Below are 60,948 nucleotides of genomic sequence, written 5' to 3' on the forward strand. Positions count from 1 at the left end.
TATTTTAAAAGATAACAAAATTTCTCAGAGTACTTAGAAGCTCCCTCATGCTGAGCTGTTCTTGACTTCTTGCTTAGAAGATGGGTCAAACGGTGTGATGGGGCAGAATTACATCTGACAGACTGATCTTCACATCTCCAGGACCAGTGTTAATAAATCAGCGGAACAGATTCTCATTAGATGTTTTGTTAGTTTCTACTTTTATTAATGGGGCAATATTTTTCTATAAATTTGCAGAAACACAGCCACGCTCAAAACTCTGATTTCAGAGGTTTGCTAATATTTAAGCAGTTTGTAAAGTGTAATTGTAAAATAGTCTTTTTTTTTCCTCTGGAGATACCAGTATTTTGTAGTAGAATTTTGCATGTCTGTGCAAGATCTTGTACATGTATGTACAGAAGCACATACTGTTGCATGATTTGTCTTTGGACGGAAATTTCCCATGAATATAAATTAAACTATACCACAAAAGTGCATACAGTACAAACACAATTACATCAATGTGTTTCTTACATATTTTGGCGAATTAGTAGGACCTGGTTACCAAATTTACGATGTTCTGCTCCCGTAATAAATAATCTGTGAGCCCATTAAAACTGTTTCTCATATGTCATTAACTACAATAGGCCCAGCACATGTGCAAGCATAATCTCCTTCCTAAAGCCAGATACTGTATATCAAACTTCAGGGTTTTCTATGTGGCCTGTTTAAAATATTCTTGGAACCAAGGGAATTAAAATGTTTGCGGTGTATTTGAGACCTATAAAAGACTGAGTTCGTTTCTCCAAACGTCAAATAATTTTTCCACTCAACAGATGCATCTGAGCTATTATTCAGTACCTCCCACCATCATATCCAAACCTTAATCTGCTAATCACCAGCAAAAAGCACCTCTTCCATTTTAAAAATGCTCAAAATTACAGGTAGAGAAAATATTTTCTGCTAATTAACATCTTCCAGCTTCAGCCTTAACTCAGAAATGTCAGACCACTTCTGTTCTCCTCTGCCCTTGTATCTATCCATTTTACAGCCATTAGCAGGTAGTTTTATTTTCTTAGCATCCTGCAGTGATTCATCTCCAAACAATTTTATAGCCTTCGCTTCCCTCATAAAAAATTAAACCCACCTTGATAGTGAAAAAAAACAGGGGATGGAAAAGTTAAACGATTTGCTCATGGTTGCACTGGAGCTCTGTGGATAAGGCATCTTGCAGGAGTGCCAGCGCAGCACTGAAAGCCACCCTTCCTTTGAGCAACAGATCGCAAAGCTTTTGCAAAACCCCCTGAATTCAAGCTGAGAACAGTGTTGCTCTTGCCACCAGCAGCACCACTGCTCACTGCAGAGGAAGCAAACTGCAGTTTGAGTAAAAGCTGGTAATGGTCAGCACTCTGTGTGACTGCGCAACAGCAAAAGTTGCACTCAAGCTTCCAAATACTTGTCTCTCTCTCTCGTCCATAGTCATTTGTGAATTTTCATTTGTGAGAACGTTTTCACCCTGTTCTGTTTCTGACAAAGCTCAAAGAAGAAGCACCAGTGATATTACAGACATCTAGCATACTGTTTACTAAATAATTCTTCATTACATCCCACCAACTGTTTTATTTGGAGGGAAACAAACATTCTTACGAATACAGCAGATGACATATGAAATTATAAAAGTGCCTATTGGGTAAATGAAAGATGTCCTTTATTCTCAAAAAACATCCAGCTTGACAAGGCTGATGTGGAGCACTGTACTATGCCAGATACACTTGGAAACCATTCCAACTATCACTTTGAAACTCTGCCTATTTAAAAGTTTTGGCAACTTTAAGCACATGCACAAAATCTTCAGCAAAATTGCTGTTTTAATGAGACCAGCTCTGCCAGGAAGCGACAAAGCAACCTAATGCCATCTGTTTGCATCTACCCACATTTAATCTTTTCATGTGAGCCAAACTTACAGTCATCAGTATTGTTTTACTGGTATCATTATCTGGCCTAAAAATAAGCTATGGGTCTTATTCGTTGCTGCAGTAACTGAAATCAGCATGCTTACACCAGATATAAGCTTTACCCAATGCTTTTTTGGCCAGAAAAGAAAACAGGAATAGTTCAGCTCCATATGCTGCGAATGCAAGTGAACCTTGGCTAAGCAGACACGCTTTTTTTTGCATATGCATTACAAACTGCGAGCTAACTACGCTTGTGGGTCACAGTGGCTGCGTTCTGAATCTCTGTGGAGTTAAAATACACAGAATAAAAAAAGTTAAAAAGATGTCACCATGATCCTGCGCTGCTGCCATGTAGGTCCAACCATTCAATGGTCCAACATGCAGTAAATAAATTCTGGCTTCTTTTCTATGCAAGCCCTAGGTCCCTCGAGAGTTTTTTCTCCATATATTTTCTACAGTTATAAAATTTTTGGACAACTGCAATGATAAAACATGAATATGGGCATCGGTGGCTTCTTTGTACTTCAGTGCAAAACTTAAACCCATGAATTGATGTGACGCTCCAAAGAAATACACCGCTGAGAAATGTCAGCTTACATTTCATGATGTCTCTGTCTACACATTAAGAATGAAGTAACCAGTGTTGAGTGTGAACTGCAGGAACCTGGAGCAGTTCTTGGGCTCTTATTCTGAGTATGAGCTCCAGTTACATCCCAGCTCCCATGCAGGGAGTACCACAGGCATAAATCTCTACTCCCTGCCTCCTTATTCCACCCTCCCTCAGTTTGCCCTCATTTTCTAGCCTCTGGGACCCTGGCACATGGGTTGAAAGGAAGCTAAAGCAAGATCCACCAAGATCTGTGCTCTGGGCAGCACCAGGATTGTGGAGGCACCTGAAAGCACGCTTGTCCTGCAGTTTGAGGCAGTTTAAATGTTTCAAAACTTGTTGAAGAACATGCAAGGCAAAGGTGAAGGTTTTCAGACTGGCATGATGTGAGTTGGCAACAGCCACCTTTCCTGCTGGAATATTTAGGACTAGAAAGATGAATCTTTTATTTCATTTTCTGTGGTATGGGACTGTACACACACAAAAAGGGATGGGCAGACAACGTCTACATGTTGTTAATAAATGCTAGCACAAAATTGAGATGATCAAAGCAAAGGAAGACAAACTGCAAACTTTTTAACACCTGTAGGATCTGGAATAGGGCAATGCTTACATTGGTGGGCTTGGCATTCCTGGGTTAACAGTTGGGCTTGATGACCTTAAAGGTCTTTTCCAACCTAAATGATTCTATGTTTCTATGATTTTATGATGTCTAGTGGATGGAGAAGGAAATTTTCCTGGTTTCCTACTTGCTTTCCTCACCTGAGAATAAATATGTGTGGAATTACTGTTCTCCAGCACATTTAAACATAGTTTACTACAAGAAAGATGTTAGTTTTATTGGCTAACTATAGACATTCTCCTGCAACAGGGATAATTCCCAGTTCTTTGGGCCTTTCAGGACTTTATTTCTTACTTGTTCAAAAAACTACTTATGATCACCTATATCCGCTGAGTTAATGGCACAATTATTTTTTGTTGTTTTGAGAAGCTTATGTTACGATCTCTGAGACTATATGGGATTTAGGGATTTCAGTTTGGTCTTTAGTGGCTCATATATATCACAAATCTAATACATACTACAGGACACAGACTAAAACGAAATGTGTAACTGAGGATGGCATTTCTTTGAAAGCCCAGAGTGCCGTAGTACACTGGCAGGCTAATCTGTCATGACTAAGAATTATTATATTCATAAGTCTATACCACACAAACCGAATCCTCTGATCTAAATAACATTACCCTGGTTTATGGCAGTGTTACTTAGATTGCATTACAGCCCCTTATCCGTGGCCTTGTTCTGGCTTTAAGTGAAGACAGATTCTGGTGCTTTATATAATGGCTATATTGCCCATTTATTTTCAATGCTAGAACAATAGACGTGAACAAGTCTGTTTTGTAAAGATTCAGTACAGCTTGATTCATCTATCTACCTTAGCATCCTCTTTGGCAAGTACTATATTCTGCTTTTTGACCAACTTTTTGAATATATCAGTCTTCTCTTTTTTCAGCACTGTTCCTTTTATCTTGTGTGCCTGATTCTTAATCATTAGGACTTCACTAAACTGTGACATAAGCAAACTTTTCCAGAATTTTCTGCCCCTTTAATGTTAAAGTTCACAGTGTTTATTTATAGATTTTAATTACTATGTTTACTTCATTATTTAAGTAAATAATTAAATAAACATTACTTTTATTTAAGATATTAGTATATCATGTTCTGACATAGAATAATGTTATAGGGTTTAATGTTGATTTCCCTTAAATGCAATACATCACAGTTCTCAAACCCAGGTTACCCTAAGCATCGCTACTCTGAATGACCCCAAAGGCATAAGCACTGCAGTACTGGAGAGAAGCATGGTGGCTGATGTGTCTGGTCCTGCTTCAACTCGTGGCTTTTACACCAGCTGCTGCAGATGAAAGAGTGTAAAGAGCAGATCTAGGGTAACCTCCAAGGAAAATTTCTTCCTAACCCACCAGGCCTAGGCATTAGATTAAGCTCTGAAAAAGACACATAGCAAATAATTTTGGAGAATGAGAAATAGTTGTTTTGGGGTTTTTTTTTCTGGTTTAGTCCCATATTATTTTTTTAGTGCAAAAAGAGGTTTATGCTGGCTTTGGGCAGCATGATAGTGGGGAGGAAGCAGCAGGGACAAGGGAACATCATGCCATAGTTGCATTTAGAAGGGAAAGTGCCGATTGCTAACAAGAAACACATCCCTGCACTTCAGATGCTATGCTGCTGTACAGGAATAGACAAACAATTCCCTTAGATACATTGACATAGCCTTTGCTGTCTAACATCCATAAACACAGACCTTAGCCTCTGAATACAAAAAGGGAGATAAACTACGATCCGCTTGATTTTAAAATAGCAATTCAACAACTGTTATAATAGCCTCTAATATTTATTTTCTGAAGCTAAATCCAGACCACCAGCCATATTTAGCAAGCACTGGAGCATGAGCTGCCTCTGCAGTGCTGGTTCCTGCGTGCAGAGCTGGAACAACGCAGCCATGAATCAGTTACACGCTGCAGACCACACTCCAGCTGTCTTACAATAAACTAAACTGCAGCAGCTCCAGAAGTTCACAGTAGCGGCACTAATTTTTACCAGCTGAGGACTTGAGCCTTTATCTCTTGTTTAGACTTCAGAGCAGACCTCAGATTTCTGCAGCCCGAGTCTCTAAACAAAGGGTTGATGTTTGGGTTTTCCCTTTTGCCCGGCTGCTCCAAGCGCCAGCAAGCGCGGAGTACCGCTTCCCAACTGGTGATGGGGAGTCTACACGGCTGGCTCGGCCCCACAGAGGATGTCCTCCCTCACGCCACAATAGCATGCAGCTCTGGTGACAAAATGACATCTAATAGCTGGAACAATGCTGCTGTGGATGCGGGAAATGGAGCACCTACCACATGGGTGCTACTGAAAGGGAACTGGCGCCGTGTGCCAACTTTGCAAAAAAGAACACTTTGTTCCCGCCTGGCCTTGGCAAGCTTTTAGCCCTGGCTAATTTAGCATTAAAGCTACACTAGCTGTCTCGGATCCATATTGTTAAAGCCAGATGGATATGCCAAAAACTACAAAGAGAGCAAGCTTTTTGCCTAAACAAATAATACTGACTGTCACTTTGTATCAGGACTTAATCCTGTTAATGAGCTACAGGTGGGGCAATTTCCCCGATTGAACGCATTTTTCAGAGGCCGTTTCCATTCACCGTATTGCTGGTTGATAGCCATAAGGTATGTACTGTAATCCGGGCTGCACTCTTACTCAGCAGTTCATTATTTAGAGTGCCTTTTGCTTTCACGTCGACTCAGCCCTGTTATCTCTGCCACAGCCACAAGGAAATGTTGTTCCCATTTTTTGCAGGGTTTGCAAGCTGTATTCAGGTTTGCACCAGGCTGCAGCTTCATATTTTGTGTTGTGTAAAGGGTTCGGAGGGAGGTTTCAGCTGGTTTCACCCCAGTCCCGTTCTGCTGTACTGAATATTGGAAGTCTCATGGGATTAAATTAACAGCAATGAAAATGAGGTAAATTCCTTGCTTATTCCACTTCAGATCCTAAGTTCTCATTTTTGCTGCATGGAAACAAGCCCACTGATTGGATAATTTGAGATCTGATTAGATAAGAAAGTTAGCCCAGAAATGCTATTTATGTTAATAAAAAAATACATTTTTATTTTTTATGTATGTTGCTTTAATTTGATCCACCACGTTTTCACAGGTGTAGTTCAACAAGAGTAAGATTTTTATTTTTTCTCTGAACCCCCCCCCCCCACAAAACAACAACTTAGATTTATTTCCCTATTTATTTTATATGAACATCCTTGGAATGAAAATCCAGTGCTGCTGAATGAACAGATGCCACCTTAGTCCCCTGGAAACTGCATGAGTAGCTGTTCTTATATTGATCCAGCTTAGGTGCAGCAGGCTGAGTGAGTAGTTCTTTGAGCACGGTTTGCTGTGTGACATCCTGGCTTTCCTAGCTCTGTTTGCACTCCGAAGAAGAAAAAAAAAATGGGAGAGGAGGCAGCCAGGGTACCTGTTTACCTGTCCTCTGAATAAGAATGTACTATTTCAGGTAAAACATGTTGGGCTTGCGGTCATCCTTTATTGGTTGACAAGTGGAAAAATATGAAAGACACATATTTTGTAATGAACATGAATTTTTAAAACAATCACCTGTCTTTGAAAACTCACTACTTTTTTCTGAAAACCAGTTCTGCTGCTGAATACCACATAAAGACCAGTGCTAGTTCCAGGCATAAGGGCTGCTCACTTCGCTTCCCTAGGCTGCTTTGCAGGTCACTACCACAAATTATTTGCTGCTTGTTGTTAAGTACTAGACAAAAAGGGCTATTTTAGGTTAAATGAACAAACACCTCTTTGAGTACAGGAACTAATAAGAGGCTGGACTCCAGCAGACGGCTTTCTCATACTTTCGTTTGTTTTTACCTGAATTAGATCAGTGCTGCAGTGCGATTTCACCCTTATTAGACACTAGGAAGGCTACACAATGTAACACTAAGCCCAAGGAAGAGTTCAGACAGAGTTCATAGCTAATCAGACATCCCAGGCTCCTCACAGCAAAGCTGCCTTCATGGTGGAGTGGATTCTTGCATGTCTGATATGACTGAGCCACAGAGGCATGGATTTTTACTGTCACCAGCCCATGGGGCTTCTCTGGTGCCTGAACACTACAGCACCCAGCTGGTGTTTTACCCTCCATGGTGAACTGAAAAGCGCTGTCTCTCCCCTCCCAGTTTGCACATAATATTTACTGGAAAAGCACTGAGAACTCTGTTAAAAATAATGCAGTTACATGTTGCATAAATATTTATGGCAGAACAGCATAACGAGGCATAACTGAGACCCCAAGAAAGGATATACATAGCTACTACCATTTAGTGTAATTTTTGTCTGACTTTTCTAAATAAATTGTACAGTTAAAGTGAGTGGTGTTTTTTTGTTCTTTCTTTTTTACATTAGTCTTAGGCTAAATAATCAGAAGTCAAAGATATATTTCATATTGCCAAAGCAATAATATCAGGTTTACAGAAAAAAATTCAAACATAATCCCTACTAATTGTCAAGCAAACGTTTGTATATGGTACCCTCCCAGTTATAACGATCTGTTTGCCAGAAGTTTGGCTATTTATGAAATTATGTGGCCAAACACATGCACATATCTCTTTTTAAACGACCAAAACCTAAGATGTGTAGGAACTATGAGCATGGCTATCAGGGCTTCACTCCTGCTTGACTTTGATAGAGATTGTTTTCCTCCCTTCTGTATGAAAGAGACTTGATTCTCTATTTTAAAAGTCATTGTTGGCAGAAAGTAGTTATATTCCAGGCACCTCTGGCCAAAAATTTTCAAAAATAATAAAATTCCCTCTTGCTCAGATGGCCGGGTTCACTTCACTGCTGGGTGCTGGCCTCCTCGACAACAAAATCTGGCCGGTGCCCACTGACTTGGCTTTCACTGTCCTGTGTTAATATATGCTCTCAGTATCTGCTTGTTAGTGCTTAAAAGGAAAATGTAAGAGGTTGTATTCCCTGAATGGTCAAAACTTTCACTGTCTTAGGGTATAAAGAATGTGGATTAAACATTGCAGAAAGTTGGGGAAAATATATAGTGAGTACAGCAGTATGTCATTAAATGTGATCTATGAAGTAATATGGCATTACATGTGGTGTATTCAAATAGTTCAATACTATTGAATGGTAATTCAGGTAAAATAAAATGCCAATTAGCATATCACAAGACAGCAATAATGCACTCTACATAAACTTCCATGCTTTTTTTCTTTTTTTTTTTACTCACAGGCTAATTCATTTTTGGGAAACAGGCTATATTTATGAATTTTGGAAACTAAATGAAGCGCAGCAGAGATTGCAGTTTATTGCCTAACAAAAACTATTACTATTTTAACATTTCTGACAGGCACAGCTGAGTCTTACAAGAGCTATTCCCTTCTCTCCAACCCTTTTTTTGTCCCTTGAAACACTCTGTCGCCATATTAACAACCAATGTAGAAAATCTGCGGTTACCTCAACAGCATATTGTAGGGAGCTGATTTTCTGATTTATATCTTTCTCAACCGATTCTCAAAGAACAGTGTATGAATAACCCATTGCAAACAACGGGAAGGCTTTCATTGTGTGTGTACTTTATATACAGTATACTTATATTTGTGACATTTGTTTTATAGCTTATATCTTTAGTAGTAATACTTGTAGCTCCATCTTCAACAACCAAGGTAAGAGTTTTAAGGGAATAATAACTTGAAAGAAAGATTGCCCCAAGGAAAGATGGCTTGAGATGCAGTGCATTATAATGTTTTCACATATGAAAAATACTTACAAAGTCACCCTTTGGTCTGAGTTACAGACAGGGTGTGTGGAGCTGATTTCACTGCCAGAGTGTAACAACAATTAATCATAGACCATAGGAAAGTCACACTGAGTGTTAGGGGAGAAGCACAGGGGCACCACCATGCAAGGACTCCAAAGAGGTTTCCATATGCTGGCATGGAGACAACTTTCTGCCCCATACACACATTCCTACAAAGACTGCCAAAAGCTGCCAATTTCAGCCCACCAGTGAGAATATGAACTCCTTATTCCTGAACCCCAAAAGGCTGCTGTCTCATCCAGTCTGCAAAAAAGGCTTCAGAAGTCTGACGCCTTAGCATTATTATTATTAGCTGACTGTGATTTATGGTGTGAAAGAGAGGGACTGTGGCTGGGGTGTGGCTTGCTAGTTTCCAATTGGAGTCAAACTGGAAATCTAGAGTAGCTTTCCCCTAAATCTGCAACCACAACATCAATATTTACATGAGCAAGTGAAGGTACAGATCCACCATGTCCACGTGCATCCATGGCAAGGTACCAGTCATTCAGCCTAAGCATAGACACACACACCCCTGCCTCATACACAGCCTGCAAAATGTGCATGGATGGGCTAACAAAGAAATTACTTTGTGGGCTTATGTAATTATTTTAGAAGGACAATATTGTACTACCCAGCATATTGTATATGTATTGTGGCATGTGTTGTGGCAGTCTTTATATATAGGTTGTAAGAACACCAGTTTGGTTAAAGGAACACTCCTTACTATATGTAAAAGCTGCTTTATATTTCATTTACCCATTTTCCACAAGAACTATTGAAAGCTCTGAAAAAGTGATATATGAGCAAATAAAATGTGAATTTACTGCATACAGACTCACACTCTCTGATACATTTTTTCTCAAAACTCAGTGCCAACTGTTTCCCTTGCCATTTTTCTCAAAACCCACTGTGCCAACCAAATGTCATTGATATGTGACTTTCCACACAGATAGACAGTATTGCAATTTTTCAAAATAGTAGACTAAGGCTATTAAGCATATTGCTTTAAACTTGCAACAAAATTGGAGGTTATGAAGGAAGCAGACAATTGGCAGAACTACTCTTTCCACCACATATGTCAGTAAGACCTATAGCTTGGGAAAACTATGCTTTCTGGAATACAGCACTAATGTATTTACCGTATGCTGTGCTAGAAGCTTTTTACATTCACATTAATAACCTGCAAACTTGGTAATTTCACACACACAAACTAGAGCTCTCTCTTTATATTTCAGCAAAGACTTAGTGTATGGTGCTGTAACATCACTAGGCTCTGTTAATTTTATCCACCCACTCTATAGACTCTATTGATAAGCTGTGAAATGCTGTCAGAAGTAACAGTAACTGCACTATGCTTGTGGAAAAGTGTAAGTCCTCTACATTATGGAGATTGTTTGTCTTGCTCCTTATCCCTTTATCTATTTATTCCTTGGTTAGAAAAGCTGCATAATTTGTAAGAGACCTGCTAGCCATTACTAGGAACTGCAGAGATTCTAATAAAAGGGGAAATAAATACATAGAAAGCTGGAAAAGCCCATTTCATAGCTTACAATGGAAGAAATAAATAAGTCAACCCAAGTCTACATATCTATTACAAGAAGAATGGTGTCAAATCAAAGCACAAAACAGCACAAGCCTTGACCGGAGGCATTCAACCAGCTCTCCTTTAGGTATTTCACAGTCTTTCCTTGCTTTACATGCTTTCCAGGATCAATCCATCCCTAACGTTGCATGGACAACAGCAGAAAGGAGAACATGCATGACCATCTGGATACACACAAAGAGAAAAGCTGAGCAAGACTGGAACAAAGCTGGTTATGTTGAAAACATTTTTTGATGCTCCTGGCTGCTTTTGTTCCCTGTATCCCTCCCTCTATCTCCTAGCTAGGCTTTTCTACCCTTCCCCCGCACTGCCCCCAATTTATAATGCTCCCGTGTTAGAGGCAACTGCTAGCGCAAGAGCTAACCCACAGAGAGCTGTCCCCCTCCCAGGCTGTGTCTTGTTTGCAGATACAGGTCGAAAACATAGTTGAGACTGGACCGGGTAATCAGGCATGGCCCATCTGTTCCTTACTCCCATCACACGAAGACTTGCTTCTCATCACCCACTGTGACTCTTGGGGCTGTCTGGCCTGTTTCGAATCAGCTGAGTTCAGAGGAGCTGGAGATGGCTGAAATGTTTTTTTTTCACCGTATTCTGCACAGCCAAATGCATAAAGACGCAGATGTACATAGACCATCTCCAAAGTCAGCTTCTGTTTGGCTCCACACTGAGCTGGGCAAGGATGTCAAATATGGCTAAAACGTGTGCTTGGTTAAGGCAGGGGCCAGAAAAAGCTTTCAGGAATGTCTAGCGGGACTGGCTTCCTCTTCTCTTTTGTGTTGTTTCCTCCAGATGCCTTAACACAGGAATAGACAGCCCTTGATCTTGGCATGGAGGCTGCCCTGATAGCGATGTGTTGAATGCATTTATTTGAGAGGACTTGCGTTGGTTAGGACAAAATACCGCCTGCATGGGGTGATTGTCTAGAGTGTCAGAATTAAAAGTGGATTCTCTCAGTGTTGTTGATCTTCTGCAGAGGTTTTGTTTGCATGTGGGCCTTGGCAGCACAGCTGGGGTATGTGTCTGGTTTCAGGGCATTGTAAGGCGGAGCAGCATGTAGAACAGCCTCTTTTCAAGCTTTACTGGCTTCTGAATAGCGCTATGGCAGCAGTATCAGGGGACTGCTGTTTGTTATGGGCAGGACGGTGAGGGACCATTCCTGTGTCCTTCACAGGAAAGGAAAGCAACTCTTTTCATCTGCAGAATATAAAGAATTTTCCTCTTTTGCTGGTGGCAAATTGTGAGTAACTTGATAACACAGCTTGTTCACTGTCTCCTAACACTGAAAAGCCTTTAACATGCACAGTCAAGTTCTTCCCCACCTTGTCACCACACAAATATGACTTTGTGCCAAGAATGTTCTTTCCCTCTTCCCCCCAAGACAGCTGGCACCCTAGTCCCTGGTAGTGAGCTACTCTCATGAGTACAGGACAAAGTTTAGTGTCTTTCCAAGGGACAAAGTATCAGGGCTTTAAACAAAGTGGAAGGAAAAGCTGAGTAGGGCTCACGGGACGCACCAGCCCAAGGATCCTTGGCATAGGATAACATTAACCTTCTCCACAAAGACATTCATAGAGCTGATCCTTTTGTTATGAAGGGCACCATGTATATTGGTGCAAATCTGGCAGTTTTCCCTGCCAGGTGTTGTAGCAGTCGGGGTCCTAGTGATGCAGATGACTTAGTGACTGCATAATGCTAAGATGGGATACCTAGAAATCCTGAAGGTGCGATATGACAAAACCCCATATGGTCACAGCATGGACATGAGCGGTGTCCTCCTATCTGCATGGATGTTTCTACCTGCACAGAAGAGATTTGTAGAGAGAGCATGACACGATGGCACGTCTGACCATCAGAAACACCATGTGCTGCATGTGCAAAGCTGATCTACAAACTGAAGTATGTTGGAAATTTTGACACAGAGACCACAGAAGGAGAGAATTATCAAATTGCAGTTCCTCAGGTCATGAGCAGGTTAAATTCTAGAGGAAAAACAGGACCATCGTAGATAAGCCAACAGTTCTGCATCTTGATGAGTTATGGCATTCTTTCCTGACTGCCAGAACATGAGAGTTCAAAAATAAGTGGTAGCAATTTCGCATTTTAATTGGCACAATTGTACAAAATGCTACTTGGCAAGTATCAGGTATTATGTCTAACAGGCTAAGCATTTGTCTGCAACAGACTTCCTTTGTATGACAAAGCAATAAATACACATGATGCTACCTTATATGGTGTAATTGTCACCTTTTGAAAAAGGTAAGTGATGACTGTGAAATGAAACTGAAGCTGGCAACGATAATGCAAACAAGAGGATACTTTCAGCATTAGTGGTGACCCCATTGCCGGAATAGCATGAACCTGTCTTGTAATAAAATCTTATGCTATTGTTTCTGTGTGCACAAAACACCCCTGTAGTGGAATATAAACTCTCCCAGAAAAATGTAAAAGATAAATTGGTGCCCTTTTATGACTTAAAACCAGAAACTTGCTGACAGAAACACTGAAAACAACTTGAGGCCAGTTCAGGCTGTGTATTTCTCCAAGATACACACCCCAGCTTTAGCACTGGCATCTGAACTCTGAAGTCTTCAATACCCACCGTGATGGGGCATTGACCCTGTCCTGAGACTAGCACGTTGCCAAAGTACTCTCTTAGAAAGTTTCCCAATATCAAGCCTAAATAATTTCTTCCTTCAAACCACTACAGCTTACCTCACTAGCATGACTAACGCCTGCTTCCATATTTACTTTTCACATATTTGTAGGCTACCCTATCTGAATTACTGTTTTATCTTCCAGTTTAGTTCATTCAGTCCCTCACATTTTTTGTTTATCTTTGGGCACTTTTCTGATGTTTTATCTTCAGACTCTACATTAATTTGTTGCCATTCTTATTATCTGTAGCTTTTCTATATAAATATCACACTGAAAAGGCCAGAATAGTACAGATTTTACTCCACTTACCCAAGAGTTATGGACTAAATAAATTTGTTCCGAGGTAAGTTAGCACCCTCTGGTGCACCACTGGTGCACTGCAAGTTTCCTTAAAGGACGTTAATGCCTCACGAAAGCAAGAAAAATCCAGCGAAGACGGGTGCCTAAGAGATTAATATAGAAACTTTTGTGTTTATTGCCAGACAGAGGAAACGTTGCCTTTTTTCCTTCTCCTCTTCTTAAAGAATAAAATACTTAATTATTTTCAGCTTTTTATGAACAAATGATGAAAGCATTGAACTGGGCAAATTGCATTCCTCAAATGGCTTTTTTTCTTTTTAATTATTTTTTCCTAGCAATTATTTTGCATGATATGAGCACCACTTAGATGCCAGTTTTGAAAAATTTCACATTATAGCTAGTTCATTAGCTCATGTTTTCAAAATTTTCTTTTGTCTGAACTGGGAAGCAAGAGGGTGTCATCCAAAGGTTTTCCTACTCCACACATGTAACTCCTGTGCCTTTTTTTTCCTTTTCGACTTAAATTACGCTTTGTTTTCTCTTCAAAATGCATTTAAAGCCTGTAACATCTCCAAAGATGGGCATTTTTTTTCCTTCAGGATTAGACTGTGGGCTCAAATAGATTGGGCAGTACCTGTTAAATAGAAAATATTACTACGTAGTTCAGAGCAGAAGTAAAAATACATAAATGCCCATTTTTATACTATACTTTTTTTCTTTATTGACGCAATGTTCCAAGTTCTCTTCCCAACCTACAGCCACAAAACATGTTCTTCCTGTGTCGAGCTTTTACCACAGAAAAGGTGAACTGGTAAAGATTGCCAAAGCCATGAAGTTCATTACTGAATTTGTGTGGAAACCACTGCTGTAAGCAGCAATACAGAAATCATTCAGCTCTCTTTTATTCACGTCTTTGAATGACAGGGTGCATTTTTTTATTGTTGTTAGTTCTGTAGAACTAGCATATACGACTCCTTCCTATATGATTCCTTCCAGAAAATCTTCGGACAAGTCCCATTTAAAGACACAACTTTGCAGCTTTATCATCCTCATATTCTGTCTTCATTTACAGCTATGCAATTAATAAGGGCTGGGGTGGGAAGGAGGGAGAAACAAAATTAATGAAAACCAGATATTTCACCTGATTGTAGAATACAACTTTCAGCAACTATAAAACCTTTGCAGGCTTGGATGATGACTCTGCAGTGTTGCAAAAGAGAAATTAAAAAGAATACTGTCTTGTGATCCAAACAAACAGAAAATCATTGGGGCACAATTAATGAGGAAGCCAACAATCATTTTTTACTAGTCTCATTTTTCAAGCTATTCTAACTCATCTGGAACTAAAGGAGAGTAGGAATTCTAAAAAGTTGCACCCCACTTCTTTAGTTGTTTATGTCTGTGGTACTGTAAAACTAAATCTTTCAAATGGAATTTTTCTTGAAAGGAAATTTACTTAGAAATGTTATCTAGAATTGGAAGTATAAGAAATTGGGAAGGAGAAAACACACAAACTTTCCCATGGTAAAAAAGTAAAAAGCAGTTTTACACTGAAATAAAGGAAATGTGAAGTTTAAAATTTGTTGTGGAAGCCCCTGCTCCAGAAATGTTCATAAAATTTGTTTCTCCATGTATTTTATTCTCATTCAAGGGGCACACTTGCCCGGTAAAACTCATCACAGTATCTAACTGGGGAGATGATAGAAGAACAATGAAATCAAATACAGAAAGAGTAAGAAAATACATTCACTCTGGTTTTCTGGGTGAATTAAACCACTTTGTCTCAGCATTACAAAAAAAAATATAATCCTTTATAATTTCTTTTCTGTTCTAACTTTTCTCTTAGGTCAAGCAAAACATTTCAACCCAAAAGAAATTTATCATGTGCTCAGGGGACTTTATCTCAAAAAGCCAGCTTTTAGTTATATTATTTTTAAAACAGTCCAGGTAAAGTTAGGGCCGAAACAAAACAAAGGTGCATAGTTGATCACTCAGTCGTACCAAAATCTTACACAGTAATGGTGGGAATTCCAGCTTAAGAGTTATTCTCAAAAGAAGAAGTTTTCATTCTGGCACCCTGCATTCAGAGTGTTCAGTTGCTATTCCTGTATGAGAGTAAAGGTAGTCTCCACTGTGGTTTATCTCTTCATCCCAGCTTCCCCATTTCATTCCATTTGGGGAAGAAACCATTCTACCTAAATCAGATGGTAAATATCTTGGAGTGTGGAATAGATAATGTATTATGAGCTCAGCAGGGCCTGCTAGAATGTAATATCTCTCAAACCTTACCCCTTTACAACAGTGCAAGCAAAATAATTTATTGAGTACGAACCAAGGTTTAGAATTGTGGAATCAAAAATCCATAAATTAATTGTTTTTTAGGACTAAGGGTCATTTCTAATCCTGTACAGATGCAAAAATTTAAAAACAGAGTTCTGCTGCAGCTCAATGCATTCACAGCAAAAAATGCTCATTGAATATAATCATGTTCCGTTCTAACATTTAGTTAATAAAGACTGTTTATTTATACGATATATTTTAAGCCAAAATTTCTAAGAGTGGCACAAGGATTTTGTACTCCTGTTCAAAACTACCATAGATGTTAACCAGGAAGATCAGTGATGTTTTAAATACATTATTAATGCTGAATGGTTAGCTGTTTTATTCCATTTTGACACTTCATAGAAATTACAAATAGTTTGATATCCGAAGTCTGTGTAGGGCTTCTCCAGATGCTTATTAACCAAAACAACTCACAGATGTTTGCTTATCTTTCTGTTGAATGTCCTCCAAAATTAGTCGATCCTACAATAAGAATACAAGTGCAAATGGGAAAAAAATTAGTCACACTAAAGGAAAACTTTATTCATGTAAACTTATTCAAGGAAGAGAGAAAGGAACCATTATCAACAATTAGAACTAAATCCATACATTTTGATGAGAACTTTTCTGGAGCTCTTTTTATGAATCTAAATAATAATAATTGTATTTATATAAAAGAACTGGTTTCTCTTTCCCTAAAAGCATTTTTGCTATATTCCAGTTTCAGCTACACAAGTGAATGCCAAAAGCATTGCTCTGCATATGAACTGCAATTAACCTGTAAACATACAGCTCAAAGTTGACTAATATGTAAGTTCAATACAGCTGCTTTATTTTAACTTTGATTTCTACTACAGTATTTACAGATTCTATCAGGTTTGTGCATTATTTCACATGCTGTATCACTGTCCACAAATTCCACAAAAAAAAAAGCCAGTTATGATGTAAGCTTCTACAAACTATAAGCGTTCATATCTTGAGTACGAGTGAATTTCTTATAATGTCTTGTTTTGGTTTCATTAAGTTTCATGATCTCAAAACTGCTTGGGATGTGTTACTCTTGGAATAGAAAGGTCACATTTATTAATATGGACTGAAAAATGCTTTATAGTGAATTATCCTTTTAATGTAAATAACAAAGATTTCACTTGTGATATAAACTCTACAATATGAAGAATTAGGTTTCCAAGATGTGATTGGTCAGGATGCTGGACAAACTCATCTAGGCTCCCTTTCTCACAGAAGGTTGGACCAGATGATCTTTCAAGGTCCCTTCCAACCTGGGCTGTTCCATGATTCCATGATTTTATGAATTAATCTGCCCAAGTGCATTTCCATATCCTTCTTGGGCTGGTCTCTATGCAGCTCAGCTACTTTTGCTAGCCTTATTCTGCACTCAGCAAATAATACCATGGACTACCTCTTTTTTTACTGTCACTTGTGGACATTTATGTGGGTGTCTTGACAGCTAGTTCTCTAAGAAATGTGAAGTTGAGACAGGAAACATGGCAAATGAGAGAACAGCACTAGGACTGAAAAAAGACATCATGGAATTGGGAAGATTACTCCTGAAATCTATGAATGGGATAATAGGTAGTTGTAAAAGAAATTACGTTAATATTGTACAGAATATGGTATAAATCACAAGCAAAAAATGATCATAATTATAATCTAAGCCTTTTCTCCCAGACTGTGAAGGTAAAGAGCACATGACAGGGAAGTAGAATGCTATAAATAACAATATTTATAAAACATAACAGTAAAAGACTAGAAAAAGCTTTTGTCTTCTATAATTTTTTCCCCAACATTTCCTTATTCTTTGCTTTTTTGTTTGGTCTGTTTGTTTTAACTATCCAGACCATCTCCTTTCTACTTTTCTTGCTTCATAGGAAAAAAATGGCCTTTACTGTCTTCTCATCTTTTTCCTTTGGTCCATCCTGCTTCCTCTTTCACACTAATATTCTGCATTCTTATCGCCATTCTAATAAATTCTTTAGTCTGCTTCCTCTATAGCCTTTTTTCTGTCCCATGCACTGTTCTGCGTTCCTTTTCTACTCCTAACCCTTTTAATATCCTCACCTTTTTTTCCTATTGCTTAATACATCTTCCTTCCTCCTCTCTGCCTCTTCATCTGCTCATTCCCTATCCATTGTTCATTTGCAGAATGAGTTCACTCATTTGCTCCTTTCCATTAATATTCTCTAGTTCCTAATAACCAGGTGACTAATACTTCACTTCTTTCTCTCAGAATATTGCAGTTTCCTTTTATGTTAATTTTTTTCTCTGCTGGACATAGTGAGATGTCAAGTGTCACCCACTTTCTAGAACACACAATTCAGTCACAGGGACCGTCTCCCATTCATTCTTTTCATTATAGACATTTTTCCTCCTTCTTTCCCATGTGTCAACTATTATGCTTTATTAAAGGACTCTTGTTTATTATCTCTGTCTTGCTATGACTCCCACTGAGTTCACTTTACTTCCTCCACTCATGTCTTTCTTCACTCCTTACTTGACATTTGTTGCAAGATTAGTTTTTGCGAATTATTATATGTGTTGATTTATTTAGAACTGATACTTTCTCTAGAAAACAATTATGGACATTATCAGATTTAAATCTCTTTTAAAATATCATTCTGAGGTGAAGCAAGAATATATTTTTACAGCAAATATTCTATCACACAGAAGACTAAGGCACAATACTGGTCATAAACATCAACATTTTGATATTTTGCTGATAGCCTATTTCCAAGTTTGAAATATCATTTTTGTGTTGCTTAATTTATTTCTTATTTGCTGTTTCCAGTGAATAAGTAATAAGCATGTGTTACGGTGAAAATTTTTCAGGAGGCATTAAATGTTGTTATTTCATAAAATGTACTTGCCTAAATGTTGTCTTTGCAGAAGTCCAGAGATGGTGATTGGTTGTCTTGTTACAGATGGCTGTGGGGAAGGTGATGTAAATGGATACAAAGGAGGGGTTCTGAAATCAGAAGTAGCCCATGACCCCCATCTGCTACTTTGTGATCCAGATGGTGACGTAAGTGAACATCCACTATGCGGTAGTCTTATAGGTGTGGTTCTGTTAATGACATTAATTCATGGATATGATTTGAGGCTACTTTCATAGTACAAGAGATTTCAAAACCACTTAAATTCATAGTGCTAATACTTTAATAGAAAATGCCATAAATTGTTGTGTTCTACACATTCCTTATCAGATTTGCACTTCTTTGGGATTTTTACATATTTTAAAAAGCAGAAGGAGAAAATATATGAGAATCAGAGATGGAAAGAAGTATTTTGTTATGTACTTTAAATTTGTGCTGGGAAGATATTTTTGGCTAAATGATCATAGAGAACAAAAGTACTTTTTCTGGAGCCATTCCAAGATTTTTCTTGATGTTATTAATTCTTACAGTTAGAGGCATTTTCAATGTTCAGATTGAAAACCTGAAACACCTGCTACACACTGCATTAAGATGCTCAGGTTATTCAAAGAATAGCTCTTGTGTAGATATTGTGTTGTCATCTCTGATTTTTAGAAGAATTATAAAGCAGACATGTTGTTGCACTTCCCTACTATAAAATTACTACCCTTTGTATAAAAGCACCATGACTGTATATGTTCACAGCTACAGGAACTCAGATTATCTCTGCACAATTTTGAAGAAAGTGATTTCAAAATAAAAGATTCCAACAATAACACATTTGTATAGGTAATAGCTAGCCTGCAAAATAATATTTCTTCAGATATAGAATATAACCTTTAAATGTACAGATTAATACAGGACATACAAGAGAAATTATGGAAAACAAAATAGGAGACAGTAACATGTTGGAAAGGTATTTAATTACCTTGTGGATCCTGCCCTACTGTTTTGACTTGACATTAATCCAGATGACTGAGAACTTCTGTAGGATACACTACCTGTAAGAATCAAATTTTTGAAACAGGACCAACATGAATTACCCGTTTTACTTAAGAGAGAGCTTTGGAAACAAAGTTTGGTACTTTAAGTGCATTATTTTGGACAAATTCATGATTGATTTATTCAAGAATGAAAAATAGTGCACAATTACAATAGACAATGAAAGATAAGGAATTGGCTGACAAAATAAAGTCACTTGAAAAGGATTAAAATACCCCTAAAAATTAATAACGTGTTTTTACAATTTAGCACAGACAAAACATTTGCTGAGGTATGAGTTGTCTTACAGTACCTCTTGTTGGAAGATCCAGCAAAAGTGAAAACTATCAATAGATCTCAGCAGCACTCCAGCAGAGGGTAAAGGTGAAAAGTTGTCTTTAGTCTTAACAGATTAATCCTACTTAGAGCTTAACTGTCATGAAAACATAATATTGCATCATTCCTGCAAATCTTTTTCAAATTAAACATATATGTTTGTTTCTTTCACCTTCTCTCATTTATTAGACTATTATTAGACTATTATTAGACTATCAAGATAGCTCTGCTGAGGTACTCCAGCTCTTCAGCTGTTCTTTTTTGCCCCGTCCATCTCGGAGAGAGAAACTTTCTTTAGTGCAACAGTAAATCACTGTTTCTACTTGCCCTTACTTTTGCAAGTATGCTGTCTTGCCCACTGCAAAACTTCATGGGCTGATTCTGAAATGTGCTGGACACATAACTGTTCTACATATGATTTTATCATCCTATTAAATATCTATTTATATTTAGACACAATAAAAAAACAGTCGACCTCAACTCTTGCTATCTTGTTATTCATAAATTTATAGGTAAGCATGCATTTAGGAAGGATCTGAATATATAAATCAGACTTAACATAGAAAAAGCAATTTTTTTCTCCTTCATTACAATTGCATTGCAATTGTATTTGTCTTCATTTTGGGACATTTGCACCATGTGAAAATACAAGAGTGCTAAAAGTTCCTTATGTGGCTGGAGATGGACTCTATTAACTGCTGAAGCCAAGTGAAATACTGCCTGAAATGGACTGTTACAGAAACATGCTGAATGTAAAATCAAGAATGAGATGGACATGTAAATGGTCAACTTGCAGAGCATTAGGAATTCTGGGGAACTCCTCACAAATAAACAGTACTCATGGAGACTGCATTAATTTCAGTAGGCTGTTATTCATGACTTATTTACATCAGTGTAACCCAAGCTCTGCAACAGGCCAGGAATGAAAGGAAGCACAAGCAGATAAAATGTCTTATACTCTATTAGTCCTATGGTGAAAAAGAAAAAAATAAATCACCTTTCTGAAGAAATTCTTGATCTCAAATTAATTACCTTGCTTTTTATGAAATACCTTTGTTACTTTCATTTTGTTTCCCCCCTTCTTTTCATGTGGTTTTTAACATGACATTATGGACAATGTTAATTTCTCGTAACTATAAACAAATTATGAAGGTTAATAGAGGGTCAACAACATATATTGCAAGTATGCCTGTTCTGTTCAACCATACACATCATTACAGTATTTTCTTTGCAAACATTAGCTATGATTGCTCAGCAAAAATCATTTTGTTTACAAGTAATTATTTACACAACAGGGTAGGTCAGTACTAGGAAGACTTACTTCATTCTTAATTTTTAACCATTTCCCATCTGCTGGAATGATGTCTACATGATAAGTTCCTTATACCTTAACACAATTCAAGTTTACTCAGTAAATTGCTAATGTATGCATTTTACTTCATTAATCCTCTTAATGTAATGCAAATGTTATCCAGTTATAAATTTTACTTTTACTCACCCATACGTCCATCTTGTGGTGGAGTTATTAATGATAATCTTGTTGGACCTGTTGGTGTCTCAGGCTAAATGAATGTCAAGGTATTAATTACAGTGTAATATGTATGTTAATAATGAAGATACTTTAAGTGATATTGTTACATTTTTAAGGTCTGTAAAGCCTGCAGATTTCTGGTGCTTTCAGCTGCCAGTTTTTTTCATAACCTAAAATGCAAAACCTTAGAATTAAGTTATTATTTTTTAGAGCTCTGTGGGGTGGTTGGTGGTGGGAGTACATGTCTTTTAGTTGTATTCCAAGAAGTCCTCTCTGTCACATTCAGATAAGAAAAATATCAGACACATTTTCTGTGCTGAGATCCCATTCTTAAGTTAGTATCTGTTCCTGGATGTTACCTCTCCTAATCAGAATACTGATACAGTGAAAAGCTCCTGCCTTCTTCTCATCTTAGAGATGTCATTCAAAGCTTGCGATTCCCTACTCAAATATCAGGTTCTAGCACTGCTTTCAGACCGTTGGCTTCTACACCTAGTTTTTTCTTAACATATGAAGGTACTATACATGTGTTGATGCTCCTGAGCATAGGTGGAAGCAAGATCACCTGCTCAAGCAGCAAACAAAATTGTTTATGAAAGGTGAATGATAACGACTGGCTTGATTTGTGGCTTAAAAAAAAAAACCAAAACACTTTTATCCATCATAAATGAAATTTCAGCAATGTTTTGAAAATCAGTGTGATCTGAAGAGTGCCATGTGATTCACTTCTTCTAACTTCAGATATCTGCATTGTTTGCACCCAGATTGATCCCCCAAAATTCCCTTTGTGGTCAAGGAAGAGAAACAGGAATGAGACCAACAAGTTTCCTTTAGAATGAGATGAATCACACATACTAATTCGTAGGTTATAATGGAAAACCTGAGATGCTAGCACAGATCTGCACTGCAGACATCAACATGAGGACTAGTAAAGGTAGAAACCTTACACAAATTTCCATTTCTTAATATATTAGAACTTAAGTTTAATTGCAACTCTCAGTTTCATGTATTAATAACATTCATTTTGGAAACAGTTACAACATTTTAATAATATAAACATACTGAGATTTCAAGAATTTGCCATTTAATTTAGCATCAGAAATGTAAAAGCCTGTATGTGGCATGTGGAGAATGTAACTCCAGAAATCAATGCTGTGATTTATTCCCTTTTGGGTCCTTTTTCAGGAGTGTCTGACTTCTACTAATAATCAAGCATAACTGAAATCAGCAAGTAAATAAGAATTGTTTTGAATGTGGGAGGGGAATCATATTTTTTTGCAATATTAACAGAGCACAAGAAATCAAAAGCATATATATATCTATGTAAACATACATACAAACGTCACTTACTTTCCTCATTGGTGAAGGTACAGGATCAATCTCCATTGACTCCATTCTTATAATAAAGGTGAAAATACGCATGACATTCTCATAAAATTAACACATTCTTTATGACTAAAATTATATTTTCATGTTAGATTTTACTAATAATGGAAAAGCATAATATATAATGCATAACACATAAGAGTATTTAGAACTTGTTCCAAATCCCAGTAGCATTAAGAAAAAACTATTAATTGATTCTGAGCTTTGGTTTAGACATTTACAGAGAAAGTTATTTTATGACCGGCATTGTTATTCTGATATTTAATTTGGAATATATATGCATATTTATATATTTGTCACTTTTCTCCAAAATGAAGGCATTCTGAAATTTTATATTTTATAAAAAATAAAGCCACAGTCACAGGTATAGAAATCTGTTAGCTTGAGCAAGCTGTATGGTCCATTTATATAAATTTAATCAGCCTTACTGGAGTTCATCCCATCTAACTTCAGATAACTACAATGTACATACAGGTGTCTGTACAAGTCATTAATTTTTTTCCTACAGTCAGTGGGAAGAGTTCCTCATTAATTAATCAATCTATCTATCCAGAAAGTCTTTAGGATAAGGTGCATCATGCCTTAGAATTTTTTCCAGTGAGTACAAAGGCAATGTATACAAGTAGCTATTATGTACACTTGGATAAATAAGACCCTCCACAATTCTTCTGTACTTACACAGTTTGCAGAAAGAAAACACAAAATCAGAAAAGTTATTTTAAATTCATTACAAAAAAAATAGTTTTGTGTATGAAATATCATATTGTCTATGTTAAGATTTTCATTGACAACAGATTTGTACCTACATTTCAGAAGCAGAAGGATGACTAGGATGAAGAGAACATGAGGAACAATCATTCTGTTTTCTTGAAGGAACTAAAGTCATTAATAAATTTAATATTAGAACATAGCTATATCCAGTGATAAGTTTTCCATAGTCAGTATCTTAAACCAACACTTCTTACTGGAAAGTGGATTTCTACTTGTACTGGAAAATGGTAGTTGTGTAGTTTGTTCAGGAGGCTTCATACTAATGGGAAAACAGAAGAAACAACAGATATAGATTGAAAGCTGGTTTGGTTAGTTCATTTGTCTAGCTGGTCCATAAAGCACAAAATCAAAGCATTTTATCCATCATTAGCTGTTTCTAACACGGCACTGTTTACCATGAAGCAAAATAACCATCTATTTGATAAGCTATTACCTTCTTCTTTATATCATAATGTCTCTATCAGTCACTACATGCCCAGGAATACCAATTTAGGATAACATTATGGCAAAGTATTTTATGGAACAACAGATGTTAAAATACAAGTCTTAACTGCAGTTGAGCCAAAAAGTTTCGTTTTGATCTATACATTTCCCAAACTTTAAAAAATCTAGTTTTCAAAGGAAATGTTGGCATATTTATGCTGTTCACCAACAGCTACGTAAAACTGATAGCTTTGCCAATAACCATAAATAGGAGGAATATGTCTACTGGGCATGCAAGGAGAAGCCCTAGCTCACGCTATCTTGGTAGAACTGTGAAAAATCTGAAGTTCAGTAAGAACTCTGTATTTGGTATAACCAAGATGCTATTTATTTGAGATGTAATCAAGAAAAAGGAGGCTGTGGATAAAAATATATAAACTATGACAATCCACCACTTACATAGTTTCCTTCACATTCTTTTGCTTTCAGTCATATTACACTAAGCATCATAAGAGACCATATTACAATATTAGGTGCACATCAGAGTCAAAAGAAAGTCTATACTGATGAAACACAGAAAAGGAATAAAGATCAACAAAATTTGCAATTAAATTGCTGGCTTCATGAACTGGCTTATTAAGGAGATTTCAGCATCCTTGATCACTGGTATTCATAAAGGGGCATTCATGAAGGGCTTCTCTTAAAAAGATAGATCCATAGTGAGAAGTACATTGTAACTATACACTATGTACTCTTAACACCCATATTCACTAAAAGGCAAAAGCAGACCAAGACTGTTAGGGTTTTTTGCCAGTAGTTTTTGAAATCTTAGAAAATGGGTAGGATAAAATAGGACATAGAAACAAATGTTATATAGAAAATGTAGTGATTTCACCATAGGTGGATCACAGTAGATGTCTGATATCTTGTTTATTTGTTTTATGTAAGCAGATATTTTAAAACAGTAGTAAGATAGTACATTTTGTGTGTTAATTCAATTTAAACATGAGTACCGTATAGGCCATGTGGACTTTAAAGCAGAGATAAGAGCAATTAATTTGGGTAGAGTATAGCACAAATAGTATTACAAGGGAAACAACAGAAAAGGGTGAAGAGAGTGCAGAAATGTTACTAGTGATGTCCCCTTCAGTTTAGTCTTGCAACTGATCCTGTTTAATACACTCCCTGATGACTCAGGGATAGCCCAGTTTGTGAAACCTGAAGACAGGAAGTTCTGAAGATAGAAAGTTACATCAGTATTGAGAACTACATAATGACTTTAAAAATTTGCTATTTTCAAACAAATAATTGAAATAAAATATAATTAAATTAAAAGTAATAACACAGAATGCACATAAGGATCATAAGAACTTTGGCTATAAATTGGAAATAAATGAGATTAAAAGATTAATTTGTATCAATTTATGTGCAGGGAGATAATGATGAGCTACCTCTTGGCTGTCTCTGATGCATTTGTGAAAAAAGACTAATTTAAAATAAGTCAAGTTGATATCTACTAGAAACAGAAAAGATAAGAATCATGTTACAAAAATCTGATAATTTTGTAAATGGGATAGATACTAGGAAATGTTATAGTACTTTCCAGGCTGATGCTGGAAAGCCTATTAAAAAAAAACCACAAACACGTTCATGTAAATGCAAATAAAAATTTTAAAACAGAATACACGTACGATATGAATTTCTAAAAGTTCATTTTTAAAGTAAATGCTTTGAATTATTTGTATTAAAAAATAAAAGGATTCCTTCCTGACAGGCTTGATAAATGTGAAGAAAATGGACCTGATGACAGAAATCACTGTACTGTAATTTACAATTTCTGTAAAAATATGCTTCTTCTATTTATACAACACAATATATGAGAAAGGCAAACAAAGCATGACTTTTTTTATTTTTACAAATTAAACATATTGTTGTTTGATTACAAAGACTATTTCTCATTTACTTTTGCTGCATTAAACATCTTACCGTTGTATCTGATGCATTTGTTGTGTTACTTTCTTGAGAGATTCTTCCAACTTTACTGTCTGTGAGATAATCATAGATTTAAACAAAATCAATTTGTGTGACACACAACTTCATCTTCATACAACAGTATTCTAAAGTGTTGAAAGGCTGTTTTCTTTTGGTTTTAATCTTAGATTGGGCAAGACTATAGCTGTTATATGGATCCATTGAACAGTCAGTCTGAAAATGTTTCTTTTTGGCAGTTACAGACTTAGTTTGACTACCTTTTGTTAGGTGTGCTAGTAATATTGGATAAATGAATACTAAGAAAAGGGCCTAAAAATAGTTTGCTTATATTTTTCTTCCTCTTTTCCATATCTGCTATAAAAGTAATGTGCCTTTTAATATGGAATTATTTGGAAAAATACCAGTAACTATACAAAATACCAGATAACATTTTCCTATATTTGTCATTTCAGATTCAAAATTTATTCAGTTTTTTAGAGTATCTATTTGTAATACGCTCATGTGAAGAGTATTTCCTTTCATGTTATAGACACAACCAAAAATATCTCCATTAAAGAATGTTACGAGCTTGCAAAATTAAAGAACATTAAGGTCAAGAACATTAGGTCAGCTCCCTAGTATGTGTATTTTTTACAGTCTTCCATTACATGATCATACATTATATTTTATGAAGGATGTAAAAATTCATTCAATAGTCTCAATACTGCATCTATATTTTATATTTAATTACCATTGTGTGACCTTAGTCCTTCATTACTTCACACTTTTCATATTTTGATTTGAAGACAAATTATAAATTTTCACGTTAACTTTTCATGCTTCTCCTCATAATATTATTTGAATTCTTTAATATCATTACCTGATACACCTTTATAAAATCATGTTGTTTATGGGCAATATTATTCTCTTTTTGCAGATGTAAAACTTTGCAAAGCAGATTAAAGACAAAATCAAATTTACATAAGATCTGATTTTTTGTATTTTTTTTTTTCCTCGACGTGAGAATTAGTTTTAATTAAGAAAGTAACCAGTACAGATGTCAGCAAGAGTGTACTTTACCCTGTCACTCTGCAAGACTGGGTCATTTTAAGGCCAAAACACCTTAAAGGTGAATAACTATTTGGTTTTCAACACCTTTGGGTCCTAGCACAACACAGGGTCTAGACTTGCCAGGAATAAGGACATAAGTGCCCACACCACACACCATGATCTGTACCCCAGTATCTGAACAACTCATAGAAATAACAATAAAGAAGTTTCTATCAAGGTCATAAGAGCTGTTGGTTGACAGTGACAAGGAGAAAGGAGACCACAAAGATGGGCAAGTGTGAGAGCCTGGGTGTGAATTTCCTCGTGCAGTACTTCACCTTTTCCAAAGGCCAAGATCTGCAGAGTGGAGAGTGGCAGGAAGAAACACTTGTGTCACAGGCAGATTTGTGCTTCCTCAACTCCCCAGGGATTGGCCATTTGCCAAATTGATTATACTGTAAATCATTCTTGCTCTGTCCTTTTCCCACTCACCTTTATCTCAAAGCCAGTGGCTGGAAGACTCAAATGGAGATTATAACCCTGAGTGTGAGCATCTATTCCCACTCTTTCATCCTGTGTGCCTCTGCCAGCTGTGACCTAGCCTTCCCCAGTTCCTTCAGACTCCCCCCTGTAGCCCTGAAAGAGGGAGCATTGCTAACTGAAACTCACAGGAAGGAGATGGGTATATCATTGCACAGGGAAACTCTACTCTTCCTTGCTCACCTCAGCCTCACTGTCAAACCATTTCTCTACCAAAATGGCTTCACCGGTGCTAGCCATAGCTGCATACAGCGTATTTCAGACAACCAGACTCTTCTGACCCCAATCCAATGCAAGTAGTTTTAAAATACTAACAAATTCATAGAATGGACAACACAACAGAAACACCCAAAACAGCATGCCATTGAAATAGCAACGAACTAAATCTTCACCTGTTTCTGTATTGTCACCTAAACACCTTCCTTAGGTCAAGCAGTGTCCTTGAGTATTTTACAACCACTCTTAAATGAATATCTCAGCAGTGAATAACTTAGAAACTTACCATCAAAAAGTATCCACACTCTGCACAGATTCTTTGGAGATAACATTTCTATTTATGCAAAATTCTGTTAAGAACTTGATTTTACTTTGCCTGCATGTTTCAGTTTTACTATCTCAAGTTAGTACAATACATTAGAAAGGGGAATAAAATCAGGGTATCTCCATTGCCTGGCTTTGAAAGCAGGGCAGAACCTTGAAAGAACTGTATCAGATGCTCTCCTCACACACAAAACAGACAACTGACCAACAATATGAGTTTCCATCTGTCATTTCATACATAGGGCGCCTACTGATGTGTCGATTCACCGGTATTTCCAAGCAGCTGTAAGTAATGTACCTGACCATGTCCTTAGAAATGAACGAAACAGCCAACTATTTTATCATTTAGAAGCATCTCAGAAATGAAAATTAAATTTTCTTTCCAACCTACAGAGGAAGAGGCATATTCACAAGTTCAGTACATATTCTCTGCAGAATAATTAATTTTGCTCCTTCTATTGAGCTACCCCTAATGCAGGGTACTAGGCCTTAGTCTTATTCTCTATTGCTCAAGCTTCTCATTTATTGTGTCAGCCCTAGTCTTCTTTTCCTCTAGGTTTATAATCTGAGTACCAGTCTCTCCCTGCCTCTTCCACTTTCTCCTCCACAGCTTGCCATACAGTGAATTCATTTATTCTCTCCCTGCCCTTTGACTGTCCATGTAATCTTGGCCACCCCACAACTACAATCTGTTTTTATTTAATAAACCCTTTTATTATTTAATAAAATAATACAAAACATAATTGATAAAGTCCTCAGATATTTTAAACAACTAAAAACTGGTATTTATAATGACAGAAACAAAGCAACACTGATAAATTATGGTAAGTATTCCACTAAAAGGTGAATATATTTTTGTTGCAGCACAATCAAACTAGTAGACTGCAATGAGGCTTTACCATTGGTCACAATTCTACTGTCTGTGCTGTATCTCCTTCCTCCAGAGGTCAGGCCACACTACACTTTCTCCATTTGACCCGACCCAACCCATCCTTCCCTCCCCATCCTCAGGGCTATTTAACTACTTATCAGGAATGAGCTACACCTGCACATCATCCATGTCAATCAACCCACTGCCTCTGAGGCAAGGCCACAGCTGCATGTTATCAATGCTAATCAACCCACTGCCTTCATTCCTCTACATATTTTCTAAAAATAAACCAAAGCAACAAGGCAAATATAAGCAATGAAAATAAGAAATCACAATTAGAGTTACCTTTTGCCTGTGGTATGCTAATAAATGTTTACGGTGTTTTTCTTGAAATTCTGAAATCTAAAAATAAATACAGTTCTATCAGCCTTCACCTAGTAATATTCACACAACCTCAGCAAAAAAGTGGAGAACAACTTCACAGTATTCAAATTCTTCTATATTTTAATAAGCATTTAACATATCTTCTTTAAATCCTCTGTGACAAAACATTCTAAGTTATAATCACTGATAAAGAAAGTATTATAACGTTCATTTGATCTAGTATGGCCTACCCTTGAACTGGTAGATTTATTTCACTGAATTTGTGTTTTAACACTGTGTTGTCTAACAAAGTAAAGGACATCAGAAAGCCAGTTTAGCTGCGGTGTTTCTTATTCGTTAGTTCTAAGCAAACACATAAAATTAATGGCAACATAAAAAGTAATGTGTCTTACTGGCAATTATAACTTGCCTTGTAAAAATATCCTGTTAATTAAAAAATAATTGTTAGACACACTGTCTGGTGGTGTGTAAGCACTTCTTGTGCCCAAATGAGGATCATAAACTATGACAGGTTAAAAGTAAAAACATACAAGGTAAGCAAGACAAGAGCTTGAGGAACAAATTAAAATAGGCAAGTTACTAATAAATCTTTCTTCTCACGTGTAAGAAAACTGCCAGAAAATGTGTAGGGATAGAGAGAACCAAGAAGAAACATTCGTGAGAACATAAACCCATAGCGGAGCATCTAATTGAAATGATTACTTTTATTCACTGTAGAAGAGCCTGGGAAGTTCCCACTGAATACTCATCAAAGGATCAGAAATGTCTTCAGAAGAACTGATGGAAGAAACAGCCACTCAGAAAATAATGGCTCTAAGCTGCCTCCCACCACTCAGAAATGAGGTCTTGAGTCTATAAAGGACATATCTGTTCAAATGTCAGTTCAGTGCTCAGTACCATTCAAAAAAGTAAATCAGGTCTTAGAAGTGGTTAAAAAAAGGAATAGGATAGGGGCCATCATTATTCCACTTTAAGAATGTATGGTACAATATCCTGAGTCTGCTTAACATCTCAGAAAGGATATAGTAGGTCTGGAAACAGTTCAGATTAATCAGAGGTATTTAAGAGCTTTAGTAAAAGAATGACCACATAGAATATGAGTCTTCATGGCTGAAAAAAAAAGACTATTGAAGAAGGGATGCATTAGCAGTCTAAAACTAATGATTAGCACAGATGGAGTGCATGGGAATGGTTACATTTTTTTCCTCTAGAGTGGGATTCGAGAGTATTGAATAAAACTAGCAGGTAGCAGGTTAAAACCCAAAAAAGGAAATCATCATCACACAGTGTATAACCTGTGGATCTCCCTTCCATAGTATGTGATAGATGCTAAATATTCAGAAAACAACTTGACGATTAAATGGGGGGAAAATGTCCACCAAAAGCTTTTGAAGGGGGCCTACAAGAAAGCTAAAGAGTGACTTTTTACAATGTCAGGTAGCAACAGGACAAGGGGTAAAGGCTTTAACCTGAAAGAGGATATATTTAGATTAGATATTAGGAAGAAATTCTTCACTGTCAGGGTGGCAAGACACTGGACCAGGTTGCTCAGAGAAGCCCCAGATGCCCCCTCCCTGGCAGTGTTCAAGGCCAGGCTGGATGGGTCTTTGAGCAACCTGGTCTAGTGGAAGGTGCCCCTGCCCATGGCAGGGGGTTGGAACTGGATGGTCTTTAAGGTCCCTTCCAACCCACATGATCCTTTGATTCTGTAACAAACTTTTGCCCTAACAGAGCACAAGATGCTTTTATGTCTTTTGATACTGTTAGAAGTTCTGAACATACCTTAATGCTCTAATTACACTTTAATATGTTTCCCATAGGCTATCTCAGACTATGGAAAACCCACCTTAGTCTTTTGACATCATGTCCTCTGTTTCCTTTCTTTGACATATTATGGAAGTTTGTATTCCTGTGTGGTGCACAGTATAGCTGTCTAAATCTGTTCAGTTTTCAGAATAACTGCTGATCATCATACCTGCTGTTAAAAAGTGTGTATGGAAGGACAGAGGAAGGCTTCTTGTTTACATTGTGTCACCTGTATACATCTTCAAAGGAGTGTGGAGAGGGACCATGCTCAGCCTGGGAGAAGTTTGTAAAGCATAGAGTAGAGCAAATGTGAATCCATAATCACCATGGAAGAAAGCAGGTGATCTTCCCTGGGTTACTTTTCTGCTGGATCAGGAAGCTCACCACAAGATCAAACAAGTACCAGTCCAGGGGAGGTGAAAATATACAATGAAGATTGCAGGTGGGCTCAGGGACAATGTACTACTACAGTTCAACCTAAAGCAGGTGAAAACACCACTGAAATGCTCAGTAAGAAGGACAAGGACAAGGATGGGTCCCAAAGCCAAGATTAAAAGATGCAGAAAATGAGAAGACAATGGGAGTTTATATGTATACTTTTAACACAGACAGCTACTAAAGCTCTGGGCTGGAAACTAAGCCTGAAGGAAGGGATCCTGCCTGGAGTTTACAGAAGGCAGGGAGGAAATTTACCTTGGATTTACCTTGGAATCATTCATTGCATTTATCTGAAAAAACATAGCTGTTTTGATTAAAAAAAAAAAAAAAAAAGAGGGGAAAGAAGGAAGGGAGAGACAAAGAATTCAGCTCAGGATTTTAGCCAGCTCAGGTTTTCACTGTGTAACTTTTTATTGCTGTGATTAGGGCACACTATCTGGGCATGTTTAAGGTTCTGGCAGATCTAATTTTTCATTGCATGACATTGAAAGTGATTTTACACTATTAAAATAACCAGAGTAGTGGTCCTCAGAGAGAGTTTGAAAACAGAAGCAGTGATTGTGATGAATAATTTATGCTTTCTTAAGAACTCTGAAACTGTGGAATTAAGGGAGTAAAGATGGTAATGGGCATACATTAATTTTCAAGCATTCACTCATATGTTTTTCTCATTTATACAAAAATCATTAGAAGTTGCTGATTAGTTCATAGAGTTAAAAACTTTTAGGGCAGATTCACCTGTGTTATTTCTTTTGCATATTTCTTGCATAACGTATCTATTCCCATGAACAGTGATTGAATATCAGGATTTGTCTACCAAGGAAAGAAAGTATATCAAGGTTAGCATTTTCATTTGCAAGTTATATTAAATAAAGCATGTTGTGAAGCATTCCTTAAACTGATCAATATACATAAATAGAAAATGGACAGATCAAGAGTAGGATGATACAGAAATTGACAACAAGCCCAGTTTCATTTAATGCCCTTATTAACCATCTGGAAGGCTTTCTGCTTTTGTTTAAATACATTACACACATATATGTTCATTGTAAATAAGAAATAATTTCCAGAGGACATTCAAGGAGGATATTGTGATCCCCTGGAATCTTTAGACCAACAGCCAAATTTCTGGCAGTCCTTTCCAGGCTTTTTGGTTCTCACCATCCCCAGCCACATGGATGCATCTTTTAATCAGTTTTGTTTGAAAGTCCTTTTTTTAGAATAGTTCCAATGCTGACTAGGATCCCTTTATCTCTCCTGCCTTTTAGACAGCAAACTGCTATCCTAGCAAAAGAATAAAAGCCCTAAAATGGCAGGTGAATTTTTCAGGTATTTTATGACTAAGACTTTTAATCAGAGATCATGATGTAGCCTCACAAATGGCCACTTGTATTTTTAGAAAATGCTGAGTAAGTGCCCTGTACCTAAGCTATCATTGCAATAAGGATATATTTATTATTTATGGTGAGAAAGAAATGTTACAAAATATAATGTGAATTTCAGAATTATAGTGACATTTGGACATCTACTCAAATCTACATAGCAAGGTAGATAACTTATTTGCTACTTTAATGCAGAATACATGTGTACATGTATTTCCAATGTATTCATTAGAAAACCAAACAAAATACAACAAGTAAATAGTTACAACTGTTATAGTATTAAGCTCAAATAGTTATATATTAAGAACTAACAGTGATCACATTTCAGTTACCTTCTACTGTAACAGTAAACAGCTTTTTAAAATGAGGAATCTAGCCCCACAAAAACCAAACTTCATCTACCTGTAAACTGTAAACTGGAATGTTCTCTTTGATATATTGTGATTGTATAATTGAAGATAGGTTTACAACTAGCCAAAAGTTAAATGAAAAAGCAAAAGCAATCCCAACATACCTAGATGATAAAAGAAGATTGTGCCAGAAAAAAAGGTATCATTTATGTAAGGAAGCACATTTCAAAATCCAGTCAAAAAGAACTGAAACTGTTGCAGGCAAAATCTAAATTAATCACAGAAGTACTAAAGAATCTCAAAAAGTTTAAAAAATTGAAAAAATTAAAAAGGGTGAATCATTGAAAGAAATAAGTACCTGTGAATGAAGCAACAGTTTTCTACACTACTAAGAAAATAGAAAGATAAGTGCTATCACTTAAATTAAAAATATTGCATTGAAATAAAAAATAATTAGGCTTTGGTCCATTTCGAAATGCACAAACATTGAGAGAGACAATATCTCTACCTACTCCAGAAATAGTATAACACTACTGGGAAGTCAAATATCCAAGACTAAATAACAGCTGTATTTGTCAATCCTACATTCAATGTGTGTTTATATTACATACTTTCAATAGTAAGAAGGAATTGAGTTTCATATGTATGAAAAATAATTATGAGAGGAGCTAAATTAATAACCTGGATTTGCAACAGATTTACATCTTTTGTTCCCCATAATCTGACATCAGCTACTTTGATGTTCTGTATAGCAATTCATCTGAGCAAAGATGGCATGCACTGTTTGGTTACTGTGGAATTGTGTATGTGGCTGCCAAATGCACTTTGGATTATTGATGAGCTGTACATGCATTTCTCTCACCAGGGGAACTAAACTGCTTTTCCTTGCTTTCCCCAGCTACTAATTTTTATAGAACTCACAGGAGGAAATTAATTATAATTGAGAGTTCCTCTGCTCTTTTGAATTTGGTTGACATTAACCAAAGCATTCAAAAATTTCCACAGGGTTAAGGTGAATTGGCAGGCAGAGAAAGAGGAAAGCAGATAGACAGACAGCACAGTCTGTCTATGGTATTTAAGTAAAGAAAATACAAACAAGACAAAAAAAGTCATCTAGAAAAACCAATGTACTTATAAAAATACATTTGGCATCTTTAAGATGTATTCATAGGAGGCAAGCTCTAAAAACCTATTTAGGGTCCTAACAAAGCAATGACCTTGCTGTAAATACTTATCAGATCTGAAAATAATAAAAACCAACCAGCTTCATTGATGATGTAAACTCTTTGAAATAAAGGTTTGTAGAACTCTGTTTATATTTTATCTGTTCCATGGAGGAGTAGCAGATGTTAAGATGATATTCTGAAATGATGAACAGTGAGATTCTGATTTCTCATAACACTTAAGCATCCTCTGGGAAAAAGCAAGTGGGGATCATAAGATATAAAGGTGACAAGCATGCATTACTGTAAGGATGAGAATATTTAAAGTGTAGATGTTGATTGCCCCTATATACAATTTAATGAGGAGTTCTAACACATTTATAGGACCTCCTACTCATTGGGAATTCTTCCATAGCATCAGGCTTATAAAGGTTACCAGGTATATTTCCACTCTGGTTCCTGAATTATAGAGCCATGACTTTTTTATATGCATCTTTAATTATCATTCCAATCATTTTATCTGTTCTTAATCAAGGCTAAGCAATCATCATTAATGTCTTTTTTAAAAGAATATGGTAATTTGTTTCCTTCCAGTCCTCCAGAACAGCGGCAGGTTCTAATGAAATTTTTGTTAGTATCCCAATCATTGCATTTTTAAATTCCTCCAAGGTTTGGTTTTTTTTTTTAAGAAAATTATCAAGTTCTGTTGAAATGCCAATCAGAAAAGACTGATCTAACTTCAAAATCAGCTTTGTTTTGAGCAAGGTTTTGGACAAGATGACCTCCAGAGTTTCCTGACAACCTAAATCATTCTGTGACTGAAATTAATAACAAAAATTCTACCCAGGGTAGGCTGATATTGAAAGCTTATTAAAATACCTCCTTTAGAAGTTTTATGAGAGGCTTTTTAGGTTTTTTTGGTTACTGTGTGCGTTATTCCTTTGTATTATGTGTGCTTTCTGTTATTTTGCTGTAATTTTTTATTTTTGGTAACATAATCTTCTTCACCCTGTTTCAGTCCTGCAAGAGTCTGTGCTTATAAATATGAAATCTAATGTTATGGTTTTTTACTTTTATATATACAGTATGCAGAGGTAAAGATTTTTGTATTTAGAGATACATCAGCTCAGTTTTAAACATATCTAGAGGAATCATGTCCTTCTTCAAGGTTACCTCTTCAGGGTTAGTCCCAAATTGTCCTCTATTTCACATACATGATTGCCTTGTAGCCTTGTAGGACTTCATGTATTAGCTGTTGTCACGGAAAACATATAAATGTTTTCACAACCCATTTATGAAATCAGCTAAGGAGAAGCTGGTTCCTGGGAGAAATGTGAAAATTAAATCTTTCTAATGATTTCTCATGAAAGGGAATCAAAAGCTATCCATTCTCTAGTGAATAACAAAAATTCCAAACAGTATTTCAGATCCTCACTTAATCACACAGCCATGAGGAAAACAGTTGAGCTTAAGAGAAAATGGGAAAAAAACCCCAATACACTTGAAAAACATTGATGTGCCACCATGCAAATTTTCAATTCAGTCCATTACATGAAACAACTTACTACAATCCACTTTATCTGATGTACAAATGACAAAGTCAATAGACATTTTTCCACATTTTGAAAGTAGCCACTGATGTTACACAGTAGCTAGTCGTGTTTCTTGAAAAGGTTGGAGTGATTTACAGTCCAGCAGAATCTGAAAACTTGGAAAGTCTCAATAGACTTTTATTTGAAGAAATCTGTAAAACTAAAAGCTGTATAGTGCATAAGTATCTAAGTCTACCAACCTATCATCAGTAAATATTCATGTCACAGTTGGCAAATAAAAGGGAAGTATTTTGCACATGCAAATAATTCAGCTGTTAAGCAAACTACAGATTAATGTAATACAATACTAAAGCTTCATTTACCTGTTTTGAAAGGACTAATGTACGACAAGGAGTTCTACAGATCAAACATTCATCTTTTTTGCCTGTAAGGTAAAGACACGTTTAAAATATACATCAAACTGAATAGATATTGAATGCATTTTTAATAGAATTTAATGCCTAAACCTCTGTTTGGAGCTTGTGGAGGGAATCTGCAAGTTATACAAGAAAATCAAATAAACATGAATAAAGAATTTGATCCTATAACCATTACACACAGTTGCACAGGGAAAATGCATGTGAATGTCATCAGGTCTTATTCCTACAAATAAGCATTCATGTAAATGATTTTATGAATATCATTAGTGTCACTGAATGCAGGTGACTTTTAGTTCCGTTGATTTAAATAGGACTACTTGCCCGGTTTAATTAAACGTATGCTTAAGTGCACTAATGAGTTAGAGTCAACCAGATACACGACTTTTTAGAGTGGAGCCCAGTCTGGCTCTCTCAATAAAATATATGAAACCTTAACTTCAAAGAATTACTAATTTTACCTTGTGAATTTTACTAGTGAAAAATTAATCAAATAGCTTTTTAAAATGTTATCATTTATTAAAATGTCTCTTTGATTACTTGCAAATTAATAGCAAATATTTCTAGTAAATGCATATTACTACAATATTTATAATTGGCAATTTTGCTAGCTGCTTCCTTTCTAAGGATTCCAACTATTAACATTTATAAACATCTTTAAAAGGTAAATACCTTTTAAAACTGATTATATTATTATTGAATTCATAGTAAAAAATGTATAATGTCTCAGGTTTTGTTCTGCCAAACAATATTAAGGGCATAAAGGAAAGCTGTCATTCAGGTTTCTAGGAGCCTGAAAGTTGTATTTAGAGGCTGCATTTTATGACCCTCTCTCCTCAACAGCAACCCTGTGAAAACTTTTATTTAAAAGATTTTAATTGTGAAATACAGATCGATCATTTATTCTGTGTGCCCTTACAAAAAACAGGGTGTCTGGCATGACCTCAAAGGGAAAAACATTGATATTTATCTGCTTTTTTTTTTTTCTTTTGAAAAGCAACTTCCTTATTCTGCTGTCTTTTCCACAGATCTTCATCTAAGCACATCACAGGAATCCCAGAATATGAGTCAGGCGTTACATAAAACACAGAAGAGGTTCAAAACATCACCTCCAGTCCTCCTAATGGTGCTGAAAATCTTCTAGTGTTCCATGACAACACTCAGATTTAAAAAGTCTATAGACTATTAGCAAAATATAAACAAGTCCTATGTTTTGCAGACTGTTTTTTCACTAATGAAAAAGCATGCCCTTTCCAAAATCACACAGAACAGAATCCTATCTTGTCTTTTTGACATTGCAATCATGGATCATCAGCATGCAGACTCAACTTTTATTAAAGCCTCCAGTTCTCTGTGTCTGAGGCTTGCTCTCAAAGCCACACTGCTCCAGCCAGAGCCATCTGGAGGCAGACACAGGTGGTTTTACTATTTAAAGAAAATCGATAGCAAGAATTTAGAAAGTTGGTTAACAAGAAGAAATGGTCAGGCCTTTCTTTTTTCCAAGTCAGAAATGTGTGCACTCCAGCACTGCCTGACCCACTGAAGCAGAGAGCTGGGCCTGAAGCAGAGGGCTGGGCCGCCCGGGGCCTGCAGCAGCCATTACCTTTCTGCAAGCAGATCTCACAGATAACATGGCCGCAGCTTGTGAGGCTGAACCGTGGGGTGGGCTTGCTGGGCTCACAGAAGCAGGCATTACAAAACACAGGGACGGCCATGGGGTGGAGGGGCAGGAGGGCCTGGCAGGGGGCATGTGGCTGGGGCAGATGCTGCCCCTCCTTGCTGCCCCCGGGGTGAGGCCTATGGGCCTCCCTCGCCAAGTCCCTCCAGCCTGTGGCACTGCCGGGCCCTGAGGTGAGGGGTGGCAGCGCCTCAGACCCTGGGGGGGGGGGGGATATGGATGTCAGAGGGCAGCAGAGTTCGACTCTCACACCCCAAAAAAGGGTTTTTTTCTGGCCCTTCCACTACCAAAGTGGAGAGGGGGCCCACGCAGGGGGTCCTGTCTGAGAGATATCACCCTCCCCTTCCCCCAAAGCAGGCAACTGAACAGCACCAGCCACCCGGGCGGGTGGGCGCTTCACCCCCAGCCCTCTCCTCCTCATCCATGAGGTGGCCACACAGCAGGGGCTGCCAAACGGACAGCAGGTGTGTGGAAAACCATAGTGCTTTTTCACTCTTTTAGAAAACACAGGAACCTGGGAAGCTTACTAATTTACTGTCACAGGTTTGTTGTTGCTTCTTTTGGTGAGAAAAAAAAAAAAAGAGCAAAATGAGGTGTTTGGGTTTTTCTTTCTTAGACTGAAAAAAACCCCCCAGGGCTTACTAATTTCCCTGCTGAAAATTTTAGAGGAAAATTCCCTTACAGACCTTCTTGCAGCGCAGGCTGTAGCTCTGGGTTTGACAGAGCCATAGCCTGTATAGGAAGAACCTCCAGCTTTTAACTTCATAAAGACTACTGCCCCCAAAGTGCTTCCCAGAAGAGCTGTGGTTCAGCTTCTGCTTTATAGAGTTAATTAAAAATCTTGAAGGAGCCTGAAAACATTTCATCAAAGCAAAGATATTTAATTGTTATTATAGATAAAGAATGAAGCACTCTCAAGCTATAGTCAGGGCTCCATGTCTCAGTGCTGGTTTGAGTATAATCAACTGCTTTATAAATTCTGACATGGTGCCTGTCCTTTTGGTTTAAAAGCTCCAGTGTGTTGTAAGTGAGATAAGTTAAGTTTGTCCTTGGGATGTATTTAGGAGCTTACACCAAATATCAGCTCAAGTCTGAACAACTACAACCTTGTAGCAACCCTTTATTAAAGTTTCTTCTTGGATTTCATATACCACATGGTTGTAACACATCTTTCCTTCTTTCCCACCACCAAAACGTGTTATTACAGGACATGCTGTGAGTGCTCTATAAAAGTGAATTTAACAGCACTTATTTACTGGACATTTCAAGAGACAACTCTTAAGTCTCAGAATTTTTAAATATAGGACATACCTCATTGCATAGCTTTATGAGATTTTATTTTGATTTATTTGATCCATAGAGCATTGGTTTTTTTCTCTACTTTGTGTCAACTTTATGGATTCTCTCATACTAACAGCTGTGTTTTCATATCCATACTGGAAACATAAGTGAACTTAAAGGGCAATATTATTTCCTTGCTAATGAAAACAAAAGGTGAGAAGATAGAAAAAAGAAAGCAAGCAGTGTCTTTATGACAATAATTGGTCTAGGGATATTTCAGCTTTCACTACCTTTTATACTAGCAAAGGATCTGGAAAGAAAAGTAGGAAGCCAAATCACAATATTCCTCTATCACAGTGTTCTCTAGAACCTTTTTCAAGTTTCATGTTTTTACATGTTAATCAAGACGGGTCATGATATTACCAGCTCCATCTCCTTCTTACACTACTACTGTTTTGTCAAGCTAATTATCTGAATTTTTAACCACAGCTTTTGACTTGTAATTGCATGATACTGTAGCTATTCTACTAGTTGTACATAAGCTAGCTAAAGATATAGTCAAAAAAGCTGCAATAAGTGAAATGGAAATAAAGTTAAAAACTGCTAAGTCCTTAGTTGCTGAAAAATTAAAAATAATTCTCAAACACAGAAACAGACTGAAGAATTTAGTGTAGGAATAACTTAAAATAAAATATATAGGCACAAATTCAGTGTTTACCTAGAAACTTGTAATTTGGTTTACTTTGGCATACTTTGTAAAGACTATAATTTAGATAAACAACTGTGGGAGAGGTCTGATCTCAACTCCATAGCATAATGTTTAGGTCTTATCTGGAAGTAAAAAGTAAGTACAATTTCGAATTGTTTGTCTAGGTCTCTATCATCCATGGTACTTGCTGCAATCACTAATCATAATCTTAGGGGTGGGCTCCACTGTCGCTTAAAACTTCAAATATTTTAAAAGTGAACAGTCACAGTTATATTTGAGTAAAAGCTAGGTATTACACATACATAGGCCTAGTTCAAGACACTCTCCCCAAATTAAGCTCCACAAGGGATATAGTTTTTTCTCTGCCTACTATCTGAATCCTAGTCAGTTTGAAGTGCTGAACTGTTCATGATGGTAACAAATAAGTTTACTAAGCAAGTAGAGAAATTTAAATATTAGGAAACTTTATTAGACTTCTATTTCAGATTTAACAATCCTGAGTTGAACTTAAATGCTGCCTTAGTCACTGAGTCCTTCTAGACTTAGCTTTACATCTGTAGGGAGAAAAAACCTGGTAAGAGATGGGAATCAAGGAGTAAAATGTAAGGTGATGACAGAGGTTGTGATACAGATGAAGAAACCAGAGTTAGAGTAAGAATCAGAGCAGATGATGAAAGAAGCTTGAGAGCTTTATACAACCACTTTTCTCATAGATGCAGGGTTTCCTTGGACGTTAGGTGTTATGTGGTGTGCAATTTTTGAATCTGTGCATTTACTTTATAAGACTTAAACAAGCTTCTTAGATATAAAGAAATCTCTGAGAGATTTCATTTGCCAGATTCCAATGGAAATGAGAATTAGTGTTTGTACTATAGCCCACCATAAAATATTGCTGTTGGTTTCTTCACTTGTTTTCCGAAATTTTTCTTCACGCTCCTAAAGAAGAAAGGAAAAGCATAATTATTACTTTTGCCATCTGTATGTGTCATGCTGCTATCCAGGTAACCCAATAGACACCCCTTTTCTGCATAGTAGTGAACAAACACCTTTTTCATATTGATAAAAATGAAAGTTTGTTCTTATTAATAAGGTGGGTATCTTTATAACTCAAAACTAAGAAGTAGACACACTGAATCCTAAAGGCAGAAAGGCAAACAGAGCTTTCCCTTGTTCACAAGGGAAAAGATATATTCAAAAGATATATTGTGATAAATATGTTCCATTAATACAGGCTTAAGCCTTTTAAGATTTACAGTCACTTCCACATTGCATTGAAGAACCTTTTTGCAACCAAATCTCTTTTTTTTAGGTTTCAGACACAGTCTGGCTGCCTGCATACTTACCCACTCCACTAAAGTTTATGCACACAGACCAGCATGGAAACAAAAGCTGGCAACACCACCAGCAATGGTACCTGCCGCGGGCTCAGCTGCTGTTACTGACTCTGACCAAGAAAACTATACTTGGAAATTCCTGCTTTAAAACAACACCTGTTGCTATAAGCATGAGTTCACAGTGTAATTAGTTTTTATGTTACACCTTAAAAATATTTTGCAAGGTAATTTAGTCTGGTTAAACACCAATAGATTTTATGTGTTGGTTAAAAGTAACACTGTAATTAAATAATAAGCCTCATAATACTTTTTAAATCAGTAAGTCTATGTACAATGTTTTTAACATTTCCATTAGGGAATATACATACTCTTTCATAGTTTTGTTCTTTGGATACATGATGAATTTCCTCAATTAGATGTTCTAGTCTAAAGTTAATTTCATCCACTTTGTCTTTGGCTTGAACAACAGACTCATCCAAAAAATGTTCTCCAACTCTAATGTCCAAATGGATACGCTGCAAAAGTAAAAATACTCTCATTAGTGTGTCTTCTGTGTTTTCAAAATTCCTTAGAAAAAAAGAAACAATGGATAATTCCCCTTTAAGCTCATTACAGGAAAATATTATTAATTGCTTATAGAAATACTCCTTAAAATTAGAATCAGGTAGGATATTTAAAGTGTTTCTTAATTTTATTTTTAAATTAATTGCACAAATTTACAGTCTTCACTAATGTTAGGGCATTATTTTATGCTAGTATTGATTCAATTGCCATGGGAATGTTTTCTGTTCTTTTTCCAAACTAGTTTAAAAAGTGACCACCATTAGGACTGCTCATTGTATTTCACTTTCCATCTTAACACTGCAGAAATTACATTCTTCAGTAGTACCACAGGAAGCTTTTTATAGATGCACTTTCAGGTTTTCTCCCCTAACAGTTGGGAATATAAGACTGGACCAGCTGAATCATTATTTGCAGTTTATCATAGGTATTAAAGCAGAACCATACATAAGGTATCTTTTTTCTTTCTCCACACAGCTTATCCAGTATGAAATACCTCCCATTATCCTATAAAATACGGCGCAATCTATAACAAAAATGCCCCAAACCTGCCAAGCAATAGACCCATAGAAATAAAAGAATGGAACTTGCAATATTATGCAACTTATTCTGGCATGAATTAAAAATTTTACTGAAAATAATAGAAGAAAGTTCTTTTTGAAGCCAATTTGTACCTAAGAGAAAATTAAATAGTTTTAATCAAACAGATAATCTGTGGAAATCCCAGAGCTTAGTGTTATGATGATAGAAGCTTGGTCTACTCAGACATCAGCCACAAATGAAGAGCACATCTTCTTTCTGCTCTCTTAGAGTTAGCTCACCGAATATCTAGAAATCTATCTCATGACCTTATGGTAGCCTTTGTCCATTAATTTATTTACTTTTGGTTTGTAGCAGTTTAGGTAATCACCACTGCATCTGGTGCTTGCAGAAGACCACTTAAAGATTCAACCTAGCTAGAGAATGTTTTTCCTTTTGGGATCCTTAATGCTGCAGATATAATCAGAAAAAGCAATTATTTTCCTTTTCTACTGCTGTGTTAAGCTAAACAAACCACCCTATTTAGTATTTATGCTATTGATCTTCTCCTTCCCTGCACCTGTTCACTTCTTTTGAATAGGATGACCAGAACTGTACATGGTGCATGCCTTGTGTAAAATTATATTAATACAGCTCCATCTGTACCAGATAAAAACCTCCTCGTGAATCCTCAGAATCACATCCATGATGTGTAGTTAACTATGACTAACGAATGCTTTATCCCTCTTACCCTCCCTAGTTGATGAGCTCCACAAATGTTTTTATTATTAGAACCTAAGTGCTTTTCCAATGTGTATGATTAAATTTCAACTCATTTCCATTAATCAGTCTGTAAGAATAACCACTCATTCCAGTGTAATAGTCCCAATTCAGCACTGTTAACTTTTCTCAGTTCTGTGTCATCTACATGTTCCCAAAGCATACACCCAGGATGAAATTTGGCCTATCTCACTTAATATGTTTACAAGCTGTTTCTATCTAGCTGGTTATCTACCTTTTTTGCAGTCAGCTTTAGGAGGAAAAAGCACCTCTAGAGAGTAATTCTCACCTGTTCAACTCTATTTTGAGAATACGCATATAAATAAAATTTTCAAAACAGTCTTTATGAAATTGTTTGCTGAAATACATTAGAGCCATGATGTCACCTCTGATGGCTTAACTTTTCGCAAATCTGCATTAAGAACAACTTTGTTGGTAGTAGACAATATCAAGTGTACTAAATATTCTTAATGAGAATATCTTTCAAAAATTGAAATGTTACATTTTCTTTAGGAATTCAATCTAAGCTACTGAAGACATGGAATATATGACAAGTGTTTGTGTTAGTCTTACACACCTATCTTTTTGAACCAATTAGTTGTTCTTTATGAGAATCTTTCACATTCAAAGCACTGTACAAACATTAAATCATTCTATAGTTGTTAGTCTTGCATCTTGAATCTTGCCTTCTTAAATATCAGAACAGAATGGTTTTATCTCTTCATCTTTCTAATTCTAGGTTTGTCTTCTTTACCTACTAGGACACGTTGAATTATGTACTAGAAGTTAGACAAACTTCTAATCTAGTTTGTAATCTCTGCAGTTTATAAACAATTGATACTATTACAACAAAGAATATTTAAGAAGTTCGCCTACCAGTTTACTTCCTGCAAATGCCACAAATCTTGTGGAGTTAGACTGTAAACAGATAACATGCTCCCCGGAGAGATAGGATGTAAAAGAAAATGTCCCTTGTGGCCCATACAGTTTTGACAATAGTACCTGTAATTTAAATATTGTATCTGTTGGGGTTTGTGCATTATAAATATCAATAACACAATCAAAAAACAGTACTGTAAATTGGATGTAAAAGGTAAGCAATTAATCTCCTGACATCATTAAATTAATCTGAATTTCAGAATAGGTTTATTTAGCTCACAGTGAACATTGAAACGTTACAGAGTTCTGCAATGTACAAAAGCCAGTGCTCTCTAAAGCATTTAAAATTTAAAAACTAAGACCTTGTCTAGGCACAGAAATAAATTGTTGCTGAAAACCTCAGGTCTTCAGGGCAAAGAAGGCAGCTGCTATGCATGATGGCTGTATGCAGCTTCATGGTAATCTTGACTTTTGCAGTTTAGTTTATCACCAACCTTCCTTTCTGCTGCCCATGTACTTTTACCTCAGTAGCAAATTTTCATTTTGTTTTAAATTTAACCTGTTTTCTCAGTTGTCACTTACTATTCTTAATGACACGGTTTCCCAAATACAGTAGTAATGCAAAAATTGTCCACACACATCATTATCAAGCATTGTAATTTCTATTTACGTTGAAAGAAATCACAAGGTGCTTATACCTTTCAGCATCAAAATACTGAACTAGCTGGTAGACTGTAGATTTACTTTTTCCCCAAAAGTGTCTATTATTTTTAGATAGTGCTGCCTGCCAGTGCCAAAACTCAACTCATAAATCCTACAGAAATATTAGTAAAGCTTATTTACCTCAGCAGACGGAGCTGTGACAGTCACAATCATTCCCAAACCAGGAGCAGATTCAAGAAAGTCTTGTTTATGTATATCCCAGCATTGTACTTTGTAATTCCCTGAATAAAAACATAGATAAAATCTGTTAAATAAAACAGCTTAATATTAAACATCTTTATGGCTTTTTCAGCAAAAATATAAAGATAAATTATTAACAATAAAGCAATATAAGTATTTCATGTGCTTATTATTAAAATTGCTCAGGGGGCACTTTATAACACTGTGAAATTCAATAAATTTTTACTACACTTGAAAATGTTCTAGAATACTACAAAAATGGTTGATTAACAAGTAATACTTTCTGATTACCACTAATGTTCTGGCAAGGTTAGCATACAGAATGCATGTGGAGACCTCCAAAATCTAAGTGTACTGTATTCACATTACATTTTTAGGAGTCTTTCATATTTATCACATTATTTATAAAAAATTATTACATATTATTTTTACGATCCCCTTTCAATCTTACATTTACAGTCTTGTAGATTAATTTAATGTGCTTGTGATATCCCAGGTGAAATGAAACTTTAGTACATCCTGAATTGCTTCTTTCCGGACCAACATCAATCAAAAAAAGTAACTCCCATTCAATGGGGAAAACCATGTTACAGAAATTCTGATTTGAACAAGTAAATCAGTCAGAATGTATAGAACCACACATTGAAGCAACAATTCCACTGCTATAGAATTAGAAGACATTCTTTATCTTTGTGTAGTCAGTTAAGCACTTTGGAAGCCTGCATTTCTTTGTGTGATGTACACACACAATGTGTGAGGACATTATGGCTAACCCCTGATGTGGGGAATTATTTTCAGTGTACCCTCTCTCTTATCACCATGATTTTACCATATTCATCAATCACAGATTTTCCTGTTACATTGCATGCTATCTTTTTTTATTGCATAAATTAGATCCTCATATAACATTGACAGGTACCTACCAATTACCAATGTGTCGCTGGGGACATCTTCAATTATACATTTCTCTTCTCTTTCTCCACTGTGAAAATACAAAGCAAGTGAAAAAGAAATCCAAAAGTTCACAAGAAATCCTATTAATTGGCTTTTCATGGTTTTTATGTATCCCAGTTGTACTGCTTTTGAAGATAACTATTTACAAATGTATGTAGTCCTGTGGTCATTCCCTGTTTGCCGCTTATCAGTGTATTTTTGAGAGAGAAAAAAAAACACTGTGAGAAAAGACAGCTGGTGGTTACACATTTATAAATAACTACAGTATGTTCTGGAGAATGAGATATCATGAAAAAGATAACTTGTAAAGTCTGTCTTCTTTCCCAGCATCTGGATTAAAATTTCATTATATACACATAGAATAACATGACACTTCTCAGGTACTTGAGATCGATTCCCTAGATTACTTTACTGTAAGCAATCATATTGGTTATCTCTTTCCATAACGTGCTGAATATTCAACTTAAATGAACTTGTTAACTTATATTTCCCATTTATTCTGGGGGATTATTTCAGAGTTTTACTCTTTTAATAAGAAATCTTGTAATTTCCAGCCTAAATCATTAGACATGTATACACCTCTACAAAATCCACGGGACTACATAAAAGGGCTGAAAGAAACATGAAGAACAAAGTCAAAAGAACTTGAACAATAAAAGAATCTGAAAGTCTAATGAATAAGATACTGCAGGGTAAAAACCCCAACAAAATTAACACTTTCTAAATAAGATTTTTTATATAAGAATATCTTTTTTATTAGATACTGTCTAATAAATTCTCTAAAGAAAGTTATAGTAGGAATCAAAAAATGATCAAGGTTTTAATTTGTACCCTTTGTATAAAACAATCTATATGTCTGATGACAAACTCATTTACCACTCAAATGTTCCTTGTCCCATAAACTGAGATTACTATGTCTGAAAGGTTGGCCTAGGTGTGAGAGGATGTGTGGTCATTTTCCAGCAGGGACAACCTACCTATGGGACTATTTCCAGCAGGGAGGACCAATCTTTGAGCTCATTTTCCCCTTCAGAATCTCACTACACTCCTCTTGGAAGGTTCTAGAATTTGAACACTGATTCTCTCCAACCCTGCCATGTTCCTCAGCAGCACCTGGCATTTGCAAAGTAAATAGTTCAGTAATGTCCTTGAATGTCTTTGATAAACCTCTGAGTTCTTTTCACAGTTCTGTCATCTTAACTTCAGAGCGTGGGATATAAGCTACCTCTACTGCCACACACACATGCCATGTATGCGCTACACAGTGCTGTAGACAGGGAAAACACCATTCTCTTGCTGGAATTTTACCAGCAATTGTTTTGCTTGAAAAGGTGGAAGTTGGGTTTTATTTTATGGGGGGTTTTATACAGCTGTCAAATGCTCAGCTGTATAAATTGCATCCTCAACACTATGCACGCATCAAAGGATCATGACTAGACCTTTTCTCGCATTGTCCAACATCACCTCTAAATTTTTCTTTCAGTTACCTCATAAAATGTTCCATTTGAATTTACTGTTATTTGGCTACAGCTACACTTGTAAATGAAACTATGTTGGTCTTCCCATCCATTTCTGAGCAGCCTTTCTGGGAATCTGCTTTGGTAGGAGATGCATTCTTCCAGGGCTAGTAGCTGTAGAATTGGCTCCATCATAGCACAAGAATATGTATTTTCCTAGCATCAAGGAAGAAGGGGGGACCGCAACTCATCTTCAATATCTGTAATCTAAATACCTAAAATGTCAGTGTGGTAACACTTACTGGATTATTTCATACCTGCAAAAGAAGGACTGATTCATATTTATTACCATCCACTGCACCTGCTCTGTATAAAATCTCAAAAATAGAATGTGTTTGTCTAACACTGGCACAGGCTTACAACCATCATCGGTTCAGTCCATTTCACAGCATAAAGTATCTTCACAGAAGTTCTAGCACAGGTGTTAGTTCACCTCCAGCAAAACATAACATCTCTATACTGATATAAGAGATACGAGGAGAACTGATCTCTTAAACATGATTCCATACAGTTAAGGTTAGAGGGATACAAGCTGCATCTTATGGCCATTGAATACTTATAGAGTCTCAAGGGTGATATTAGGACTCTGATACTACTTTAGGATTTATCCATTTGAAATAATTTTAGATTATACAGAATCTTATCACATAATTAGACTCCTACCCCTCCACCACAGGGAGATCTTGACTGACATGCGTCTGCATAAATTCTCATGCTACACTATACCTGCAAGAAGTATAGGTTTGTCTGCATATTGTGAGCTACTTAAGCAATCATCCTTTTAGCTTTTCATTGACTACTTGAGGTTTCCAAAATGTTATGTTCCAATGGTAGAAGACAAGATGGACAAGGGACCATGACTTTATCCTTCACTGTGCCCAAACCAGTAGGGACAGATAGATTACTTCTGTATTTTTGGCTAGCAAATGCTAACATAGTAGGGCTGCTGGACTTCAAACAAATGAAAATAGTCACCCTCCAGGTGATCCTGTTGTCATGTAGCATACTGAGAGCTTTTTTGTTTCAGGCATCCACAATTCCTGTAAATTATCATGGACACAACTTCTGCATACTACATCCCATTAAACAGTTTTTGGCTGACTTCAGAATTGCTGTATCAAGTGTTAGATTTATTTTATGAGCACGTTAAATATTGTCATGGAATATTCTGAGTTAATCTATTATGTTGAATCATTCATGACAAGTCAGATATTCCCAATGTGCTTAATTACCTGGGACTGGGAATATCACGAAATTGACTTTTTTGCCTTCAATACCATGAGTTACTCTCAGATCCTTTATTCACACTCCAGTTATGTCCTGCTGGGGAAAGTGCCCATTCAGTGATCAGAAAGGCTGGCACACACTTTTCTTCTCCTTCTAGAAGCTAGGTTCATATTAGTTTCCATGACCATGCTTAACTCAGTCAACGTGGATAGGGTATTAGAACTATTTTTCAATAAGTCCAAGACTATCCCTCCCAAAAATGATCTTTAAAAGCAGACCCTGTACTATTTTGTTAATTGCCTGCAACATTTCATAACAGGCTTGGTGGATGAGATTTGGTCAGAGCTGGCCCACTTGTACAGTACATTTATGCAGTATAGAGCTGGCGCTCAGCCGTGGGAAGGCAGGAATCCCAGTCATTTTGGAGCATATGATAGAACAAAATGCCTGCCCTCTCCTTCAGTCCACCTAAGGCTCACGCAGTCAACATTTAGGCTATTGGTAGCAGGGAGAGCTTTTCAGTTCAGTCAAGTTCATAGATCAGATCTTCCTATATCCTGACTTATGTACAAAAGAACCCTGTTTTTTCCTGGCCATTAACTACTAAGGTGCTGTACTGGATATCTGCAGAGAAGCCACAGCCCATAGAAAAGCACAAATATACACACAGCTTTAGCTGGCATTCCTACCTATCAGGAGATAATAGGTAAGAAGTGCTTTCATGTGTTTATAGCTAACTGTCCTTAAATTTATTAAGGTATGGAACAAGTTGTTCTCAGTAATGAGGTGTCCTATTCCACTATAGGATTTGAATTGGGTGTCCGTGATTTTTGTAGGAGCACAGTTGAAGTCTGTGGAGGCTTTTTTGCTGCTACACTTACCTCTTTAGCTATGTCTTCTATTCTGCAAGAGTATCTGCCAAGGCATCAAAGCTGATTCTTCCTACAAAACATTCTTGCTAAAAAAGAATTGTCTTTGCAAATCCATTTCAGGTTTCCTCCCAAAGTGTTTTCTGAGATTAGTTTAACCCAGGAATTAATTTACCTATTTCCTTCCCTAAATCCTGGGTATTTAGGACCACAGCATCTTGGCTGCCAGCCATCTGTAACAGTGGATGTAAGGGGAAAGGAAGGAAGAGCTTCTCTGTTTCTTCAGTGTCCCAAAATTTTTAAAACAAATCTAAGACTGTGCTGAAAGTAAAAGCTACAAAGGCCTAGCCATATCCACAGAGGGATCGTGTACCTTACTAATCAGTTTATTATTAACAGATCTTTATTAAAGATCTGTTATGAGAAATGTCCTTCATCATTACAATGTGCTTCACTAGAACTCACTGTATCCACAGTCTTGCCAAGAAATGTCTCCATCTCTGGTGTTTGCAAAGTGAATACCTGGAATAATATTTGTGGTCAAACATTCTACAGCCACAAGGGCATCCTTAAAGAATGCCGTATTTACCAGGGTCTCCTGAAGTCACTGCCTACAAAAAGCCCATATGTGGGTAACTGGCTGAACAGAAAACTTCTGCTTGAAGAAACACACAGCAAATATTCATGGATGTAAATGCTCTAAAATATAGAAGTTATTTACCACTAACTGGAGTTCTCTGAAATGTGTTGGTTTTTTACGTATTCTCTTCCCTTTTTACTTTACCTCCTGCTCTCGTCTCTTGTCCTTCAGCGTCCTTGGGAAACTTTTAGCTTCAGGAGTTTGAGTAAACAGTAGGACTGCTCCACTATCAAATCATATCTTGTAGGACTGAAATCCTAGATTTGGGTCATGTATACAATTACAGATACTCTTCTACTGGGCCTAGCCCTTTAGTTGTTCTGGACATGTGAAGAAGCAAAACTCTAGTCTTTAAAGAACTTCCAGGAAGGTTACTGCAAGGATACCTTGTGGTTTGTGGGTTTGTTTTCCTTGAGTCAAAATTTAGACTTGCATCTGATTTCTGCCCAAGTCCTTTACTGAGTTTAGTTAAGCATTTGTTGATCAATCAATTTGAAATTAGTTCCTGTTCTCAGAAAGTATTTACATATATACCCCAATATATGCTTATGTTTTCTGAGATGTTGATAACTGGTGTAACTATATAGTAAATAAGTTTGAGAGAAAACTTAGAATGAGTAAAATTATATGAAAAGAAGAAAGAAAAAATTGAAAGGGAAATCAACTAAACACAAAATATGAAAAAGATCGTGTTATTACACTATTTTCACTGTAGAATGGAAAGAAGGGAACAGGAAAAAAATAGGTATAATAAAAAGAGTAAGTGAAACAATTTTGAAAAACAGGCAACAGTGGGAATCTGAAAAATGAAAGCTGTAGAAATTCCTATACTTAGCTCTAACAAGTGTGCGTTTATCAGCATTTGCAGGAGCAACTTTCTAGTCTGATAAAGTTTCAAATTTCTTTCGGTCTTTGCAAGATTTATCACCTGGAAAAAATATAGAAAACCTCTTAAATGTTTCAGTCCTACAGAGAATACAGTGTGATCCTTTAAGTACATAATAATTCTTCTGATGTTTTGCATATTCCAAAAAGAACCTACTCAAATCAGCTCTCCTGTTCAATATAGGTGCTGTATATTTGTAAAATTGCAGTGTGTGTAAAAGTTTTGTAGGCTGGCTGTAAACATGATCTCTTGAACAGTGTTACTCCAAAATTCTTAGTTGGTAGCCAGAACTCTTTATAAGCCATATGTTACATTCATTTTATAATGGTTATTTAAGCATTAAAACTTACAGTCAGGAAAGTTTCTGATATATTATGTTCTGTTATATTGATGTATGCCCCAGTTTTAGATAATATTAAAACATTGGTAAGTTTTCTCTGTAAAGAAGTTAGGATGACACAAATAGCAGCAAAAACACTTAAAGAAACATGGACATATTTACTGCAAATACAAAAACAATGATATAATTTATGTTACAGTCAACAGTGTTAACTTAGAGATAATTGAATCATGAGGAACACACACCAACAACCAGTTGGTTAATACTCAGCTAACATTTTTAATTAAGTTCAGAGGTTTTCTACTAGTATCCACACTTTGATTTTTTCTAGTATTTTTGTTGGCCAAGTGTCCTCATGACAGATATTATTCTCATTTTAGAGAAAAAAAAAGAAAAAGACATTTTCATGTATTCATAAGTCTCAAGACAAGTTTACTCAGTTATACTATTATCTTTACCACACTGCAAACATCTGGTCACTCTGATTTATGTAAGTAATTTCTGAAGAAATGCATGTTAAACGTGTTTAGAAAGACAACAAAAAAGCCAATAAATTATAAAAACATAATTTAGGGAAAAATTAATTTCTAGGTATAAATAGATATAGATCAACAAATTACAGTATTTAAGAAAATTAATAGATTTTGTGATTGGAAGATTTTTACACGTGAAGTATAATCTTTACAAATGTCTTCTTTTCTGCCACTAGAGGGTACTCCAAGAACTTACAGGATATTTATAGTGAGGATTTCTTTGGGGTTTTTTGGTCTGTAAGTGATCAAGTACTGCTGGCATACTAACTCTTAGGAATTTAACCCCCCAAAATCTTGATATTGAACAACACCTTTCAAAACCAATCTAATTAACTTTTCAGCAAAATATTGCAGCATACTCAAATTATAAGGAACATTGACTGACAAGTAGTTTAGATTTAGTTAAACTTATCATACTTTTAAATTATCTAAATTATTATGTTTTATTTATTTCAGACACAATTCTCTGGTTCACATCCTGTTTCTTCATCCAGATTTGGACAAGGCATTCCATTATTGGCAGGGTGAAGAAGTACAAAACGAGTTCTGATCTTGGTCCCTGTTTCTCTGCAAAGACCTCTGCAGAGACCCCAGGAAGACCATTGCGAAACCTCACAGTCCAGTGGTGTTTCTGCAATATACACAATAAAAAGGTAACTTTACGTAAATTTCTGCTTAAGTCAAATACGTTGATGGTAAAGCATTAAGGAATGATGATCAAATAGTGTCCTTTCTTATAAAAAAATACATGTGAAATAAATAAAATCCGTATGTTGTCTCATAAACAAAAATGTCTGGTTTCATATCCCAAGATTATTAATACTGGTGCTATTATTATTATTGCAATCTAGAGACTAAGGTATAGCATCACTAGTGCAGCATATTATCTATTGAACTGATAATACAGAATTCCTATCAAAGAAAACTATGCTTAAAATAATTGTATTCAAAAGATTGCATTAAAAAGCATTTACTGTCAACTTTATAACTCATTTGCCTTTGCATGGCTAATTAAAAACACCAGGATTAAAAATTTTCTCTGGTTTATTTAGGTATATTTATATTTATTTGCAGATAGATATTCTTCCTATAGTTGGTTGCGTCTAATTCCATTTAACTTCTGTTCCAATTTACTTTAGAAATAATGAAAAGTCCAATTTTTTTTATCATTAAATTATCTTGCTATTGTTTGGTATGTACACAACAGTTCCCTTGGACAATAAAGATATTCCATCACTAGAAGATTTTAATACTAAAAGGGTTTTCAATATAGCTTTAATTTACTGCCAGAAAAGAAGTCAGAAATTCCAAAGCACTTTTGTAATGTATACTTCTATTGAAAATATCTCTCATAAAAATATAGGTGTCTATTTCTTAACACATTAAATAAAAATATTGCTTGTCACAGAAAATTGCATCAAAACTGTATAATACAGAATTTCTGTGTAAACTAGGTGTGCACAAAACCAGCTGTAAATGCCATATTAAATGTGTGAACTCTGATATAAATGTCTGGTATTACAGTGGAACTCACCACTTCTGTCATGATCATTCATTTCCATGTTTCTAGAGAGAATGAGCACACAGTTTGATCTCTGGTAATTAAATCTGTCCTTCTGATTCTGTAATATGTTTTTTAATAGACTGATTTACTGGTTAATGTAAAATAAAGTGGGGGTATATTTTTGAAATACCATATTTTAAATGCATTGATTTAAATTTTTATCCTAAAGAGGGCCAAACGTTCCTTTCAAGTGTTGTGGGAAAGGCATATGACTGAAAATGAGATATGTAACACTCACTTTGAATATGTCTTGTTTACTAAAAGAAATACATTAAAACACTAATATATTTTTCTACCTGTTTATAAAGTATAAATCATGTATTATGAGCTGTGTAGGGAATGAGCTTTATTGTAGTGATTGTGAGATGACTTCAGAGCTAGAGGCATGCAGTCTTCAGACATTCTGCAGAAGCTCTTGAAACATGGCAGCTCTTCTAGGAATACACTGGGGATTTAGCCTATTGCTGTCTCAAATAGTATTTAGGATGTCAGTCTTCTTATTCCTAACCCTAATTCCTACACTTTGTAAAAATCCACTAGAAAATCTCAGTGGACACTGTCCCACTGCTTCTTTCCCTTAGATCAAATATTATGTTAGTTATGTATTTGCTACTTTGGAGTTTTGAAAATTACCCTTAAGAGTGACTTGAGTCAGTAGTTTGCGTATATTCCTACCTAAACAAGGTTATTAGCTAATATTTTAAGAAAAGAAAAAAGGAGAGAAAACATTATTTTTGCTGTCAGGATGTATATTTCTATCACAAATATGTCCAAATCAATTGGATTATATAAATTCTTACTGCACATAGCTGTCAAGGCCACTGACCCAGAAAGAGACAAAAATAATAATTTTTTTGCTCCATCATCATGTGAAAACTCAAGGATGAATATTTACTTCAAAGTTGCGAAGAATTTGGAAACTATGATTCTGATCAAGTGGTGTTTATTTCTCATCAAATTCACTGATGTATGCTGACACTAAGGCTCAAGTAGCCCTTAGTGTGGATATAACACAAACCTTTGAACTATAGCTCACATAATGCAATCCCTTCCTTACTCTTTCAGGGATTCTCTTTTATGTCAACTGGCTTGTTTTATTTCCCATGTGTGAGTCTGGATACTATTCCTATGCAGACAGGAGAATATTCTGCCTAATCACCTATTTCATCCACATTACCTACCGGATTTCCCCACACTTTGAGTGAATGGAAATAGCAGAGTTGAGCATATCAAAGTACTTACCTGAGACAGAGTCTATTACTTCATTGCTTTTAGCTGGAAGATTAAGATAAGGTACAGGAAGACCCAACTGGTTCTTCTTTAATTTCACCATTGTTACTTGAGCAATAGGTGGCAAAATTTTGAGTTTGGGATAATAAAATGAATTTGCTGGGTGACTTGGAGAGGAGCAAGTGATCTGTGAAATACAAAGGGGAACCTTAAAGAAACTGCATCATATTAGTAAGAAGATAGCTGTAAAATCATGTTTACACATCATGCTAATACTTTTTGACAAGTAAAATGCATATAACCAGTTTCTATGAACCTCAGTTCATATAACTACTGCTGGTAATCCCATAATTTTTATGCATAATGCTTTGGGTCTGGGCACAATGAATTGTGCCAGCCTTTGGCTAGAGGACTGCGGTGGGAGGTACTGAAAACACAATAATGTATGGAAAGATTTGATGGAAAGAAGTGGATGTTATTACAAGGAAGAATACAAGAGTATTAAATAATAATATTAGGTATGCTGTAGCAGCTGTCATATGGGTATAGAAGGCCAAATATATTGTTTTCCAGCTTCCCTGTTCTTTTTCTCATTACTCATTAACACAGCATTTGGCTCTAGAAAAAATGACCTTAAAGAAAGGATTAACTGCATGCTTATAGTATTCAGAACATTTGAATCAAAATCCTCTGTTCCCCACCATCCTCAAAAGCAAAGTATGAGGCATATAGAGTATCAAGTGAGTAAAAGAGACTGAAAGTGGAGTCACCGCAGTAGTGATTAAATTCTCTGCTTTCCCTTAGCTCATTTCCCTTAAATCTAACAGTTTCAGGTTTCAGCAGTGCCTTTAACTGAAAACTCCTTCCCACATCAGTATTCACTACTAAGAATTTTCCTCTTTAGACATATTTAATAATGCCAGTACTTTGGTGAGTATTTTTATTTTCCTGGTGTTTTAAGAATTAGGTTTTATGGAAAGTAGTTTAAATGTAGAGCCAAATTTTCATGAACCATCTGCATTTACCTAGTAAATTTGAAAGACACAGAAAGTAAACAAAAGCAGTAGGGTTATAAGGTATGTAATAAATCCATACACAGAGAGCATAAGCACTCTCAAACACCGAAATCAGTTTCACAAGAGTCTTTCTGTAGTCATAGGATAGTTATCTCATAAAGGGAAAACTCAAAATATATAAGTATGAAGCACTAAACTGTGTATATACACCCACCTCTGTAACTGTTTCCTGTGGAATAGTGGCAAAGTTTGGGGAGGAAAATGTGAAACCACTGTCAGTTCCAGCATCATATGGAAACAGATCTACTGATACTTCTTCCATCCAGTGGTCTCCTTCACAGAGATTTAGGCTGTCAATACCCACAAACCAGTCGGGGCTTGGAACAATTCGTACAACAAATGAAACCTAATAAAACAAAATGATCTGTCAGGATTACATTACTTTATTTTGGAATGCTTTAGTCCTGCTTACAGAAATTTTAACTTAAAACTCTTGAAAGAAATGGCATTATGCTCTTCTGCTTTACAGAACTTGTACAGTGCTCCCTGCTGTGTGACATGCTTTTTAGTAACCCTTTTTACGCTATATTTTTCTTACAGGTGACAACTCAAATATTTAATTTTGGTTGCTAATGAAAAAAGAAACACTTTTATAATTAATATGTTCATTTACTTACTAAGGGATGTCTTGAATGCACTTCTAATTCAGTAGAGGTTTGTCCTGTACCACTGGAAATGGCAGCAGCAGAGAAGATTCCATGTACACTCTGAATTTTCTCTCCAGCTTCTTCTATTTCTTTCATTAATACCCATGCTTCACCCTTTTCAGCAAAATCACGTACACCATTGCTGGCATATTCATTTTTTTTCCACATGCTGTAGTCAGAACTATGAGTAACACCTATTTGAGTGAATACATGGCATGACATAAAAGTCTGGTTTAGATTGTCCCTATTCCTTCAGTTTCTCTGTTTTATTCCTGAGGTTAAAAAAAACGCGTATAAAAATGAGTGAACACTAAAACATTTGGCTTATCACTGTTTATTTCAGCTGCAGCCAATTGAAAACAGAAGTCAATTGAAAACAGTTGTAGATTTTTGAAAGCATCATGGATACTTCAAGTTCTGCATTTCATTCTGAATAACTTTGCCTATGTTTTTCCTTTTTCATTAGTTCTCTTAACATTTACTATTAAGAGGAAAAAAAGATCACAGCAGTCAAGAGATTTATCTGTTCTTGAAACTGTACATACTTTACTTACCTAGCATTGATGACCACTGTGCTGGGGGCCTATAAAGTGGATACTGCTTAGGGAAAGCAGTCTGACTCCATTTCCCCGTGAAGATTATGCTGTACTTTGCAAGTTCCTCTGCTGTGCAAATAGAATCGTCACCCACAGGCAAGCTGCTGGCATAACCTGGTATTGTTACAAGTAACGTCCAGATAACTTTACAGGAGTGGTAGACAAACATCAGGTTTTCCATCCCTTCCACACAAAAAGAAAAAAATGTTAGCTATATTAGTCACTCTAAACTCAAAATTGAATAAAAGTTACCTAATAAGATGTAATGTAGTGTAAGTTACAACTAAAAAGAAAGCATACATCTGAAACACTAAAAATTGTTATGCTTCTAAAAACATTATTATAATGCTTTCAGATTTGATATTTCCATGCTATATACTACAAGTCCGTAAGTCCACCTGGGACAAGTGTTTCTAATGAAAATAAAAATATCTTAACCTTGTCCACAGTACTACCTCTGAGAAAAATCTGTTTCTGATTTTCTTTTGAAATCTTATTAGAGTCACATCTTGAATTAATTAGGGTAGCAACTGTTTCTGTGGAAAACATTAGTGGTATATTTATTCTTCTAAAGATTAAATTGCAGGTTACTTTGCCAAAAGAAATGATTTATTTTAAATTTGTGTTCTACAAAGGCTGTTTTATGGCATAACATTTAAAGTCAAATACATTTCGTATTTATATAAATTACTTAGCTGTCATAACTTGTGCATTAAAAATACACTGTAATTATTTTGGATTGTTTAAGCTACACAGTTGTTAAAAACCAGTATTTTTTAAAAGTTGCTGTCGTAGGTTGTGCAAATTTTGTTTTTAAATTAATATGGTAATTGCATCAGACTGTTGAACTCCAGCAATTGTTTAAAATAACAGCCTTAAAATCTTATTTTTAAATGCTTTTGTCCTTTGAGAAAACTATACAATATAACTAAAACTCTAATAATATTAATTTGTAAAAAGAGCTTTGAATACTCACTAAATATTTCCTCTGGAGCACTGGTAGGGGGAGAGCACCTGCTTTTGCTGGCAGCTGAGTTGGTCTGCAAGAGAAGACAGTAGGAGCCTTGCTATTTATGCCTGAAGAGGGTCCCTTTGGTCCAACAATTATTGTAATCTTTAGACTTTCCAGGTTTGCAAAAAGCATGCCATCTTCTTGTTTGAAATCGTTTTGGATGGACTGTCAGAGGTTTCCTGTCTGTCAACTGGTTTAGGTTCCTATCAGAAGACTGTGATGCCGAATAGACGAAATGCTTTAAAAAAATACCTTGAATTCTTAGTAACAGTTTGAGTTTTCTGGTGCCTTTACAGTTCTCTGCTCTTATTAATGCCTCCAAGCTATACAAATGAACTGATTCCAGCACTGAAATAGTTCTAGTGAATACACTTTAAATGAGAAGCATGTTTTCTTGTAAGTTTTATTGTCTGACAGATGCTCCTTCCAAACATTTACAGAGAGCTTGCTCACTCTCACACACCATATGTATGTGTTCAAATAAAAGGGGTGAGGCAGCTAAAAAAGTCAAGAGGAAAAAAAAGTTACATTTCATAATTGCACATACTCACACAGACTGTGTCTCCTGCAAATATGAATTAATTTAAAGTAGTACAGTGTATATTTTTGTGTTCTACAGTACCATATTCTGGATGATGAAAGGGCTCTGTAACATTGTGGTTTCTTTGGAAAGAGTGGTTTTGGGAAGCTCTGAGATTTTTCTTAGCTGTCTTCAGAGTAAAAACCCAAATAAAAATCTTATTATTACAGTTAAATCATGCATCCTCTGTAGCACAGTACATACATTGGCATCAATAAAATTGTTTGTATTGTCTATGAAAAATTATGAATAATATAGTGACTCAATTAAGAAATAATGTTTAATATTTATTTTTAATTATTTTCCCCACTACCTTTCAAATAAGGGAAAACTAGGGCTTTGTGCCATGCATACAAGGTTAACAAATGTTATTGTGGCAGATCAGCAAAGGAAGTTAAGTTCAAATGTTTACAGTAAACCATGAAGAAAGTCTTTCATAGGGTCTTCCTCCGAAATTGTGAGGAATGTCACTTAAGTACTTCCACAGATCTCTAATATGATGGTACAGCATATGGAAAAAAAACCCCACAGTTATATTTCAGATGAAACTCCCAAGCCATTGTAGGTATATAGCTGAAGTGGCACACTATCGCCCTCCAGGAGGGGATTACCAAACAACCAGTTTAAGCTTTGTGGCACTTCAACTGGAAACCTATCCTACCCTTCTGCCCCCCACCCCATGGTAAATCAAGAAGAAAAGCCAAGAGATGAATAAACTGGGATGTCTGAATGGAATTTCCTTTGAATATTCTCCTGGCAAAATGGAATCTCTTGCATGTTTCAACATAGATGGATTCAGCATCCATAACCACAATTCCTAAATATCTGGATAGAGTATGGGAATTCTGTAGCAGGTTAAGTAATCTAGATGTGGGACCACCTTTATTTCCAAGGTCCCTTCCTCCATCTTATGTTAATGCAAAGTTTTCCGTTATTTATTTTTGTTCCAGAAGCCAGGCTCCACTAAGAAAAAAAGAGCAAAGAAACTTCATGGATACTTTTCTACCAGTTCTTTGAGTGTTTGTTGAAGGATGATATTGGAATTACATCCAGCTCGCTCCCTACTATGCACAGAATTCCAGATCCTCAGGTTCCTTAGATAATTGAGTCTACTTACATCAGAAGGGGGTGATCTTTCCAGCCCTTGGAGCTCTGTAGAACTATGCAAAGGTCTCACAAGTTTTAAAGTATATTGCTCAGAGTACTGTTAAAATTCTTTAAGGTTTACATGTTTATTACCAAGTGGCTTGAAACTTCAGTAGGTATTGTTATGTTCACAATTACTGAACCAGCTAACCGTGCATACTGAAACATACTCTGACACTTCCAGGGCAACACTTAAAGTGAGAACAAAGCAATTAGCTCTGGATCCAGCACAGAATTATTTAATATATCAGACTAGCCTTTTCCTTTCGAAGAAAAATTACTGGCAAAAGGCACATCACCAGACTAGATCATTCTGGTTCCATGACTACGTGTTGTGAATGTATCCAGGAACAGGAACGATACATGCAGGCTGCATAATTTGGCACAGCTATTATAAGAAAAACTTACTAAATGATAAAAGAAACTGAATCATTGGAAGTCATTAACTTGGGAAGTCATTTGAGGTTTCTAAGGACAGAGCAGACAAACAAATATAAAAAAAAATCACAAAAGTTATAGTTGATTCTTCCCTTGGCATAGGAGTGCATGATGCTTTGTACCAAGCATCCAAGAGTCTTTCCAGTTCAACAATTCTACAGCTCCATTACTCCAATTTCTTGTGGTTATCAAACTTCTCAACATCAGCTATGCAGTTAAAGCAATATACTGAGTCTTTTATTTTGCTACCTTACCAGTGTGGGAATGAGATACTTTGAAGCATTTCAGTTTGAAAACTGAAGAGGCATTCTTTCCTTAAAGACTGCAGATACGTACAGGGAAACTGGATTATAGTCCTTATTCATGTTCTCTGATCCTGGTCCAAAATGGAGGTTTTCTTCCT

The 60,948-nt window shown here is 36.2% G+C and overlaps 3 protein-coding genes across 4 annotated transcripts; all 3 read right to left on the reverse strand.

Annotated features, from left to right (window-relative positions):
- Positions 1-16,269: 16,269 nt before the first annotated feature.
- On the reverse strand, positions 16,270-38,361 carry RNF212 (ring finger protein 212). Its single transcript, XM_005446383.1, has 12 exons — positions 38,250-38,361; positions 36,593-36,654; positions 32,521-32,595; positions 29,500-29,556; positions 26,169-26,227; positions 23,954-24,018; positions 23,795-23,864; positions 22,953-22,998; positions 21,570-21,633; positions 19,683-19,755; positions 18,710-18,906; positions 16,270-16,307 (listed from the first exon to the last, which is right to left on the reverse strand). Exons 1-12 carry the CDS (start codon positions 38,359-38,361, stop codon positions 16,270-16,272), a joined length of 918 nt encoding a protein of 305 aa, XP_005446440.1.
- A 2,392-nt stretch (positions 38,362-40,753) lies between these two features.
- Positions 40,754-48,824, reverse strand: LOC102058689 (transmembrane emp24 domain-containing protein 11-like). Its single transcript, XM_005446384.3, has 5 exons — positions 46,214-48,824; positions 45,231-45,331; positions 44,385-44,510; positions 42,017-42,163; positions 40,754-41,250 (listed from the first exon to the last, which is right to left on the reverse strand). Exons 1-5 carry the CDS (start codon positions 46,341-46,343, stop codon positions 41,101-41,103), a joined length of 654 nt encoding a protein of 217 aa, XP_005446441.1. The 5' UTR covers positions 46,344-48,824; the 3' UTR covers positions 40,754-41,100.
- A 2,910-nt stretch (positions 48,825-51,734) lies between these two features.
- Positions 51,735-58,937, reverse strand: LOC102058860 (spondin-2). 2 transcript variants are annotated; one of them, XM_005446385.3, is made up of 6 exons: positions 58,346-58,937; positions 57,328-57,552; positions 56,744-56,967; positions 56,281-56,472; positions 55,063-55,237; positions 51,735-52,887 (listed from the first exon to the last, which is right to left on the reverse strand). In XM_005446385.3, exons 2-6 carry the CDS (start codon positions 57,548-57,550, stop codon positions 52,709-52,711), a joined length of 993 nt encoding a protein of 330 aa, XP_005446442.3. In that variant the 5' UTR covers positions 57,551-57,552; positions 58,346-58,937; the 3' UTR covers positions 51,735-52,708. The 2 variants fall into 2 exon arrangements, with proteins under 2 accessions (XP_005446442.3, XP_014141429.1); XM_014285954.3 differs by having other exon boundaries at positions 57,328-57,580.
- Positions 58,938-60,948: the final 2,011 nt, after the last annotated feature.

Source organism: Falco cherrug, chromosome 1 (assembly GCF_023634085.1).
Source record: "Falco cherrug isolate bFalChe1 chromosome 1, bFalChe1.pri, whole genome shotgun sequence".
Lineage (NCBI taxonomy): Eukaryota > Metazoa > Chordata > Aves > Falconiformes > Falconidae > Falco > Falco cherrug.

Coding starts and splice junctions, on each gene's coding strand:
- LOC102058860 (XM_014285954.3), bottom strand. CDS start 58,513: ATGCTTTTTGCAAACCTGGAAAGTCTAAAGATTACAATAATTGTTGGA. Junction 57,581..58,345: donor TGCTCCAGAGGAAATATTTA/GTGAGTATTCAA, acceptor TGACTAATATAG/CTAACATTTTTTTCTTTTTG. Junction 55,238..56,280: donor CACAGGAAACAGTTACAGAG/GTGGGTGTATAT, acceptor TGTATTTCACAG/ATCACTTGCTCCTCTCCAAG.
- LOC102058689 (XM_005446384.3), bottom strand. CDS start 46,343: ATGAAAAGCCAATTAATAGGATTTCTTGTGAACTTTTGGATTTCTTTT. Junction 44,511..45,230: donor TCACAGCTCCGTCTGCTGAG/GTAAATAAGCTT, acceptor TTTAAATTACAG/GTACTATTGTCAAAACTGTA. Junction 41,251..42,016: donor AAGAACAAAACTATGAAAGA/GTATGTATATTC, acceptor TTTCTTCTTTAG/GAGCGTGAAGAAAAATTTCG.
- RNF212 (XM_005446383.1), bottom strand. CDS start 38,361: ATGGCCGTCCCTGTGTTTTGTAATGCCTGCTTCTGTGAGCCCAGCAAG. Junction 26,228..29,499: donor TAGCATACCACAGGCAAAAG/GTAACTCTAATT, acceptor ATTATCTCACAG/ACAGTAAAGTTGGAAGAATC. Junction 19,756..21,569: donor ACCACAAGATGGACGTATGG/GTGAGTAAAAGT, acceptor TGATTCTTACAG/GTAGTGTATCCTACAGAAGT.